The sequence below is a fragment of the Sminthopsis crassicaudata genome, chromosome 3 (genome assembly GCF_048593235.1).
Source record: "Sminthopsis crassicaudata isolate SCR6 chromosome 3, ASM4859323v1, whole genome shotgun sequence".
Classification (NCBI taxonomy): Eukaryota; Metazoa; Chordata; class Mammalia; order Dasyuromorphia; family Dasyuridae; genus Sminthopsis; species Sminthopsis crassicaudata.
The window spans coordinates 63329954-63401201 of NC_133619.1; the positions used below are offsets into that span (position 1 = coordinate 63329954).

General features: G+C 44.9%; 2 protein-coding genes across 2 annotated transcripts; both read right to left on the reverse strand.

Moving 5' to 3' along the window:
• Positions 1–1256: 1256 nt before the first annotated feature.
• WNT10A (Wnt family member 10A) lies at positions 1257–21393 on the reverse strand. Its single transcript, XM_074298725.1, has 4 exons — positions 20681–21393; positions 19086–19348; positions 5411–5790; positions 1257–2190 (listed from the first exon to the last, which is right to left on the reverse strand). The coding sequence occupies exons 1-4, from the start codon at positions 20791–20793 to the stop codon at positions 1693–1695; spliced, it is 1254 nt and encodes a 417-aa protein (XP_074154826.1). The 5' UTR covers positions 20794–21393; the 3' UTR covers positions 1257–1692.
• A 6226-nt stretch (positions 21394–27619) lies between these two features.
• On the reverse strand, positions 27620–57404 carry WNT6 (Wnt family member 6). Its single transcript, XM_074298726.1, has 4 exons — positions 56827–57404; positions 32068–32288; positions 31428–31771; positions 27620–28559 (listed from the first exon to the last, which is right to left on the reverse strand). The coding sequence occupies exons 1-4, from the start codon at positions 56901–56903 to the stop codon at positions 28098–28100; spliced, it is 1104 nt and encodes a 367-aa protein (XP_074154827.1). The 5' UTR covers positions 56904–57404; the 3' UTR covers positions 27620–28097.
• Positions 57405–71248: the final 13844 nt, after the last annotated feature.

The following is a 71248-nucleotide window of genomic DNA, read 5'->3' on the forward strand; positions in this document are numbered from 1 at the left end:
CCTGGACTTTCTCCTGGAGAATGACATTTTGGAGATTTGTCCTTTTTGAGCCTTATCCAGCCAGGTCTGGAAAATTAAGCATTAATGAAGCCTAGATAAGCTAGGTGAATCTATTCCTTACAAGCTGCAAAAATTTGGGACTGAGAAAAATCTGTGGGCTTCTGAGTAGTCCAATGAGAACTCCTCTCTTAGCTAGCTGGGCAACGTTGAATTTGAAAGGGTTTAGCAGAGTTCGGACATTGACAAAATGAACAAGAGTCATCCAAACTCTGCTTTCATTTTCACCCAAAGGAGGTGGCCTAAGTCAATGTGAGGACATGGATCACCCCATCTGAATTGGAGGTTAACCTTTGGAGTTCGGTCTAAAAGACCCTAATTTTTGTCCCAGATTTTGAGGGTGGAAAGGATAAAATGAAGCTAGAAATAGGGTTGCAGCTGTGGATAACCTGGAATGTAAAGTGGAATTGGCTAAGACTCCTGGATTCTGGTCATTTCAATCAATACTTTCTCCCTCTTTTTTTTCTACCTTACCAAGTGTTAGTTTACTTCTGAGATCAGATTTCATAATCTAGATCCCTTTAAGACTGGGAGAAAATAATGGGGGGAAGGTTAGGGAGAAGAAAATTTTCTGCTCAATTATCTAGGCATATATGTGAATGGATGGGTATAAACATATATACATACACACAAACATGTATGTACAATGATGGAAAGGGAAGTATTAAGATGAGCTGGATGAATAAGGGAGACCTGGGCAAGAATAAAAGAAATAGAGAACTGGGGGCCTTTGCTAAGCACTTCAATCTCCTCCCTAGCTCTCCGAGCTCTACCATACTCAGTTCTAGTTCTGGGAGTGGAGAATCTAGACAGTAACATTCCAGACAGTGAGTCTCCCTAGCCCTCCCCTTGGCCCCACCTCTTGGCCCCACCTGCTCCCTGGGGCTCTGGGCTTGGCTATGCCAAGCCGTGCCCAGGGATTACCAACGACCCCGCCTTCTTGGGGCCATTCCTCACATGGGTGCCTCCTGACTGCTCTGTTAGGCTATTGGGTACCTCCCCCCACCCCAACCAAACACATACAAATAATTTCTGCCTTGGGGGTATAGAGAAGGGAACTGAGGCCCTAGTACCTGGGGCTGAAATTGGTGTATGAACTCAAGTATCCAGACTGGAACCCTAAGATAACAATGCCAGGAGAAGGGAGAGGAGGCAAGGAAGCAAGTGCCTGCTCTCTTCAGAGAATCTCTATTGCCCAATTGTCTCTATGTCTTTTCTTTAATAAACCTCTTCATTCCACTCAACAGAATCAGTGTTTTCTAGGGAGGGCATTTTTGAGGGAAAGAGAGTAGGGAGAACTGACCGCTGTCTGCGCCTCCCCCTATCTCAGCACACCTCCTGAGTCCCTTTTTCGGGTCCTTTATCAGATTGGCAGAGGGTACGAGTCCAGGTGACAAGATGGGGGTGGGGGTGGGAACAGCTGCCGCTGTCTGCCAAGAGGAGTCCCCAAAGCACAGCTGGAAGACGCTTGCGAGATGGCACTGCAGCCCAGGCTCTTCTTTTTACAGACGGGGAAACTGAAGCACGAGGAAGTAAATGACTCGGCTAAGACTGCACGGAGGAATGTGCCGGGGCCCCCGAGTCTTTTCGTCACCCCTCCGAGTCTGCCGGATGCCCCCGAGCCGCCCGTGGAGGTCACTTGCAGACGCTGACCCACTCGGTGATTCGGCACTCTTCGCAGACCACGAAGCAGCACCAGTGGAAGCGGCAATGGCAGCGCTCACTGCGCGTCTGCCGCAGGATGTTGTGCCCTCTCCCGCAGCACAGGCTCCCGCAGCTGTCCGGCCCCGTGCTGCTTTTGTTGCACAGCCTCCCCGCCGTGCCCGCCGAGTCCAGCCGCGGCTCCCGCTCGCAGAAATCCGGGGACTTTTCGAAGTACACCAGGTCCGTGGGACTGGCTCGCCGGCGAGCGGGGGGCGAACCCGGGGAGGGGAGGGGGCCCCCGGCTGCGCCCAGCTCCAGCTGGCCGCCGTTGCGGTTGTGGGGACGGATGAGGGTGGCGCGCTGAAAGCGGGCTCGGAGGAGGGAGCCCACCGCTCGGAACTCGGGGGTCACCTGCCAGCACGTCTTCAGCTGACAGCTGCCCGAGGTGCCGTGGCATTTGCACTTCCGGCGCATATTCTCCATGACTGCCTAGGGGAAGGAGACGGGAGTGGATGACTTGGTACTAGACTCCCTCTGCCTCCCAACAGCCCCCCGAAGCAAGTACCCCCTACTCCTTTGCGTCGGCCTGACCCAGCTCCGCTGCATCCCCCAGCCCCGCTCCATTCCCCAGCCCCGCTCCCCCAGGCCTCAACAGGAAGTCCTCTCTGAATCCCCTGAAATGGGTATGAGCATCAGGAGCATCCAAGGTCTGTGGACCACACCCATACAGGAAACAAGCTTTGATGTCTCCCAAATCATCAGAAACAGAAGAAGATGGTATTACCCACCATGGGACTCAGGCTCATTCTTTAGGCCCTTTTCACCGTATACACACATACTTTGCCTTTTCCAAACCCTCTAGTCCTATATTCTGCTGATCCCTAATTCTGTTCCCACAAGACCAGAACCCAGGGGAATCCCCGGCTTCCTGCCCCCTCTAGTTCCCCACTATCTCTAATGGAATGAGGAGCCCCTGCTCTCCTCCCCTTCCCACCACTGCTCCCCCCCTCCACAGCAGCTGCAAGGGACCGTTGGGACTGGGGGGGTCTTTCCCCCACACTTCAGCCTGCTCTTACTTCCTGAGGGGGGATCCCCAATCCCCAGGGAAATCCCCAAGCCTTCCTTTCCTAGGTGGGGGGCAAGAACTGGAGAGGCTGGGGGTGTGGGCCCCACCGTGTCCCAGCCCGTAGATCTGATGGCCTGGCCTAGCTCCAGGATGTGAATGAAGGCTGTGGTGAGATACAGAAAGTCCCACTGCTTTCTTGAGGCCTTAGAGGCCATTTGGGGGATACCGTGAGGAGGAACGAAAGATATTTCCTCCTCTTGGATTTGGTCAGGTGACTTTGACTTTATTAAATCTCCATTGACATCTGCCACACTCTCATCTTTAGTTTCCCCCTTTCTAACGTGATGTTTGAATGAACCAGAAAAAAAAAAAAAATTTCCCTCAGACTCAAAAACCAAGGATACATAAGGGAAATATTCCCTAGCTCCTACTCCACTCCTCAACTCATTCCAAAATGGAAAGTGAAGTAAGATAGGAGGTAAGGGCACCAATTCTTCTCAACTCCAACTGAATGTGGGAGAATAAGACAAACAATGGGATATACCAAAAATAACCACCAGCTGTGCAATCATAGTCCTAGAGTTCTGATTCCTACCTCTGCTACTTACTACCTGTGAAATTTTGAGTCACTCAACATCTCAGAATGTGAGATGGAAGTTTTAGAGAAGATGTTCCCTAAGTTCTCTTCTATCTCTAAATTCAATTAGCCTCTCAGAGTCCAGCCCTGCAGTGAGCTTCAGCATCTTAGACCACTTAGTAGAATCACAACATACTTTCCATCCCACTCTAGAATATTATCCCAGATCACAATAGCCATAAATGATGGCAAGGGAATGAGGACAAAGTCCAACCCTCACATCTGGGCTGCCCACTTTCTATATCTAAGGTGAACCTCAGATCCCCAGGGTTAGGAAGGTGTTAACCCTAGTGGGCCTCTTGAAATGTTTGTTGCTGAAGCAGGCAGCATTAGGGTTCTAGGGCTGGGCTATACCCAGGAATTCCCTTTTTTAAGGCCACATTAGAACAGCTTTGATGCCTCCCAAGTCCAGCAATTCCTAAACTGCTTCCCACCAGCAGCAGCTACTAATTAACCAGTTTAACAAGAAGTTGAAGCCATTGGTTTGGGGGGATGGGAGGGCAAAGGTGCTAGGAGGAAGATCTGCCTGGGTGGAGTAGGGCTGGGAGGAGTTTGAAACTTCGGGTGCAACGCCCCCCTTCCCACTGTGCCTCAGTTAACTCTCTCAATGTTTGGAAAGGAACTTACAATGATCTGAATCAAATGGAAGTGACACTAAACAGAACAAGGGAAGACTACTAGAGGAGAGGAAATCCAGGAAATGGAGGGGTCAGGGGTCGACACAATGGTGAGAAGTAGGGGAGGAAAAAAGGAGATTGTGGGGAGAAGAGACTGAATTGGAAAATGAATTTGGACTTCTGAAAAAGCCAGTGATGCCTGGTGGCCTGCAGTATACCTTGTACCTTGAGGAGAAAAGGATGAAATAGAGCAATGGTACATAATGGAAAATAAACTGGCTTTGGAAGTAAAGACAGTCTCTGAGTCTTTACAGACCTTCAGAGACAATCTCATCCAATCTAATCCAAGAATCAGCTATCCACCAAACCCATGGTCACCCAGCTTTTGCCAGGGAAGGCTACGCCAGTCCTTCTTAAGATAGTCCACTCCATTCTGCAATAGCTCTATTTGTAAAAGTTTTTTTCCTTACTTTATCAGCACTAAATTTGTTTCCTTGTCACATCCTCCTATGTTTCTAATTCTGTTTATACTTTGGAGCTAAGCAGAACAAGTCTAATCCAAGTGCCATATTTTAACCCTCAGGGTACTTACAGCCAGATATCACAACCTCCTTCCAAGCCTTCCCTTTCCAGGATAATTATCCACAGTTCATTAAGCAGAGATTTATATGGCATGATCTCAAGGCCCATCATAGTCCCGATTTCCCTCTTCTCAATATACTCTGGCTTCTCAAAATCTACCTTAATTATGTGGTGGCCAGAACTAAACTGCAAGCAAGGTGGAGTTCAGCAGGAGAAAGATCTGGCTTTGAACGGTAGCTTTATCCTTCAGGACACAAAGTGTCTAACTTCACTTCTGTAGGACTCCATAAAATAAGGGTGTTTGTACAAACTCGGCAACCAAAATTCCATGATCCTCAAAGGACTTTCTGACCCTGGTAACTTGATCTATTGGACTAACATTATGGGAATCACTAAACCTGCTCAGGATGATAGGAGTCTGACATCCTTAAAGAGGAATGCAGTAAAAACCATATTGTGTGTTTTGGGAAGTGGAATGGGAGATATCAGAGCTCATCTAATCTAAGCTCCTCATTTTACAGAGAAGAAAATAGAAGAAAGACAAATTGATTTGGCCCTTATCACACACTGACAAAGAAGGGATAAAAATCAACTCTCCTGACTTCTAGTCCAGTGTTGGAAGCTTTCCCACTGTACTAGGTAGGGGAGTCAGGGTAACAGAGAAAAAGGAAATAGTAGGAAGAGATCAGGAAGAAAGGGAGAGCCAGTCTATGAGCATAGTAACTCTGAGGGAATGAGATAGAGTTCCAAGGATCAATAAAATTTTATCTAGGATGAGCTCCAGGATTTTGGAGCCAGGCTTCTCACCTGCCTCCCAACACGGTTATTATGGAGCCGCATTCTGGCATGAATATCCCTGTGTGGTTCCCTGGAATCCAAGAAGTCTCTGGAAAATCTCTCTCCAAAGCTGACATCTGGGCTGCAGCCCCCCCATTCCCAGGCATCCTGAAGTCCAGAGGCAGCAGGGGGCAAGGCTGGATGCTCCGGGACCCCATGGCTCATACCCTTGCCCCTCTGTAAAGCATCCAGCTGAAGTTGGTGCAGCTTCTGCCTGAAGGCCTCCTCATCCCCCCGACGAGCCTCATCACAGCCACAGGCCCTTAGCTTCCCCAGGGCACAGGCATTGGACACTGCATGGACCACACCAGCTGCTGCGATGGCATAGGCAAAGGCACTCTCTCGGAAGCCTGTATACAGAATGAGAAGAAGAATGGGAAAGGTCATCATCACCTAGTCAGGGTCTTGGTAAAATGGGGAAAGAGAAATTGGTTTTCATTACTCCATCATCCTCAGAATGAATTCAAAGGTTCTTTATCTTTTTTATGGTATGGACCATTTTGGCAATCTGGCAAAGCCTATGAATCTCTTCTCAGAATAATGAGTAAAATAAATACTTAAGATTACAAAAGAAACCATTATATTGACATATAGTTATCAAAATATTTAAAAGCAAATCCATAGCCTTCTGAAATCTATCCACAGACCAAGTTAAGAATTCCTTTATTCTCTAAACAACCATACCATTCAGGTGGTCGTCCTTCTGTTTTAACTGCCATCCTTCTCTTCTGGCCTCCTTCTAAGGTAGAGGTACTTAACCTGTGAACCACAGATTCCCATTGGAACCATAGTTAGATTTCAGGTGAACCACGAACTTGGATGGGAAAAAAAGTCCCTAACTTCTAGCTGAAATTTAGCATTTCTTTCAATGTTGAAATGTAGCATTTCTTTCAATCATGAATATAGACATTAAATATTATTATGCAAAAGGATACATCATATATATATACATATATATATATATATATATATATATATATATATAGAGAGAGAGAGAGAGAGAGAGAGAGAGAGAGAGAGAGAGAGAGAGAGAAAGGTTAAAAGAACACTAAAACATAATCTGCAAAGGAAGATACAAAGCCTAGGAACAATCACTATTTGCAAATGCATAAAATTGTTTAATTTCATGAAAATCAGAGGCATTGTGGTACAATGGAATGCTCTCTGGCTCTGAAGTCAGAATTTAGGTTCAAATTTCCACTGTCATATTTTGCCCTTGTGATATCAGGTAAGTTATTTGACCTCCCGTCCATTAGTTTCCTCACCAATAAAAATAAAAGTCAAGTCATTAACATGCTCTTAATCTGGGATCATACTTGATAAGTCTAGATTTCAGCTGTGTTTATCCTTCTTATCAAAAGCCCTTTCCTTATTGATAAAGTGTATCCAAAGGAACCAGTGAGCAAAATGACTGGATTCCTGTAAAGTGACCAAGAGAAAAGACCCGATAGATGAAGAAGGGGGAATAACCCTTAAGAGCAGTCAAGCAACCCACAAAGACTGCAGGATGAGCAAAACCTAGATGGTCCAGATGTGCTAGGAAGTGTGCATATTTGAAAACTGCATGGTACAACAGACAAGGAGGATCAGAGAAAGTTAAACACAAGAATAGCTCTCTATGAACTGTAAACTTGACCAGTAGAACTTTGGCTCTTCCTTTTGTTTTTGATGTATTTTTTCCTAGCAACATTTTGTGATCTTTCTTTAAATTCTACCAAGTCTCAGTGGGATTAAGTAAGGAAAGGCAGAGTTATTTTTATTTTTGTTTTTATTCATTTCCTAGAGCTGGAGAGCTGGGAGGAATCTGAGTATCCAGAGGGTCAAGGGAGGTTCTAGTGGCACTGGAATTTGGAGAGATTACCCCCACAGATATGCGGTCAGCTTATTAGGGAGTATGGAAAGCATTATATAGAGAAAACTAGGGGTAAGTTTGTATGTTCTACACCTTATCTAGCTCATTTTTTGTTAGCAAAGAAGGTTGTACATTTTAAATACTATGTAGGGAGTCTAGCCAGGCTGGACTTTGATTTGATTTGACTTTGTCCTTGACTTCCTATGGTGCCCACTGATGAGATTTTGTTCAAAATGTCCTCTCCTTAGCAAAGTGTGAAATTCCTATTACAAGGTAAACTTTTTTGTGAATTGTCCATTCCTTACTTTGTCTTGAGTTGACCGATTAATAACACATCAGGGTGATTAGTTAATTCACAGCCTATTCAAACATCTAGGCTCTAAGAAAGAGTGGCAAATCTGGGGGAATAGGTAGGGGGGAGGAGGGGAAAAGTTGGAACAAAAGGTTTTGCAATTGTCAATGCTGAAAAATTGCCCATGCACATATCTTGTAAACAAAAAACTATAATAAAAAAAGAAAGAGTAGGAAGTATACCTCAAAGAATTCCTCCCCCGAGAAAAGGTAGGGAGAAGAAAAAGAACTTACTAATACAGAAGTATTTATAGCCACTCTTTCTGTGATGATAAAAAATTGGAAACTCTGGGGGTGCCCAGCAATGGTATTTTTAAATAGCTAAACAAACTATAGCACATGAATGTGATAGAATCCTATTGTGCTATAAGAAATGATAAATGAGGGTTTTTTCAGAGAAACCTGAGAAAATTTGTATGAATAAAACAGAGTGAAGTGAGCAAACCAAAGAGAACAATTTACATAATATCAGCAATTAGTAAAGACAAACACTTTTGAGAGACTTAAGAACGCAGATCAGAACAATGACTAACCAAGATTTCAGAAGGAATGACTAAATATACTAAGAGAGAAATGATAGAACCAAGATGCAGAATGGGACAAATATTTTTGGACACTACCAATGCAGAGACTCATCTTGCTTACTTGTTCAAAAGGTTTTCTCTCCCCCCAAAAAAAATTTATGGGGAGAAGAAAAGAGGGAGGAAGAGAAAACAGATTTTTTAAGGGCGTGTAAGAAGCAAAAGATAAGAGAGAAGCTAAACAGACATAGACTTATTTCCACAGAGAAAAGCATGGGTAACCAGAGGGCCACTTCATGAAACCTATACATTCTGGGAAACCATATTAGCAGTGGAGTTCTTCAACCAGAATGCCTGGACCAAGTGGGATTTGGGGCTTAAGATCAACAAGGAAGAGCTCCATAATGTGAAGGAATAAACCCAACCCTTGCCTTCAATTTGAATTATGAAGACTATGCAGTTCAACTCTGTAGTGACCCCAAATTCTTTCCTTTTGTGGAGGAGCTTCAAGCAAAGAGTGGAGCAGCTGTGTAGGTCTCTGGGAGAGGTAAAGCTCATCAGAGGGGGAAGCTTGTTGAAGTCTCTAAACTCCCTTTGGGAGGGGAGTGTTCAACCCCAGAAGAGTACTCCGAGTCGAAAAGACTATAAAGCCCTTTGGGGAATATGAAAATTACACAAGAACTGCAAGAGAGTTGTCTTGACTGTTTATTGGCATGGGTGCAAGCAGTGGGCTTTTTTGTGTGTATGTATGTGTCAAATGAAATAAAGTTTATGTTATAGCCAATATTTCCTTAGCCTGAGTGCTGGCATGAACATTGAGGGATCTTTACCTTTTGTCATAGGTATCCCTAGGAGAAATCCTCAGTGGGGCATAAGCCAAAGAGAAAATCAAGATGGAATCACCAAGACTGAACCAGTCTGTGTAGATGCAGAGTTTTAGTTCCCCTACATCACATCAACAAATATTGAGCAACTATTGTATACAAGGCATTCCTGATAGTTACTGAGGGAGGAATAAATTTTAAATATGTCCCCCTGACTCCAAGGATCTTCATGCAATGGGAAGATATGACATGAGTACAGATAGCATGATATAAGTACAGATAGCTATAAAACATAGCACACAATAAGTATATTAGCAAGGCACCACATGCTATATAAGCCTCCCCTCCCTCCACCTTTCTCTCTTTTCAATACCCCAAAATCTAATGTTCATAGTAGGTTCTGAGATAGGTGGTGAACAACTGAAGAACTCCTGCACCTTAAGATTAAGAAAGAACTAACTCTATCTAGGGTAATAGGATAATACATTTCAAAGAGTGCTAATGATCCCTTCTTTGAAAGTCTAGGGTACTGCAGATGTGGGATATTATATATATTATCAGAATCGTAAACTGTGCTTTTTAGTTTGGAACTTCTTTATTTTAAAAAATTCTTTGTTATAATGGATAGCCAGGTAACCGCTCTGGATCTGGAATCAGGAAGATCTGAGTTCAAATTCAGCCTCAGACACTTACTAGCTATATGATCCTGGGTAAGTTACTTAACCTCTGTTTACCTATTCTTCCTTATCTCTAAAATGCAGATAATAATAGCAACTACCTCCCAAGATTGTTGTGAGGATCAAATGAGATAATATTTGTGAGATTCTTTGCAAATCTTAAAATGCTATGTACAAATACTAATTATTATAGCAATAATTTTTAAATAAAAGAAAAAAATAAATGAGTGAAGCAATGAGAAGGCAATGATTAAGCTAAAGAATAAATAACTAATGGTGGAATTTTAGGCATCTATAAAAAAGAGATTTTTGAGCAGAGAAGCTTTCTTGGATTTCCTGCAGGATGATCTACCATGACCCCACTTCTAAGGTTGACCCTTTCCTAATTCATTTTATACATCTTTCTTGTCAATTCTTCACCCACCCACCTACCAAAATATCTCTTTGAAGGTCATTCTTAAGAGAGCAAAGAGAGAAGGACTACAAAGTTCTCTTTGCCTTTGTTACTAAGCTTGCAGAGAGAAACATTCCCCTAGTTTTCTGTAACCACCTAAATCCCTACCCTACATTGACTGGCAACATGAAAGGGGCACATTATAAAGAAGCTGGTTGTAGTCCCCCAAAGTGATCCTACTCCTAAGAGCTTATACACTGTTTTTTCAAACTACCTTGAATTTTTTTACTTTGTATTTTTTCTATATATAATGTATGTCTTTATATTGCCTCCCTTGATAGACTATTAATTCCTTAAGAGTAGAAATTGTTTGGCATTCTTTTTGTGGGATTTCTTCTACATTGATGTCCCCACTGAAAACCTCTTGAGTTCTTTTGCTTCGATTTATCCAGCTCTAGAAAGGGAATGGAGAGAGATTGTTCCTTGCTCATCTTTGATACTTTGGGGTCAAGTAGGTCTGGAAGCCTAGAAGGGAGAGAGGCAGAGTAGAAAGGGGGGAGGCAAATCCCAAATCCAAGTTTAAAAAAAAAAACAATAAAAAACTTGAGTTCATTATAGACTCTGAAGTTTCATTAATTGACCAATATTTCTAGAACCACTGGGATCAAGTTAGTTCAAAATGGCAAAACAATATATAAAGTAGGCCAGATCTTTGAGGAAAGGTACTAGAGAATGGGTCAGATGAAATAGCCCCAAAGTTGGGAAAAACTGGAAGGATGCTAGTGAAAGGAAGAATGTGAAAGCACAAAAATTGACAGAAACACGCATTAGTTCATTCATTTATCCATTCACCGAGCATTTATTAAGTACAGACTATGACTATTCCCTTAGGATCGAAATGAGGCTCCCTGTCTTACATTCTCTCACAGTTCGGAGATAACATCATGGAAACAAGAAAGTGATTCCCACAGAGGCACCAAAGTTAGCTGGAAGTCAGAGAAGGCACAGGCCTGACCATACCCACACCTCCACTTTGGTCATAATCTGATCTCTGTTGCTATTTCCTAGAACAATTTTTTTTAACCCTGCCCTATGTTCAAATCTCTTAGATCATCACAGGAGTCTGGGAAAGATGAACAAAGAGTAGCCATTGAGCCCTAGAATTATAGACTATCTCCTACGATGATGGGAGGGTCAACCCATCCATCCCCTGACCTCCAGACAGGATGGCCCCTAGTGTTGAAAAATGTCACAGCTGGAGACAATCCCAAAATGATTCCACATTGTACTTCTGTTACCTATTAGACCCCCAATACTTTGCTGGGGATGTCCCTGATATCTGACCTCATTCTTTCCTGCTGCAGTTTTAATCTATTTAACTTATTTCCCTTCATTCCAGAGCAACTGTTTCCTCTGAACAGTAAATCCTGTATAATAATAAATATTTGGAGCCTTTATTCAGTTATTCCTTGCTCTTTTTTCCCCTTCCGACTAAAAAAGCCCCAGCCCAGTTGCTTTTTTCCTTTTCTTATGAGAAGGCAAGACCAACAGTGGAGGGTGGGGGATGGAGGGGGAGTAAGGGAAAGGATTGTCAGAGAGCCTCCATGCAGAGGCTACTTGGGAAACTGCCCCTAAGGTGCTGGGGCTGGAGGAGTCTAGCTCCCAGAGGAGTACACCTAGTATTTTTCCCATGCTTTCATCTGTCAGTCTCAAAGAACCTTCCTGGATGCTGGCGGGCATTGTAAGCCTGCTTGACAGGCAGAGAATCACAGAACATAAACTTTGAGATCTGGATGGAACCTTAGAGCTAATCTCATCCATCCCTCCCTCATTTTACAGATGAGAGAAATAAGATCAGAGAGATAAAGTGCCTGTCCAAAATCACACATCTACTTAGTGGCAAAAGCATATAGGGAGAGAACTCAGGTGTCCTCAGGATGTGGGAGTACTCAGTTTCCTCCGTGTGCTTTTTGCTGCATTTCTATTTTTCAGTGAGACTTCTGAAGCTAAGTGTCATTAAGTAGACTAGATTTCCACTTTAGTGATATTTCACACAATTACTACAGAATATGGAAAGCCGGTAGTTGGGAATCCCAGACTGTTCCTTTGGATGTCACAGAGGTTCTTCTTAGAAGGGCAGCAGACAGGGAACAGCCTTAGTTGCAGGGGGCTTGGGAATATGACATAGGGGAGAAGATCACTTTCAACCTTGTTTTATATGATCCTTAGGGTGAGACATGATGAAACTTGAAAAATATGGGAGGCGGTGGAATAAAAGCAGAGAGGGGGGAATTTCAGCCGGAGGTGGCTGGAGACTGCCCTCTCCCACTCCCTGTAAGCTAAGCAGCCTGAGAATGAGAAAGAAATATGGTGACTGTCATAAAGAATGAGACACTTCAAGGCATAAACAGAGATAAAAGAGACAGAGAGAGGGAAAAGAAAGATAGGGAGTAAGAAGTTTCCTGAGTCCAGAGAGGCCTCAAACTGCAGGGGGAGACTTCCTCGCCAAGATCTTTCCTCCCTAACGCATCCCTTCTGGTCTCCGGGATTTAACTCCATCCCGGGGACTCTGTCTTGCTCACTCTATCATTTCGAGATGTGCTTAGTCTCACTCAGACTGTTTTCAGGTGTCAATTTGTGTGAGGGAAGCATTGTCTTCGGATGAGCGTGTGAGGTCTCTGCTCCTGGTCTCTCACAGGAGAGTCTGATGTTATAGCCTGGCTAGTCTGCCCCAGCTCCGGTCCCTGGGCCCCCGTCCTGGGCCCGGACTGTCTGGGGCAGATACAGGCAGAGGGCCAGCAGGCCAGCTGGTGGGGGAGAGGGGTGGGGCAGGGTGGCCAGCTGGGCTGCCTGGAGGGAGAGGGGGAGAGCTCGTTAAGACGCACAATTAGCTGTCCTGCCTTTGATCTGAGACAGGGACTGCCAGGGTCTAAGTAAAGTCAGCTGCAGCTTCTAGCCCCAGCCAATAGCCGGGAGGAAGGGGGGAGGAAGACAAGCCAGTGAGGAGAGATGAGGGGACCCGGAATGAACAGCTGGGGAGAGCGGGTCAGGGAAAAAGAGACCCTGAGCTTACTTTACTGCTCCAGACCCAGGTCAGAAGGAGCTGGAGCTATCAGGTGACCATTCCTCGGTAGGGACACTTGGCGTGTTTGTCCGTCCCTGTGTGTCTGTATGTCCAACACATGGGGATACTTAGGCAGAGACTGTTAATGTAGGTGGATGCACGTATATGTGTGCATGTATGAATGTGTGCGACCATGTGAGTCTATGTTGCTTTCAGATCTGATTCTTCACTTGCATATCTTAACATATGTAATAATACCTGACATTTCTATAGCACCTATGATGTAACATACTCTAGACTAAGCATTTTATGAAACTGAACACCGTAATGTTCTTTTCTGTTGGGGAAAGGGAATAAGCATGATAAGCACTTGTATAGCATCTATAGTACATCAGGCACTGCCCCCTAAGCATCCGATGCTCACAACAACCCTTCAAAGCTAAGTGTATTACTTATTATTATTGTTATCTGTTTTACAGTTGAGGAAACAGAGGTTAGCTGACTTGTTCATGGTCAAAGAGCTAGTCATGAGTGTCTAAGGTCAAGATTGAACTCCTTCCAGATCTGTCCCTCTGTGCACTGTGGTGGCTCCTAGCTGCCTCTGTCACTCTGAAGCAGAGTGGACTGTGCAGTGAGTACTAAACATGGAGGGAGAAGACCTGAGTTCAAATCCCTACTCTGATACTTAATATTTTGAGTATTTCACTTGAACTCCCTAAGCTGCACTTTTCTCATCTATAAAAAGAAAGGATGAGTTTCGATGGCTTTCAAGATCCCTTCCAGTTCTACATCTGTGATCTGTAAAATGAAGGGACTGGACTAGCTGGTCTTTCACTCCTTTGCCCTTTCCACCTATGATCCTCTATAGCCATCCCAACACCAGATGCCTGGGATTGGTCCTTAACTCAAGTCCTGGATAATCTTCCCCGTACCTTAATCCTCCTTTCCAAGAAGGTTCCCCGGCTTTTCCTGAGAGCAGGGGGATCCAACAGAGTTCTATTCTAAGAATAGACACTACAAGAAAAAAGAATCAAGAGCTTTATGAAACCTAAGCTCCCTGTCTTTCCTGTCCTGAGATCAATGAGCCTCAGAATCCAACCTCTTGGAATAATGTGTCAGTTTTTTCACCTTCTCCTGCCTCCTCTTCCTTACAGCTCCTCCCACTGCCCCATTTTCTCCAACCTGAAAGGCATTAGGATTTGGGAGAGGGTAATCCTTGTGCCAAAGAAAGACCTCCCACATGGAATGAACTGGATATATGATGTGGTCTTATGCTGGAAATGTAATGGTAAATGGGTTCCTATAATAGTTTGGGACACTTTAATGTATATGCAATTGAAGGATTGCTATCAGGAAATACTTACAGCTAGGGAAGGGCTGTCAAAGGGGGAATAATAATTCCCCCCCCCATCCCACTTCTATCCAGGGCTACAACCCATTTTAGGTAAGTGACACAGGTAACTGGTTGTGATTTCATTAGTGTAGTGAATCCCAAATGCAGGACTGCAATTGATAGTTTTAAAGAGTTGTCTGCCAAGTCACATAGCCAGCATGTGTCTCCCCAACAGAAATAGCCAGGTATGGTCGTTAGAACATTGTATCAAGGATATCAAGGATACAATGTTCTAACCACCATACCAGGCTATGAAGGTAAAACAAATGAGATTTATATTTTACAGAGGAGAAGATTAGGGCTCCATTTCTTTAAATGATTTGAAAAATTAAATAAGAGCTATATTTTAATTCCAACCACAGTATTCTTTCTGCTATAATACAAGCCTTCCTGAATAGTTACAGTCCTGACCTATCATTGCTGATATGAGTTTGTTTTCTCACAACCTTTTCTCCTTTGATTTTCATATCTTCTACCTTCCCTCCACTGCTCCTTCCTGTTGACACTGACCACAGCCTAACTCTGATTGATGTCTCTCTCCTCCTGGTTCTACCTTCAGCTTCCAGCCTATATACCTTAGCTTCTTAAACTGTGGTTCAATCCCCTATACAGAGTCTTGTAACTGAATGTAACTGAAAGATAATCATACCCCATTCCCACTTCCTCATCCCACATCATGTTTTGCTCCGGACAGGTTACCATGAATGCCAAAGAACTGACGAGAGGTGAGTTTTAGTGGTAACCTTGAACAGATAGTTTACTTCTATTTTCTCATCTGTAAAATTACGTTTTACATATATTGGATTACTTGCTGTCTAGGGGAGGGGGTGGGGAGAAGGGAAGGAAAAAATTTGGAACATAAGGTTGCAAGGGTGAATGTTGAAAATTATTCAGGTATATGTTTTGAAAACAAAAAGCTTTAATTAAAAAATTAAATTTTAATTAGATATCTAAGTTCCCATCAAACTCCTAAGATTTCCAGGTTTCCTTTTCTTTGTTCTTCTAGATATTAACTTCCCCTTCCTCCACCACCCCACCTCAAGTTGCTCTCTGGCTACCCTAAATCTTCATTTCAGTATCCTACCATATATAGATTGCCCTCCTCCAAATGATCTGTGCACCAAAATTAATATCTCTCCTATTCTCCTAGTAAATGGAATTCAAGTGTTAGAGTAATTCTTACTGAGGTAAGGGTGCCTGATAGCCCTTAAATTTTACATTAAAAAAGGAATTTGTGAATCCAAATGCATTTGGGGGAGAAGCTATGGGCCAGAAGGGCCAGAATCAGCTACTGACCATTCCATTTTCCTAAGGATGTTGACCCCATACCTTTAGTCAGAGCTCATTCGATATTCAGTGACAGTAGGAAAAGAGAGAACATATTCAGACCAGGGAGACAGACAGTAAGAATGACCTTTGGGGTTCATTTTTCTGAGCCTCATGGTTCAACTTCCCAAACACCTGGCCATGGGTAACCTCCCCACAGTAAATGAGTCGTTCAGAAGCAGCAGAGACAATTCTTGTTGGGCTTGATCTCCAAAAATCAAGGAAGGCTTCAGTTAGGCTAGACCAAGAGAGGTCTTCAGGGAAGCTTGTGACCTGAACCGAGAAAAGGAAGGCAAAAGGAGGAGGAACAAAGAGCAAGGACCTCTTGGTTTTCTTGGAACCCCAAGAATCTACTTTCCCAAAATTTTTCTAGTGTACCCTTAAGCTAAGATAGTCAAGAAAGATCTCAAATGGAGAGCAGGAAACAAAATAATTTTGGGTAGGGCTGGTTCAGGGGGCTGAGGGCACCTGAGGCAGCCGTTTCCTCCAGGCTCCTCAGCTGGTTATCCAACCCCCTCCTCGATCCTGGGTGCGGCCCCCCTCTCTGGCCAGCCTCAGCACGTTTAGCACCCCCCCTTAACCTTCCCCACCACCACCACCCCAGCTTGCCTCCTGCTCATTAAACTGCAGGTGAACTCGGCAGCATCTGGCGAGAAGCCAACCCCCGACACCGCAGCTCTGGACTCGCCCCCAAGCTTCAAAGCCACTTCCCCCAGACCCCTGAGCTCCAGTTCCCAAGAGGCCATCTGGGCTAAGCCTAAGTGAAGCAGTATGCCTGGGTTCCCCCCCCCCTTCCTCCACCCTCACTAGATTAGTAAAGGACTAGACAGTCACCCCTCTTCTGGGCTCCAGACACTATTCTGCTTCCTCTCTGTTCCCTCTTTCCCCCATACACACGCGAGCCCTGGCCTCTTCAGCACAGTGGGCATTAAGGGACAGACAGAAGAGCCAGGGGATCAGGAAAAGGTGGAGCTAGAGAACCCCAGCCAGCCTGGGATAAATGGGGTTTTGGCCCCAGTTTCTCTGTGTACCAGTATAATCCGAAGAGAGCTCCAAGGCCCTGGAGTTGGGGATGGGAAGGAATATTCAAAGGAGACAGACTATCAGACATGGAGGAAGGTGAAACAAGATCCATACGGAGAAGAGAAGGGAAGGAGGGACGGCCACAGACGAGACTAAGAAAACTAGCAATGAGGCGCGAGGAGGAAGGGCGGGGAGGGGGCGAAATACGGAGTCAAAGACCGGTGGAGAAGACAACCCAGAAAACCTGGGGTGGGAAGAAAGGCCTGGCGAGGTGAGTGCAGGGAGAGGAGGTGAGTGCAGGGAGAGGAGCTGAGGCCGGAAAGCCGCAGATATGAAAGTCTGAAGAACCTGTCACTTCGTGGAGGGGAGCAGAGGCCACAAAGGGCGCGGAAGCAGGAGGGAGCTAGAGAGGTGGGGCGGAGGGGCAGCGAGGAGGCTGGGCCCTAAAATGGGCCGTGCGGGAAGGCCCAGACAGGGAAAAGTAGTGGGGGGCAGGGGGTTGAGAGACCACCGCGAGCCTCCCCTTCACTGGCCCTAGGGGCTTTGCTCCACGCGGGTTGGGTTCGGGTGGGGGAAAGAATGGGGGGGGGGGGAGCCTTTGAAAGCAGCTTGTCTGGAGCGCGGGAGCCGTCTGGATCGGCCCCGGGGGGATTAGATCGCGGCTACATGCCGCCACACGCGTGTCGGGCTGGGCTCAGCCGGGCAGAAACACAGCCCCGGGCGGGCGGGGGAGGGAGGCGGGGCAGGAGGAGGGAGGCGGGCGGGGCCCGGGGCTGGGCTTGGGGGTGGCTAGGGCTGCTCCCCATCTTAGGGGTCGAAAAATGGGTATGAGAATGGCAAGAAGGAACTGGCTCATTAAGCTGACCGTCCATGTCCAGCTTCCTTCAGACGACCAAGTGGAGGCCTAGAGTTTGTCCTCCCTGCCTCTGTCCAGTCCAAACCTCCAAGGGATTCGTTTTTCACCCTAATTTTGGGGAGCACCCTCTTTTAAAACGAGTTTGGTTGGCAAAAGGCCTAATCTGTCCCAATACATCAGCATGCTGTTCCAACAGAATACTGTCCACTCTTCCGCTGATAAGAGGAACCACTTTAACTATCCAGGACAATAAAACATGAACTTGAAAGGAATCAATGAAGTCTTAAACCCCATTAGTCTGGGAAAGACAAGTATGAAAAGTAACCAGGAAAATCCCCTTCCAGAGAGGTCAGTGAACTTGGAAGCAGAAAGCTGGATGGGAATCCTGACTAAACTTCCTGTTTGACTCTGGGCAAAGGGAAATTTGACCTGATGATCTCTCAGGTCCTTCCAGATTTCAATTCTGTTTTCAGCTTCCCCCACTGAAGTTCTATCCACTGTCAAAGGGGATCCTGCCATTCAGTAGAGAGATCTTTCAATGTTGAGAAATCTATGAATCTGATGTGCAGAGAAATACAATCAAGACTCATTTCTCCCAACCCTTCTGAATCCAGAGAATTCCTTAAGAGTAGGTGACTTGGAGGTTTGTACACTAAGGTGGGAGAAATGCTAGATGAATAGATCTTGCCGCCCAAATATAAAGACTCAAGGCTTCATCCCACCTCTTATCAAACTCCAAGTCATGAATGGGAGATTATCACCAAATTTCAGGCTTCTTTGGTTTTATCCTGTCTCTAGCCAAAAGTCAAAGTAGGTTCCCAACTGCCCCCTTTTACCTTCTATATCTCCTCCCCTTGCAAACAGACCTCCTCTTTTCCTTCTTAATCTTAAAAGGTAAAAGTGAACTATAGGAGTCCTGAGATGTGTTGGCTAAGGGAATAGCAACCATATTTCCAGAGCCCTACCTCGCTACATCCACTTTAAGTAACCCAAGTTGGCTTCATTCCCCCTAAAGAATCAGGATAGTTATTCAGGATACCTTAGATCCCTAAACTCTGGACATTCTATACATCCAGTCTCTTCCATGTAACTTAGTTTTTTCCTTTGCTCTCCCAAATCAGAGCTTCCTGGAATACGAGAAATATTTGAATTGGGAAAAACAGGAGGGGAATAGGAACCACTAAGAGCCAGAAGCTTTGAAAGACAGAGAATTAGGAGAATATAAGGACCTAGGGACCAGAAGGCCTGAACCAGTAGGAATCAAGAGTAGGGAAGGGCTAGAAAGTAGAATGTATGTGAATATGAGAGAGTTTGGAAGCTCCAGAGGCTGAAGTGGTGCTGAGGGAGAGGAAGGATGAATTTACCTCTGCTGAAGATGGGACTTTCATAAGGGATCTTGTTTCGGGTCTCCAGGCTGGAGCAGTTCCAGCGCTGGTCCCGAAACTGGTGTTGGCATTCATGTATGGCAATCTGAATGCCCTGGATGGCGGAGGCTGCCACATCCGGGTGGCGCACGCACACTTCCAGTTGGCGTCGGCTCAGCCCTGGCAATGTCAGGCACACCGTGTTGGCATTCAGCACAGGTTCTGGTGGCAGTCGAAGGCCCAGAATGTCATTTGGTTCTGACCTGCAGGTACGGGGGATATGGGAAAAATAGGGACCATTAAATAGGCCCTGAACTGAGCTGGAAAGTCAGGAGAGCAATGACACGGGCTGTTTCTTAGACTTACTTATCTCATACATATAAACATATACCCTCATACACATTAAATCTAACTTCTCTCTCCTCAGCTTCTTCCATTCTTTCCCCCACTTTCTACTTTGACTTCCCCAATGATAAGAACCTTCCACCTCATATCTCACATAAAACTTCGGTTCTCACTTTTCATGAAACATTGTTGTTTATAGTTATCTATACTGGTGTCATCCCTCCAAATTAAGGGAAGGTTGAGAGCCTATCTTATTCCAAAATGGGTTTTCTCCCAGAAAAGCCCAGTGCTAACTCACACAGTAAGATGCATTAAAGAATGAATGAAAACTTTAACAGAACCCCAAATATTCCCCAACTCTCCTTTAGAGGTTCCTCCCTAATTTCTTCCTTCTCCCAACCACTTTCTCAAATACAGCAGACACATAAACCCAACTTTCACACTCACATGGATCATCTCCCATTGATTCATACAATTTACAGTAATCACACCTATAGAGTACAGATAACACACTATGTCTCACATACTTCTAGAGACAGGAAGATTTACATGGGGGGGGGGGTACTGACATCCTTAATATTAGCACCTTGACTGGATTCTGCATTCACCATCTAAATACATATCACACACACACACACACACACACACAGAACATAAACAGAACAGAGCTCTCCCAGGCATGAATAATATAATACTCACACGTTTTCAGAAAAACTTTCATAGACATCTATTTTCAAAAACACAAGGAGCCAAGCCACACTCACAACGGGAGAACTCCCTTCTGTGCCCCCTTGCTGACCCCACCTGGGGCCGCCTCTTTTTCCCCCACCCCCATCTCCTAATCCCACCCATGGGGGAGATCTTCACAATGGAGAGGGCGGGATTGTTTTGGGGTGCCTTCCCCGAGAGTCCCCCTAATCGGAAGACATTAACTAGGCACTGAATTTGGCTGCTGCCCCCGACACTGAAGGACACTGATAGAGTCTGAAGGGTCTGTCTCCTCTGGAGCATCACCGGATGGGTCTGGATGTTCCCCTCTCCCCAGGGAGGACAGCTCCTCCCCTCGGGCCCCCACCCCAGGCGGGGTCCGGGGTCCAAGGCCACCGTCCCCTGGCCTGGGCACACCACTCGCTCCCGAGCAGTGCTAGCCGAACCTTGGGGGTCTTCAGAACTCTCCGGGAATCTTTGGTGTCCCGGAAGGCGGGGCATGAGGGAGGCAGGGAAATAGGGAGAGGGGGCGGGGGTCTCACCTGGGCACGGCTGCGGCCAACAGGAGCAGGAGCAGCAGGAGCGCGCAGAGCGCCGGCCGAGACCGGGCCCGGGGTCGGGGCCGGAGCCGGGGGCTAGAGCGGGCGCTGCCCATGGCTGGGCCGGGGTGAAGGGCTTAGAGCCCGGCAGGGCTGGCGCGCTGCTCCGCGGGCGGGGGGCGGCAGCGCATGGTCCGCCGGGACGGGGGAGGCAGACCCGGTGAGCAGAACTAGCGCCCGGGCGGCCGGCGGTGGCTCTGACCCTCTGGAGATTCCGGCTTGGGCTCGAGCTCTGGCTCCGGCTCGGGTCAGGGCTCCAGGGGCAGACGCCGCCCGCCTCCCCGCTCCATGGGGCAGCGCCCCGGGGCACCGCCCTCCGGGGGGGCGGGCGCGCGGGGCACCTCCTGGCAAGGGTGGACGAGGGGATTTCCCCCTTACCCCCTCCCCTTCCAGAGGCTCCTGGCGAAGCCCGAGGTGTGCGCTGGGGAGAGGGAGGGGGAGGAGGAAGCCGCCAAGCACGGTTTAGAGTGGCGGAGTCAAGGGGCAAGGAGCCGGCAAAGAGCTGGAGGCTGGAAGCAGCGAGGCTGGACTTGCTAGGGGTTCTGAGCTCTCAGCACCAAGGGGCGTAGCTGTCTGTCCCTCCGTCCCTCTGTCCCGAATCCCAATGTATAAGTGACTGTCCTGGCCCTGAGGAACTCAACCGCCTCAGCCTCCTCCTCCCCCCGCCACCCCATTCCCCCACACAGCTCACCCCACTCCGTCCACCCCTCCTCTCCCCCTCCACCCTCAGCATTTAGTACTCCGGCTCTACCTCCTAGTGACGTCACCGACCGGGATTGGGGGAGGGGGCGGGGCGGGGGGAGGAGAAGGGTGGGTGCGTGCGGGTGTCCGAGGGCCACAGAGTCGGCTTCAGGCTTCGGTGGGAGGTTGGCCGGAGTGCACGTGGAGAGAGAGAGACTCTGTGGATGTTGGCGTTTCGGCGTTTGTTTGTGGGCCGAAAGGCCTCTGTCTGTATTTATGGCTGTCACCGTGTGAGTTAGAGTTATGTCGGGAATTGTGTGTTTGTGTGGGTGTGTGATGTCAATGTGTGTTGTGTGTGTGTGTCTGCGTGTGTCTTCCCCGCAAAGGCAACTGCCGAGGTCAGCCTCCCCCTGCCACCTGCAGCTCAGGCAGGAAGTCGGGGCTGGAGAAGTTGCTTAGAGCGCAGTCCCTCCTCCAGCCAAGATCCTGCTCAAGAAAGACCCTAGCGGCGTGTGGGGTGGACGCTAAGCCCGAGGTGGGGAGGCTGAGTGCCCTGGTCCCTTGACCAACCTCGTTTTCATCCGGTTCCCTATTCGAAGAGGAGGCAGTCTGATAATGTTGTAGTGGGGGGGGGGGATGACCCTGGGATGCATTCTGACCCATAAAGGAATGATGAACTCTTTCTTCCCATTCCCTGCGGTGGAGAGCCTCCATATAGAGTACTATGGGTATGTATATGTTCCCCAGAGGTCGGGGCTAAGGAACCAATTTTGGAGAATCTGAGGGCAAAGGGAAGGGGGGAGACCTGGCTTCTATTTCCAGCTTGGTCCCAGTTTACAGGGGAGTCTGGGATGAGTGCCATTTTTCATAGTGCTTCAATCTCCCCTCCTTAAATGGGGATGACCCATAATAGGCATGGCACATCCCTTCCTGACCCCTCCCAACATCACCATCTCCTTCTAAGAAGCCCCTCTTGGCCGAGGAGAGGGACTGCTTGAGTCTCTGGGCTCAGAGACAAAAGGGGCCCATTCCTGGAATCTCCCTTCCCTAGGGAATCAGTTGGAGGAAAAGGGGGGGAGGGACAAACAGGGAGGGACCTTCCCAGTATCCAGATCATCAGGTGGTAGGGGCAACATGAGCGGGGAAGTTTCCTCCATCCTCCCCTTCCCCCGCCTCAATAGGCCCTCCAGCCACAGCAGCTGTCAGGAATTAAGGGCTTGAGGCTGCTGGAAGGGGTGGGGGCAGAGCGGGAGAGTGGTGGAGGGCAGTGGTTAGGGAGAAGTCTGGCTGGACAGCAGGAAAACAGCTGGGGGCTGGAAGCAGTCTGCGTCAGCAAGCCTTGTCTGACCTTGACCCAACTCTCTGCAGACCCCCCACTCACCTCTTCTCTCAGCAAGCAGGACAATGGCATCTTTGGCCTAAGGGACTGAGATGTCATCCAGAAAGAACAGACTAGAATAAGAGCAGTTCAGGACAGAATTCAGACAAAAAGTATATTTCCAAGGTAGGAGGGAGAAATGAGAGGGAGAAACTGTCCCAATTAAGCCTCTTTTGATCCAGGCAAAAGCAGTGTGCTTTCATCCTGGAGACTAGGGATGCAAGCTATTTATTAATATAGAATCATAGACTTTTAGTGCTACAAGTGATCTCCAGATCACCGGGCTCATTATATAGCTGAGAAAACTGAAATCCAGGAAGGGAAGTGATTTTGTTATTAGAAAACTCTTCAAGACTAGATCTCTCCTAGGGTAACTCAGGTAGAGTGGTCACCTCATTATTTGTTTCCCTTCTAGAGATAAGACAAGTATCCTCTTGCTCCATTTCAACAGTCTTTGTAGGTCTGGAGACCAAAGTCTCTTAGGGATTCTTTTTTCTCCTTTCCCTTACCCTAACCCAGTCAAAGAGTTGACTCTAAATAGAGGCATTTGGAGTGCCCCAGAGCCATATGGACTCAGGTTCTGAAAGACAGGAAGTGAAGTTCAGAAAGGGCATTCCAAGATCCAGGACCCCTAGTGTTACATAACCCATTTCATATCCCCATCATCTCCCCACCCTCTGTCCCTGCCCTGTGCTCTGGCCCCTATCCCAACTCCAGCCCCCAGAGCAGCAGCAACAGCCACCGCCTGAGACCACAATTACAGGGGCCACTGGGGGTGGGGGCAGGAGGGATGAAAAGCAGCAAGGAGAATAGTTCCAGCTGTGCTCAATGGGAGGGGGGGTGCAGTATACAGGGGTAGGCTGGGGCAAAGCAGGGAAATTGGGGAAGTCTAAAAGGGAAGGGGAAACAGGTGGGGAAAACTAGGACCCTCTCCATACTCCCCAGAATCAGGCCCATCCCAAAGCACAGATCATATCATCAAGCTAGGGTCTGGGGGAGACAGTTCCATTTACCCTGTCCCTCTAGACTCTTGAGTATAGATTCAAAGGCTAGGGAAAAGAGGTAACTTCATTTTTATCCTGGGAGACAGTTGCTTTAGCTCCTAAACAGCCTCCTGGACAAGCTTCTCAAAAGACAAAAGAAAAGAGGGAGTAGGGGTGTCCTTGAGCCCCAAATCTTCCTGCTTTCCTAAACTACCCCCTGGGCCCTCAGCCTCATTCATGTCCTTGGCCCTGCGCCTTGTCCTCCCCACCCCCGCCTGCTTGCATTCTCTGCTGTTCATGATGTGGTCAGACACATCTGGGGCTGCTCTGTTCTCTTCAACCCCCTTCACCTCCCTCATCCCCCCCAGTCAGTGGGGACTGGGAATATACATCAGACTCTTTAAGGGGGGAGGAAAGAGGGGAGAAATGGAGAGGTGGAATAGAGAGGCAGACCTGAGAATTAATTCCTTCCTTTACTTAACAGAAAGTTAGCTCAGAGTCCCTTACATCCTCGCATTTAAGCGATTAGAAAAAGTCCAGGACAAAAGTTTGGCTGGTGGTCTCAAAGTGGGGGGAAATAATAGCAAAACTCTTACTCCTTCTTGTCTTCCAGCTCCTTTCATTTCCCTCAAACTTCCTCTTAGCAGTGGAAATATTGTGTAAGAGCCAAGATTCTAACCTGAGACCCTGGGCTCCCTTCTGTATTAAAGTAGCCTATAACTCTTGCCTTGCTCCAGTTCCTTTTCTTACAGTAGGGAAGATGGAATCTTGAGAAGGTTAGGAGTCTCAAGGACAGACAGCAGAGAAATTCAGGGTTCCCTGGGTCCTAGTCCCAGATTGAGATGATTGAGAAGTTCCAGACAGTATGGAGACAGAAGAGGCTGAGAGGGACTGAATCAACTCCCCTCTCTTCTCTCCAGACTATCTAGAATTAGGCCCCATCAGTAGGGAAACCTAGGAGAGGGCTCCCTCTGGTGACACTAAAGGGAAGTGCAGGAGAAAGGTTAAGGAAATGGGTCATTGGGGAGGGGGGGAGAGAAGAGGAAGGGGGAGACAGATTTGCTTGTTTCTCCTGCACAGCCTGATTGCTGGTGGCCTATTCCACCTAGAATGGTTGCCATCGTGGAGTGGAGAAAGCAGACAGCAGATCCCCTCAAGAGAGAGAGAGATCCAGATTCCACCCCCTCTTTAGCCCTTCTCCCGACCTTTCCCCAAGGCCAAATGTTCCCTTGGGGAATTAGGGCTAATTCAGACTTAAACATCTGGAGTGAGGAGGCAGAATCCTCCTCCCCTCAGTGGGGAACAGAAACTTAAAGTCCCCACAGAATTCTGGTTCAAGGTTCAGGTAAAAGCAGATGATTATCTCTTGTAAAAGGTCTTGGGTTAGTGGATCAGTATCCTAATCGCCAATCTGGAATCCAGACAGGATGGTTTCTGGAACCCACAACAAAGAATTTATTTGTCCTTTTCTCCTGACTTCAGCCCGATGATAGATCCCAAAACACACTACCCCAACTCTTCTGATTTCTTCCCCCCTTTACACACACACACACACACACACACACACACACACACACACACCTCCTACTCCTTGAGTCTGGCTCACTAGGATTCTGCAGAGTACTGACTAGGATGGGGCTGATGCCCAAGAAGAACTGACCTCATTTGGTCTGATTAGAACAAGAAGATTCCAGGACTTGAGAGTCCTCTCCCCATGGCATCTATTTTAATGCAATTTTAAAACACATGACTCTGGGGCCTGTCATTACATTCATGGAATTCACTAAAATCTTTAGATCATAGGATCATGGAATCATAGATTTAAAACTGGAAGAAACTTTCAAAGTCATCAAGTCCTTCATTGTACAGATGAGGAAACTGGATCAGAGTCACACAGTTAATAAGCATGTCAGGAAGAATTTGAACTCAGGTTTCCTGATTCCAAATCCAATACTTTTACCACTAGGCTGCTACTACTTTCTCCCACACAAACTGTTTGAATCTTTGATCAAAGCTCAGGATCCTGCATGCTATTCCCCTATGGCTAGGCTTGTCATGTTTTTCATGTTTACTGTTAAGAGAGGTAGGGATATGCAACTAGCCATCATAATCTAGGAGTCTGATCTCCGGTATACCTTTCTCCTCACTGACTCCATATGGCCCTTTAGTAAATTCACTTCTGGACTATTGAGGGGCCCAGAGAGAAGGAAGAGTGTGGATGCTTGTGATAAAATATCCTTTCCTTTCCCACTTGGTTGTGAATAAAAATGCTTTATTGTCAGTCGGTATTTGAAATATATTCAAGTGGCTCATAAAGGAACTTGTAACAATTTCTGAGTCAACAGAAATGCTGTAGTATTAATAAAGTCTTGGGGAGTGATTAGCAGGGTACCTCAGATTCCATAAGAAGGAAGCAGGAGGAGGCTATGAAAATGTGGTTGAATTTAATTAAATACAATTTAGGAACAATCAACAACCAAGAAAAAGAATGAGAATGACTCCATTCTTACTTACTAGGTTTCCTCCTTGTGGCTTAGGTTTTATGGCTGATGGGAGGGAGGAACCATAAGAACATAGGAAATACCACAATGGGTAAGACCATGATCCACAAAGCCCAGTCTTCCATTTCTAACTAGAGTACAAGAGTGGTTGTGGGAAGTCTTTGCTGCCCTTTTTGCCATTGACATGGAAGTAGCACCATGTCTGTACCTTTCCTTTCCCCTTATATCACATGTAACTTTCTAACATTCATTTGTATATATTACTTCTTCCTTCCATATTGGATTGTTGACTTGAAGGCAGGAACTGTGTCATCTTTCCCCTACGTATCTGTAGTAGCTACTTAAGAATTAATTATTAAGTCAAATGTATTGAATGATTTAAGACTCAAAATCTGGGTCCACATCCTGGCAACTCACTGAGATTGTAAAATTCCTGAGGTGTTGAATGTTATTTATGGAGGAAGTTCCTCATTAAGGAATCCTTTACAAGGATAAAATCCTAAATCCAAATGACAACCGAAGACCAAGAAGTCTACTGGGAAGAGCTGGGAATTTAAGGTAACTCAGAAATTTAAGTCATTTCATCTTTCTAAGATTCAGTTCCTCGTCTGTAAAATGAAGAGGTTGGACTAGTCTCAAATACTGGGTGGTTGTTTAAGCTGTAATACACTGGATATTCTCTTTTTCCATAAACTAACACTTTCAATGAAATCAGGTTTTAGATTGCCCCCACTCCCTTTTAGTTACTACACTGGATTAAAGGTAAAGTGGAAAGAGGATTCCTACCATAAAAGAAGGCATAAAATGCCACTTTTAAGAACCTCAGACCTTGGACTTCCAGAAAAGAGGGGGAAAAGGCAGCATGGATTGAAAGTCAAAAGATCCTGATTCAAAACCCAGCCAGGTCTCAGATTTGGGCAAATTATTTTGCTTATCTGGGTCTTAAGCTCTCATCTGTAAAATGGGGGAGTGGGCCCTCAGGTCTCTGGGAGGGTCCGTGCAGCTTTCTAAGGAGAGAAGCCCTGGGAGCACAAAAGATGGTCACTCTCAAGGGTTTCACTCCAAATTTAACTCTTTCCTCCTCTCCCTTTCCCAACCCTCTATCACGATGCTAAGTGTCCCTCCTTGAGGACGTGATGAGGAAGGAGAAATGAAATAAAAAAGATTGGGGTGTGATGTAACAGTGAAGTTAAAGGCAGCAAAACACAAAAAGTACAGGGAATTTGAGACAAATAAGGACATAGAGATTATGTGAAAAAGGGAAAAGTAAGATGGGAAAATATGAAATATGGGCCTGGAGAAACTGACCACGGCTTTTTTCTCCAAATCCTCATCTGAGTCTACTTGCTTTAAATAACTTTATTAGTACCAAAAATCACCCCTTTGCTACCTCCTGTGCCCTCCCCGACCCCATCCTCCAGTGTTGCTCCCCTTGGCTTTTGTCCCATTTCCCAAACAGTGTTTTAAGATGACCCTGATCCCCACTCCGAGGCTCCATCTCAGAAGGTACTGAAGGAATTGTCAGAATTGAGCAGGGCAGGAGTTCCGTCCACAGCTTGGCCCCCGGGAGCCCTAGTCGATGTTGGACAGCCCCCTTTCCTGAGTGCACCGGTCTCTGCTTGGGCCCCTAGGATTCGGGAGCCCAGACATCCTTTGCACGAGTTCTCCACAGAGGATAAATACTCCCCCCTGAGCCCAGCAAGTCTCTGCCGGGGTCTGGCCGCCCCTGCCTGGCGACCTGAGACGCAGGCTCGGCCTCCTGAGACGCAGGCTCGGCCTCCTGAGGTCCAGGCGCGCGGGGCAAGGGCGCGTCCGCTTCAGAGGCAGAGGCTGAGCTCCTTGCGCACACGGCAGCGATGGCACTGCACCACGCAGCACCAGTGGAAGCGGCAGAAGCAGTTCTCCTCGAGCTGCACGCTTTCCTGCCGGTGCCCCCGGCCGCAGCACAGCAGGTCGCAGCCGCTCAGGTCCAGGGCGCTGCTGTTGCAGGCGCGGCCCCGCGTGCCCGGGGAGCCCGTCCGCCGGTTGGCCGAGCAGAAGTCGGGCGAATCGGCGGCGTAGAGCAGGTCGGCGCGGTCCGGAGGCTTGAGGGTGTGGCCAGCCGGCAGTAAAGCTTTGCCGTCGTTGGTCCCCATGACCCTGGAGGCGCCGTGGAAGCGCTCCAGCAGCCGGGCTCCCACCTCGCGGAACGGGGGCAGCTTCTGCCAGCAGGTGCGGAGGGCGCAGGAGCCAGACAGGCCGTGGCACTTGCATTCCGTGCGCGTGTGACTCCGGACCGCCTGCGGGGACACAGCCGGGGACACGTGGGAAACGAGGCAGGGGCAGAGTCGGACGGGAGGGGGGCCAGAGGGTCCGCAGGGAGCACGGGACGGGGGCAGCCAGAGGCACGTGGAGACGAGGCAGGGACAGACAGAGTCGGATGTGAGAGGGGCCAGAGGGTCCGCAGGGAGCACGGGACAGGGGAATCCAGGGGCACGTGGGAGACAAGGAGGGACAGACAGAGTCGGATGTGAGGGGGGCCAGAGGGTCAGCAGGGAGCACGGGACAGGGGAATCCAGAGGCACGTGGAGACGAGGCAGGGACAGACAGAGTCGGATGTGAGAGGGGCCAGAGGGTCCGCAGGGAGCACAGGACAGGGGAATCCAGGGGCACGTGGGAGACAAGGAGGGACAGACAGAGTCGGATGTGAGGGGGGCCAGAGGGTCCGCAGGGAGCACGGGACGGGGGCAGCCAGGGGCACGTGGGAGACGAGGAGGGAGAGGGATGCAATGAGAGCCAAGTGAGAGGGAAAGGAGAGGAATAGTTAAGGGGGCCGCGGGCAGGGAAAATACAGCATAGATATGCGCGAGACAGCCAGAGAAAGCCGCGGGAAGTAGGGGAGCAGCGTGAAGGGAGATTTCCAAGGGGTTACGGGAGGTGAGAAAGAACCACGAAGAAGCATCCAGGAAACATGGAGGATAGGGAAGTCAGTAAGAGAAGCATTGGGAGATGGGGGAAGGGAAAGGGAACAAAAAGAAATATCAAGGGATACATACAGGAAGGGGAGGAACCATCAAAGGGGGCAATGAAATAAAAAGAAGATTGGGAAAATGTAAAAAATAAAATAAAATAAAAAGAACATTGGGGACGTGATGAGGAAGGAGAAATGAAATAAAAAAGATTGGGGTGTGATGTAACAGTGAAGTTAAAGGCAGCAAAACACAAAAAATACAGGGAATTTGAGACAAATAAGGACATAGAGATTATGTGAAAAAGGGAAAAGTAAGATGGGAAAATATGAAAGGTGGAAAGACAGAAGAAAAGATAGGAAAATGGGAGGAGGGGAGTTTAAGAAGAGAGGATTAGAAAAAATGAAAATGAATAAAGAGAAGAGGAAAGATAAGTGTAAAAATAGGATGAGGGAGAAGACATGGAAGGAAGAAAGACAGGACAGGAAAAGAGATGAGGTGGTAGTAGATAAAGACAAACAAGAAAAAGGAAGGAGCAGAAAAAAAAGACATGAACCAATGATGAAAAGGGACAGGAATGCAGAAGTTAAGTGTTAGAGAGGTGTGGGACCATGAGATTTGGTGGGGTAAAGAGGAAAAAATAAGAGGGAGGTGAGAATGTATCTAAGAGATGCTAGAACTGGGAGTGGAAGGGGAGGTGATAAGATGTCAGTCACCCCCATCCCTTCCTCCCTTTTTTACTCTTTCATTCCAGCCCCTCATGTCCTCAGGCAGGGACTGATCATAGACTCAAAGCTGGAGCAAGGCTGGCTGGGCGGCTCACCCTTCCAAACAAATATGTGGGCCTGTCCCAACATCACCCTCTAGTTTCTTCCCCTTCCCCTCCATCCCCTGTACAGGACCACAAGAGGCCCAGCTGTCATAAACGGGAATGTAAGATGAATGCGTAGGGGAAAGTTCCAGGGCATCCTGGAGGCATGGAGTAGGGGTGGGACCTACAGCTGAGATGGGAACCCAAGAGTTCTAACTTCCAGTCCTCCTAAGGTGGGAGTTTATATCAGGGGCTTAAAGGTGGTGAGTTTGATTGGGGATGATGAGTGATGGGAGACTGCAGGACTGTAACCACATGAAGTGAGACTGTAGATTAGCTAAGGTCAGATGATCCCAAAGGAATTTTAACAGTCAAATCCTGGGGCCTAGTACTCCTGTTTTCCAGTCTACTTTATCTTCCCTCCTTCCCCCTCCCACCCATCCTAAGTTCCTCAGAAGGCAATAATATATCATTTCTCTCTGATTGAATGATAGTCCCTTGGTGTTCGTTCCCATTGTGAAAGGACAAATGGTGGGGAGAAGAAAGAGAAATGAGGAAGGACAAAGGTGAATTTCAGTATAATGTGAGAATGGAGGGCCAGGCCTGGGGGATGTAGGGATGTAGGGGGTGATGGTTAGGTGTAGTTAATATTTGGCTGAACAAAACAATTCGACTAGAAGAAACTTTTGAGATCAATAGCCCAGCGGCTTCATTCTACAGATGACAAAAATGGCTCACACAGAGTTTAGGTGATTTACCTTAAGTCTCATGAATAGTAAGTAGTTTGATTCAATATTCAAAGTCATGCCCTCTGACTCCATAATCTGGCTTCCCTCAAGATTCAGCTCAAAGCCCACCTTCTGTGAGAGGCTTCTCCCTAGCCCTCCAGCTTCTACTCTGTAGGTATCTTATATATATCTAGTGGGTATTTACATGTTATCTCCTTGATTGGAATTCAAGCTCTTTGAAAATGGGGACTGTTCCAGGTTGGGAGCAGGGCAGGATGGGGAAGGAGTACCTAGTACATAGTAGGTGTTTAATTAAAGGCTTGTTGACTGATTGACTAGTTGACTCCTTCAGTCAAGGTAAGCTTAGCTTGACTGGGATTAAACCCATTGCTCAACTTCACAGCCCTTTGTCACTCCCCAACTGGCTCAGCCCAGCCCTGAGGTCCTACCCATTATCCTTCATCCTTCCCTTCTCCTCCCAGGTCCCACCCCTAATCCCCAGCCCCCTTTTTAGGCGGATTCTTTCATCTCTTCCACTCTCAGCCCGGCTTCTCCAAGCTCATTTCCCACACCCTGCTCCAGTCCCCACCCCTTGTTTCCTGGCATTCCAGACCCCCCCCCCCCACCTTACCCCATCCCAATCCCTCCTGGAGTGCTCACCAGCCGTCCAGCCTCATTGTTGTGCAGCTGCACCAAAGCCCGGATATCACCCCGTCCCCGCTTATGACGAGCATCCATGAAGAGTCGGGACTTCTCATCCCCGAAGTCCACGTCGTCCCCACAGCCCCCCCACTCCCAGGCTGCACTGCCATCCAAAGAACTCCCAGGGCCTGGAGGACCCGGAGTTCCAGAGAGGTTGGGGAGCCCAGGGGGCCGTGGTGGGGCCCGTCCACGGGGGGCTTGGCAGCCACACTGCAACAGCTCTCCCATGGAACAGGCCTGGGTCACTGCATGGCTGGCTCCAGCTGCTGTGATGGCAAAGACGAAGGCTGTCTCCCGGATATCTGAGGGGATAGCCAAAGAGGGTGGGAGTAGGAGAAAGGGAAGTTAGGAAGACAGTACTCTGGAGGCTGGGGTCAGGGCACCAAGGGATGATGGAGGAGGGGTTAAGTAGTCTGGGCCTACTGTGTCAGGAGACTGAAATCCACTGTAATTGGGCTGGGAGTTGGGGTTCAAGTCAGGCCCTTTTCTCTCCTCCCCAGGCTGTAAACCCTCTAGTTTTGTCAATCTCAGCCCCTAGGGAGTGAGAGCTCCCTCCTCTTCCTCCCGCCCCCTACCCAGGCCCAGAACTCCCACTGACCCTGCTGCAGGATTCGCCCAAAGGCCTTGCTGTGGCTGGAACAGTTCCAGCGTCGGAATCGGAACTGGAACTGGCACTCCCTTACACCTAGCCGGGCACCCCGTGCCAGCTCCGCCACCAGCTCGGGCTCAGCCTGACACAGTTCTGCCTGCCGTCCTGCTAGCCGCCGAGCCTTCCGGCAGATGCTGGTAGGGTCCATGACCAGGGGGCTGCCCACAGCCCTGGAAGGGGCAGAGAAGTAGCTGGGTTGGGGAGGTGCAAGGACAATTCTTGGACCCTCCCCCCCAAGGCGAACGCTTGTCTCAGGATCGTAGGTTGTAGACAGACGAGGGAAGTTAGAGATTATTGTCACTTGACATATAAGAAACTGAGGCTCAGAGAAATAAGATGATTTATTCAAGGTAGAAATGGAAGTGGAAGAAGTAGATTCAAAGTCAGCAGTCTTTGATACTAATGCTATAATGTTCACTCTGTCAGTCTCTGTCTTTGTTTCTCTTTCTGTCTGACTCTGTCAGTCTGTGTTTCTCTCTGACTATATCTAAAAGATAGATGGATGGAGAGAGAGAGAGAGAGAGAGAGAGAGAGAGAGAGAGAGAGAGAGAGAGAGAGAGAAAAGAGAGACAGAGAGAGAGAGGAGAGAGAGAGAGAGAGACAGAGAGAGAGAGAAAAGCTAATTCAGAGGACTAGGACTTGAAAAATGGGATATAACAACTGGGCTTCTAAAAGTGACAACATTGACCAAAGGTTCTGCCTGTCTTCTCTAAGAAGCTGGGAAAGGACTAAAAGCAAAGAGGTTAATTAGTAGGTAACCCTAGGGGAGACTAAGGGAAGGGAAGGAATGACATACATTTTGACATTTGGATTTTATCCACATCTATAACATATTGGATTGCATCCAATTAATCACTTTATATTTACTGCCTATATTATTATTCAATGCATACACTGGATTTAATGACAAGAGATTTGGGTTTAAACTCAGCCTCTTATTAGCTAGTCTCTTCAGTTCTCTGTAAAATATACTTATTTCTAAAGTTCTTTCCAGCTCTGCAGTGATACACAGCTGTGATTCACCACAATCTCAAGAAAATCATAAGCAACAGAATAACCAACCCGAAGGGCAAAAGATGTATGATGGACATAAATAGAACTGGGTGCTGTCCTTTTTAAATTTTCAGTGACTTCATCAACTCCCAATGAATTCAACTATCATCTCGGTGCATGACTCGATGTTCCATAGCTATGATCTCTCCCCTAAGCTGCAATTCATCATCTCCAATTATCTGCTTAATGTCTCAAACTCGACATGTCCAAAAGAGAATTCAGTACTTTTCTCCTAAGCCCATATTTCTCTTAACTTTCCTACTTCAAGGACACCACCATTTTTCCCACCACTCCCAATTTACCATCTTCAAATCATTCTCTACTATCTATCTCACTAACCTCTAATCAGAACCTTCATAAACCTTTCACCTTGACCCTTGGGTCTCTATCCATCCACTTTCTCTCCTTTCCAATCTGTCTTTCACTAAGCTGAAAACTAATACTAAAATTGTACTAAATACTAAAAAGTACAGGTCCGGCCATGCCATTCCTCAGCTCAAGAAATGTTCATACACTTACTAGCTGTATGATCCTGGACAAGTCATTTACTTTCTGTCTGCCTCAACTTCTTAAGCTATAAAATGGGACTCACAATTGTGCCTACATGCCAGGGATGTTGTAAGCATCAAGTGATACATTTGTAAAGCACTTAGCAGTGTCTGACATATAACTGGCACTGAAGAAATGCTTGTTTCTTTCCTGATTTCCAGAACAGTTAGTGCCCTCCAATTAATTTTGCATTTATTTTGAATATATGTTGTATTTATTAATAGAATGTAAGCTCCTTATGGGCAGGCAATGTCTCAACTTTTGTACTGAATTCCCAGCATCTAACAAAGTACCCAGCATAATATGCACTTAAATGCTGATAGGAGGCAATTAAATGCTTATTAATTGACTGGACAGTCAGCATATTACCAGCAGGTTATCAATGATGACTTGCACATGAGAGATAGTGTGAAAGCTATGGTGGGAACATCAGGATTGGAAAAGGAGGTGAGTCATGTTGTGAGAATGAAGATTAACAGATGTCAATTCCCAATGCTACATCAGTATCTTGAAGATACAAAAAGACCTGCCTTAACTCATACAGCACACTGAATGGGTTCTCTATTTATTTATTTTTAGACACTCATGGAGGAGCATAGAACAGAATTGACCTAGTCACATAATAACTACAATCAGCCTAGCATTTTAAGACTTGCAAAATATTCTCTCAGAATTCTGTGAGGTAAGTGATACAAAGAATATGATCTCCCTTTTGTGGGTAAGGAAATGTTACAGCCATATTTTAAAACCAAATCTGCTAACTCCAGTGTTCTTGCCACCATGTGTGTGTATGTATGTATGTACACATATATTTATGGTATGTATATATATATATATGCACACATATATACACGTTTACATATTATATATACACATTTTATGTGTACTTACACATATATTTCTGTGTACATATTTATATACATGTATTTATATATAATGATGTATAACCTTTATATACATGTATATATGTGATTGTGCACATACAAACATATGTATATGAATGGGAGAAGAACCCAATACTTTGGTCCTCCTGAATCCCTGGGCCTCAGTTTCCCCACCCGTAGAAGAATACATGTACCTGCTAGATTCATTCAGCTCACTGCCTCTCACATTTGGATATGGACTTGTTCAGACCAATGTTAAGAAGAAACCTCAAGTCTGAGCCCACTCTCCCTAGACTCTGAGATGGTATAAGGAGAGAGTTTGTCCCCACTGTGTTGGAGGGAAATGTTTGTATTTCTATTCTTGCTATATCTTTAAAATAAATATCCCTTTGTAAATGCCATTTTTAAAACAAAGAATTGATTAGACTAGGTTATCTCTAAGGTCCTTTTTAGCTCTAAAATCTATAATCCCTTAGTCACAAATCAATACAAATAGAAGAATTCTTGTTGGTTTCTTCACATATAAGTCTAATCCTGCCAAACGGCTCAGAAGGTACTTACATTTTTGCCATCTTCACTGAATATAGCTCAGTGCTGGACAGGCAATAGGTACTCAATAAATGTTGCTTGAATAGCATAAGGGAGATCAGATTTTGAATTCATCAAAACCAGAATGAAGAAAAAAAAAAGCCACCATGAAGGAAAAATGTGGAAGAAACTGACAAAGTTGTTAGGGACTCTGAGAGGCTGAAGAAATTCAATTCAATTTAATTTAATTCAATTAAATATATATATATATGTATATATATACATATAAATGAATATATGTGTGTGTATATACATACATACATATATATATATAATATATTCAGTCCCTATTACTTTGAAGACAGTGCAAAGGACAGAAAGACTAAAATGTTGACAAAGAATCTGTGCCCTTATCTTCTGTTGAGTAATACCACATGTAAACAAATACAAGATAATTTGAGGAGGAAGAGACCACAAATATAAGATAATTTGAAGAGAAAGAGACTACCAATGAATCAGAATGATTGACAGGAGAAGTGGCAATGGAGCTGGAGCCTTGAAAGAAGCTATGGGTTCAAAAAGTAGAATGCAAGATCCTTGAGTTCAGGAAAACTCCTTTTTAATTTGTAATCTCAATCTAACAGAGTGCTTCTTACCTACTTGAATACATAGTAGACACCCAATAAATGCTTGTCAACAGATTCAATAGGAAAAGAACAGGAAAGGGAATAGGGATTTACATAGGGCCTACTATGTGCCAGGCATTATACTAAGTACTTTTACAAATATTATCTCATTTGATCTTCACAACCATCTTGCAAAATGAGTGTCATGCTTCCCCATTTTACAGTTGAGTACATTAAGGCAAACAAATTAAGTGACTTCCTTAGCATCACAGAGCTAATAAGTGAGACCAGATTTAAACTCAAATCTTCCTGACTATTCAGTGTATCACCAAGTTGTTCCTCAAACTCTACATCAAATAACCCAGTTTGCTGAAGGGAAGTAGCATGAAATGTCTGAGAAAGTAGATCAGAGCCAGGATGTAAAGGTTTTAAATATCATATTGAGAAGTTTGGATTTTTATCTTAAAGGGAACCAAAAAAATTTTTGCAAAACAGGAGAATGATGTGGTCAGAGCTGTGTTTTAAGATTTGGCATCTCTATGGAAGATGAGAAAAGTTAGAACAGGGTAGAGGCCAGAAGCAAGGAAAATCAGTTTTAGGAGGCCATTATAATGGTTTGGGAAATGGGAACCTGGATGGAGATGTGGCCATGTGGATGGAGAGAAAGTGACTCATGGAAAAGAAATGACAACACTTGGGAACTGACTGGATGTGGGAGAAGGGAGAAGGAGGACTCAGTGATGATCCCAAAGTTTAAAACCCAGGTAACATAAGTCATGCCCTCAGTAGAAATAGGGATGTTTACAAGGTAACTAGGATTGAAAGAGGAGGTAATGACATTAAAACTGAGTTCCCAATAGAAAATCTTCCGGAGGCATAAATATTCAACGGACAGCTAATACTTCAGGACTGAAATTAGGAGAATACATAGGGCTGGAAATACAGATTTGGGAATCTTCAAATGATAACTACTAGAGTTAATGAAATCAGAATGAGAGAAGATATAGAGAGAAGAGGGTCCAGGAAAGAGTCATGGGTAACATCAAATAGTTTCTATTGTTGTTAGTTATTTCAGCTCTCCTGACTTGATGATCCCATTTGATATTTTCTTAGCAGAAACAATGAAGTTCTTCACCATTTCCTTCTTCAACTCACTTTACAGATGAAGAAACTGAGACATACAGTGTTAAGTGACTTGCCCAGAGTCACACAGCTAGTATGAGTCTGAGGCTATATTGGAACTCAGGAAAAAGTGTTTATTTGAGTTCATTCAATCCACTGTGCCAGCTAGATGCCAACATCCACAGTTAGGGAACAAGAAATGGATAATGGTCTAGCAAAGGAGAAATGAGGAGCAGTCAGGTGGGAAAAGGAAGAGAAAGTGGGGTCCTAGAAATCAGAGAAATAGTAGATAGTGGTGGTTCTCAAAATGTGGTCTAGAGAATCCAGGATTCTCTCTGAAATCCTGAAACCCTTTGAGAGGGTCTACAAATTCAAATTTAATTTTTATTTCTAATACAGTAAATATTAATATAGCCCACATAAACAAAAACTTTCTGGGCTGATCCTGAATAATTTTTAATAGTATAAAGAGACTGAGAACAAAAGTTTGACAACCTCTGATATACAAAACAAAGGAGTAGCAGACGGTTTAAGAAGCTGCAAAGAAGTCAGGAAGGATCAGGACAGGAGAAAAGGTCATCAGGGAAATAAGTTGAGATCACTGATAACTTAAACGGTGCAATTTCAGCTAAATGACAATTCAGAGGGCTGACTGCAAGAGATTGAAGGAAGGAATGGAAGGTAGATGGAGACAGATCACAGAGCTTCCATTGAGGAATTCGGTTGTGAAAGAGAAGGCGGAAGATAACTTGTCAGGACAGCTGGAGCCAAGGAAAGGTTTTTCCAAGAATGGTAGAAATTTGAGATTGGATATAAGCAATAGAGAAGAAGTAGATAACAAGTGGTTGAAGATGGGTAGATTTTAGATGAAGTGAATTACAGAAAGAGCCAGTGCCTGGAGGAGCCAGAAGGGGAGAAGATTGAGTACAAGTAGACTGGTTGGCTCTAGAGAAGGAACAACCTCTTCATCAGAGATAGAGACTGGGAGAACAAAGATTATATGCAAGAATGGCATAGGAGGACCTGGGGCATAAGCAGAGCAAGACAAATAGAGCTTAACTATGGAGCATGGAACCTAAGAACAGAGGATCCTGGTTTTATTTATAGCAATGGAACCTCGAGGTCACTTCTGATGAGGTGAGCAGATGGGGATCAGTAGGGGAGATCTAAAACTGTATCTAAAACTATCTCCCCTGAGCCCCTCTTCTCCAGACCAATTCATCCCTCTCCCCTACTAATCCCCATGTCATTACATGTGAATCCAGAGCTGGGTACCTGGAGCAAAGGAAATGCTTGGAAAAGAATGGTGACCTCAGTCTTCTATAATACTGTATTGTTATATATAAAGTGAAAGTCTTCAATACCTTGAGCCTCCATTTTCCCTTCCTAAAATGAGTATTAGACTCAATGGCCTCTGAGATCCAATTCTAAATCTATGATCTTTTGATTCTTTTGCAAAGAACACACTAACCTTTTAGCCAAAGACATCACCCTTGTTCCTTGTTTCAAGTACCCCAATTACTAGTGTCTCTCCCCTTCCCAGTGTTTCTAGAGCATCTGGTTCTCTCCACTTCCTAATTTATATCATATTCCTCTCTACATACATGGACCCCCACTTCTGCCCCCAAGACTCCAAGAGCATTTGTTAGACCAAAGCAAGAAAGCTCTCACATAGTCTATGAATTACACTACACTGAATCACCAATTTCCTTATTTTAAAATGTAAACAGCAGGATGGGTAAATCTATCTCTCATTCACATCGTAATGTGAATTACTTAGTCAGATAATCAGATATCACCATCTTTTCCTGACTAGTGGCTGAAAGAGTTGTACTGTGAGAATGGGAGTTTTGACAGGAAAAGGGGGAAAACTGGGAGCTAAGAGATAATGTGGAAGTTTAACACAGTAATAATAATCACCACATTCACAAGAGTTAATGAAGATAGTAACACACACACACATACACACACACATACATACATATATATACATACAGATTCATATACATACATTTGCACATATTTCTTCATATGTTTATATACATATATATATATACATACATATTTATATATATATATATATATATATATATGTATGTGTATGTATGTCTATTCAATTAACAGAAAACTTTCCTCACAACAACCCTGTAAAGTAAATCTAGCCTATATTATTATTCCCATGTTGGAAATGAGAAAATTGAGGATTAATAAGTTTAAGATTAGGCCTGCCAGCTGGATGGGAGAATTGGGGCAGGGAAGACTAATGTGTGATTAAGGGAACTTCAGAAGGTCAGAGAGGGCCACAGAAAATAAGTGGGAAGGTTCCAACCAAACTTTTTTTCCTTAGCAATTGTCTGCCTGCTCCAATGGCCACCAATCATTTGCTTAAAAGCTGTGGGTTTCTCCAGTGAAAACAGAAAGGAGGAATTAATGTTTTCTGTAGTAAGGAACATGGGTCTTTTTTTTTTTAAAAACACTGTAAGTTGCTGTAACAAGTGGACATCCTGGAAAGCTTGCCGTAGAGCTTGCTGACCATGTCCTCAAAGGACAGGGCAGTCTGACCCTGGAAATGGGAGTGCTAGGTATGAAGAAGCTCCTCACTCCAAGCATCCAAGAGGATGCTGATATCCTCTATTCTCTGATGCCTTGGTCTCTCTTCATTCATTTTCCCCTTTCTCATTTGGACATAAAAAGCATAATTGGTCTCTCAGACCTTCTGTCTATGTCCTAGATGGTCCATTCATGTGTGTCTGGATCTGTCTCTCCTCACCTCTTCATCCGCCCCACTAGTACTCTCCTCCTCCAGTTCCTCATTACTTTCTTGTTCCAACAACACCCCCCACCACAAACTCCCTATTCTCCAAGGTTAAATAGTCTTATCTTTCCAAGGTCACTCTGCCCCAACTCTCCCCTCCTTTCTCCTCCCTTCCCCATGCTAAAATCAGGAGTTAGGAGATAGGAAGGAAGAGGGAGTCAGTTGTGGTTATGGCAGCTCTCGGAGGGTTAAGGGCAGAGGAGGGTGAATGGGGAGACTGCCCTGGCAGGGGAAGGAAGAGGCCACGCTTAGTCCTTGTCCTGCCCCCTAAACTGACTGGCTGGATGCCTGGGAACATGGATTGTTTACCAGCTGTGGAACCCAGGGGATGCTGGGGGGTGGGGTTGGGGAGAGGAATGGAGGGCTTGCACATGGGGACTGCTGCTCTGGGGAAGGAGGACTGTATTCAGTCTCTCCAAGACCCCCAGATGGACACGATCCCTGCCTGCCTGATCTTACTCTCCTCTCCCATCCTACAATCACAATAGGGGGAAAAACTTTGTAAAACGAGAGGCAAAGTATTTTTTAATGAAAAGCAAACCTGCCTAGCAATCAAGAGCCCCAAGATCTGCTCCTACCTCTGTCACATATTAGCTAAATGGCCTTGGACAGGTCACTTAGCCTTTGAGGCCAGTAGCTGTGTCCATGCCAAAAAAAAGGGAGTTGAGTTTCTTCATCTTCCCTTCAGCTACAAGATTCCATTCTATTCTAAGAAGGAATGACATCCTTTTTGTCTTTCCTGACCCTTTACTCCCTTTAACCTTTCACCTCCTCTGTGCCCTTCCTTGTCCTCCAGGAAAGGGGAGTGAATTGTCCATCTCTGGTCCCACAGATATTAGACTGACAAGGCAAAGGGACTATATCATAGATCTAAAGCTGGAGGGGAGCTCTAAGGCTTTAACAGATAAGGAAACTGAGGTCTAAGAGGCTAAGTGACTTATGAGAGAGCTTCTTTCTCTTTGTAAAATATTTTGTTCATAACTGCCTTGTGATACAGGTATTATACACATAATTAATCTGATTTTTCAGATGAGGGGAGGGTTCAGAAGAATGAGATCGTTTTCCTAGCGTCACAAAGTTTAATAGGAGAGTCAGCATTCTAAGCTGTGTCACTTTGGGGGATGTGAGGGTATGCAAGTCCAATGAGCCCAATTAACCAAATAACTAGGACTGAGAAGAAATTAGGTAAAGCCTAAAAGAAATAAAAGGCATTCAGAACAGGATTAGAATAAATAGGGCAGTTTGGATCACTCCCCTCTGGCATTGTCCTGCCCTTTCTCTCTTGATCTGAGCCAGAAGATGCCAAAAATTGATAGTCTCTGTCTTCTTCCCAGGGGTATTAACCAGTGTGAATTCCCAGATGAAGCAAGGAAGTTATATATGGGGTATACTGAAAGGCCCATCAGATGGAGAGCCCGGAGACCTCACTTCACAGAATGCTGGCTCTCTTAAACTTTGTGACCTTGGGAAAATGAGCTCATTTTTGTGAACTCCTCCCCTTATCTGAAAAATCAGATTAATAATGTGTACACTATCTGTATCGCAAGGCAGCTATGAACAAAGTATTTTATTTAAAAAAAAAAAAAAAGAAGCTATCACTGTATCTTTCTCATCTTTATAACTATAATACCTACACAAAAAGCACTAAAATGTTTCCTGGGGGCAGTGAGAGAGGTATTATGATTTGCCCAGGGTCATATAAGCAGTATTTATCAAAAGCAGGACTTCCATATCTTCCTGACCCTATGGTCAGTTCTCTGATCACAAATTCATAATAATAACCACAGTTATAATCTCTCCCCCGGCCACCGTCTCTGTCTCTTTCTCCTATTCCCCCCACTCCCTCTCTTTTCCCCCCCACTCTCTCCTTCTGTCTCTGTTCCTGTGTTTGTTTCTTTCTCCCCTCTTTCCTCTTTTCTCTCTTCCCTCTCTTTCTCTCTTTTCCCCCCACTTTACCTCCTTTCTTTGTCTTTCTGTCTCTCTCTCCTTCTTTCCCCTTCTCTACTTTTCTTTCCCCCATTCCTTCTTTTCCCCCTACTTCTCCCCTATCTCTAGGTCTGTCTCTCCCCCCATCTCTCTTGACCCTTGTTTTACCCTTCTCTCCCTCTCTTCCTCCCCACTCTCTCTTCCCTCTGTCTCTGTCTCTGTCTCTCTCCCCCACTTTTTGACCCTCTCTCCCTCTCTCTTTCCCTTTACTCTCTCTGTTCTCTGTGTGTCTCTCTCTCATATATATTAGGTACACATTATTACATACATGGAATTATGTATATTCATATACATATATTTCACATGTACATATAAGGAAACATATATACAGAGAGAAACACATAGACACAAACACATTTTGTGTGTATGTACATGTGAAAAGACCTCACTGACTTCCCACTATTTATTAGAAAAAAGTCCCAACTCCTTAGCTTTGATATTCAAGGCCCTTTACAGATTCACTAATTTGCTTGTTCTTAAACTCAGAATTATAGAACATTTTTCAAAGTGAAAAGAGGAGGGGCAGCTGGATGGCACAATAGTTAAAACATTGACCCTGGAGTCCCAGGTTCTAAATCCAGCCTCAGACATCTGACACTTACTATCTATGTGACCTTAGTCTGATCTCTTAATCTAAACTGCCTCTCCCCCCCAAAAAAAAGGCAATGTTAGATGTCAGGATCCCCCTTTTAACTAGAATATTCTGTGACTAGTCTTACCTAATGTCACAAAGGTAGTAAATGGTGGAGCTGAGCTATGAATCCAGATATTCTAATGGAACCGTGCAGCAGAAAGATGCTGGATTTGGCATCAGAATATTTGGGCTCAACTATTTACTATCCTTACAATCTTAGGCAAATCATTTAAAGTCTCTGGGACACAGTTCCTTATTTCTAAAATGAAAGGCTTGTGACAAGAAACTAGAAACTGAGTGGATGCCCATCAGTTGGGGTATGGCTGAATAAGTTCTGGTATATGAATGTAATGGAATACGATAATACTCCATAATTATAATTCTATTATAATAATATAATTATGTTCTATAAGAAATGAGGAGAAGGAGGATTTCAGAAAATCCTGGAAGGACTTACATGAACTGATGCTGAGTGAAGTGAGTAGAATCAGGAGAGCATTTTACACAGTAACAAGAAGATTATGCGATGATCAACTGTGATGGACTTGGCTCTTTTCAACAATGAGGTAACTCAGACCAGTTCCAATAGACTTGTGATGGAAAGTGCCAATCACATTCAGAGAGAGAACCATGGAGACTGAATGTGGATGAAAGTATAGTATTTTGACCTATTTTTGTTATTGTTTGTTTGCTTGGGTTTTTTTTTTTCTTTCTCATTTTTTCCCTTTTTGATCTTGATTTCTCCTACATGGCATGATAAATATGGAAATACGTTTAGAAGAATTGCATATGTTTAAGCTAAATCGGATTACCTGCTGTCTTGGAGAGGAGGGAGGAAGAAAAATTTGGAACACAAGGTTTTGCAAAGGCGAATGTTAAATATAATATTTTCACCTTTGTTATTGTTGTTGTTAACTTGCTTGGTTTTTTTTTTTCTTTCTCATTTTTCCCCCTTTGAGTTGATTTTTCTTGTACAGAATGATAAATGTGGAAATATGTTTAGAAGAATTGCACGTGTTTAACCTATATTGGATTATTTACTATCGAGGGGAGGAAGGACATAGGAAAGGAGGGAGAAAAATGGAACACAAGATTTTACAAGGGTGAATGCTGAAAACTCTGCGTGTATTGGGAAAAGTAAAAAACAGTCTTTTTTTTTTTAAGGAGAATGTTGAAAACTATTTTTGCATGTATTTGGAAAAATAAAATACTATTAAGATATAAAATAAAATGAGAAGCTGGATAGCCTCTCAAGGGCCTTTCAGTTGTAAATATGCCATCTAGTCACAGAATATCCCATCTGGAAGCAAGCTCCAAGGCCAGCGACTCCAGCCTATTCCTAAACAACAATGCTAAGATCCAACCCCAACATTTACAAATGAGGAAATTGAGGGCCGGAGACAGGGAGCCATTTGTGATAGGCATGAGTTGGGGTATTAAAAGAAAAGAAAAACTAAGACTGGAGTACCTTAAATTGTATGTCTAAAAGAACATTTAAAAAGATTATACTATTCCCTGCTATTCCTTAATGAGAATCAGTATATTAGAACATATTGAACTTGGAGTCCGGAGTTGTTGTTGTTGAGTTATTTCAGTCGTGCCTGACTCTTTATGACCCCATTTGGGCTTTTCTTGGCAAAGATAGTGGAGTGGTTTGCCATTTCCTTCCCCAGCTCATTTTACAGATAAGGAAATTGAGGCATATAGGATTAACAGTTAGTGTCTGAGAATGGATTTGAACTCATGAAAATGAGCATTTCTGAACCAATGCTCTGTGCGCTATGGCACCACCCAACTGATTCTTCTTGGAGTCAAAAAAAAACGGTTTGGGATGAGAATCATAACTCACCTCCTCCAATGGCTATTCTGAGGAAAGGGCCATGGAAAGGTAAGTTATTATTAACACAAGCCTTCCCCTCTACATTATCTCCATGATACAGCCTGTGCTTTCCTGGTTCTGAACTCAGTCTCTGCTCTCATTTCCACTCCCAGCCCCCAGCCTCATCCTCCCACTTAACAATGGGGGTGGAGTCCGGGGGCTTCAATTATAAAGATTTGAGTGCAAATCTAGCCTCAGATACTTACCCAAAGTGTGACCCTGCCAGTGAACTTGCCTGCCTCAGTTTCCCCAGTTGTAAAATAATAATAATAGCTACCTCCCAAAGTTGCTGTGAGAACCAAGTAAGATAATAGTTGCACAGCAATTGGCCAATACCTGGAAAATACTAAGTACTTAATAAACCAATGCTTCTTTGCAAAGCACTTAGCACAATACCAGCATGTATTAGGTGCTTAATAAATAAAACCTTCCTTCTTTTGCCTATGCCAGGCATATAACAGATGCTTAATAAATTCTTCCTCTATCCTTTCCTTCCTCCCTCCCTTTCCTCCTTCTTTTTTCCTATCCTCCTTCTTTCTTTCTTTCTTCCTTCCTCTCTTTTCTTTCCTTTCTTTCCTCCTTTTCCTCTCTTCCTTCCTTTCTTTCCTCCTTCTTTTCCTCTCTTCTTTCCTTCCTTTCTTCTTCCTTCCTTCCTTCCATTGTCCCTCCCTCCCTTCCTTTTTCAAGGTTTCTGCTTATTCAAATTTTACCCATCCTTCAATGCCTAGTTCAGTCCATACCTCTCTAAGAAATCTTCCCTGGAGAAGAACATGAACTGTTGAAACCAGCAGAAGCAAAAGAGCAATATACATAAAATCTAGTCTATGTGAATGAAAGATCACTAAAAGGAAGCAGAGGAAAAGCCAAGGATGGTCCTAGGAAATAACCAATGAAGCACACCTCCCTCCTCGAAGCAGGAAGGTGGGAGACCACTACTACATCTTGTTTTGTTTGCCAGAAGAGAGGCCTCAGTCTGGAGGGGGAGGATGTTTCCTCCCAGAAATGACGGTCATATAAAATCAAGAAGCATCAATAAAACATTTAAAAAATGTGCCCTGACTATATTTGCCCTCAGTCTTGTCTACTCCAGACACCTCTCCTTCCTCTCACCTCCCAGTAGTTATTTTCTGTTACCATCATTTGTCATTAACATGTACAACAAAAATTGGGATTTGGAGTGTTGGTTTTTCCATGTCTTATTTCCCCAAATGGACCATAATTTTTTTTTATTTTTTTTTTTTTTTGATGAGGCAATTGGGGTTAAGTGACTTGCCCAGGGTCACAGCCAGGGAGTGTTAAGTGTTTGAAGTCAGATTTGAACTCAGGTCCTCCTGACTTCAGGCCTGATGCTCTGTCCACTGAGTCACCTAGCTTCCCCTGGACCAGAGATTCTTAAAGGCAGCATGATAGAATAGAAAACTGAACTCGAAGTCACGGGAATCCTGAGTTCAAATTTCAGCTCTTCCACTTACTACCTCTGTGTGACCCTAGGCAAATCACCTACTTTCATTTCCTTATCTGTAAAAAAACCCAAGATGACCTCTAAGATCTCTTCTAGTTCTAGAGGCTGGATTTAGTTATCCTATGATTATATCACATACACACACACTATCAGAGTATCTTACACCCAGTAGGCTGTTCAATGATACTTGTTGAGGATGCTAATATACAAATGAATACTTAAACTATTCCAGCTGACTTCCTGTCTCCCTGCTCAGATCTTTTCATCTCTCTTTTCCCACTTATCGTATCCATCCAAGTATTCCACGTATACAGCCTGCAAGGGAAGGAGCTCATCAAGTGGCAGCAGGAAGCTGATGTCAGCTTGCATAGATTTAAAACAGCCCATTGTAAAGCTTTCAGTACAAGCATTCACACCTTGGAAATCAGCAAATGCTACAAATCTGGGCTTGACAGACTGTTTTGTGAACTTCCCGGAATTAAGAAAATGATGGAGAAAATGTTACGAATGCAGGTTAAAAACAGAAGTGTATTGTATCTTTTGGAGAGCTAGTTGTCCAACATTTACCAGCACATCACAGGAGAGGGAGAGTCCTCTAAAGATATGTAATGCTGAAGCTGAAAGAAATCATAGAGAATCACAGAATTATATGTTCTTGAAATGGGTTGGGACCTTAGAAACCATTCAATCTAAGCCAACATCCCTAAGGAAGAGTTCCCCTTCCTTCAATCCCAATATACCCCACCCCCAACAAACCATAAGATCTGTAAAGGCAGCTCAGTACAAAGACAACTGATCTTTGAGTCACTGGAGTCCTGAGTTCAAATACAGCTTTTGCTTAAAAGGAATCAGCCACCTCCAGGGGGAGCTCATTCCACTTCTGGGAAGAGAAACTTTACTCCAGCTTCAATTTGCTTCTACAAAAATTCTCATTTTTTCCTAGTGCTATCATCTCTGGCCAAGCAAAATCTGATAACCCCTCTTACATGGGACTGCTCTTCGTATTTCTAACACCTACTGTGTACCTCCTCATCTTTTCTTCCCCAATCTGAATACCTCTAATTAATTAATTGTCCCTGATTCCCAGTTTCAGAATCCTTCCTCCAGACTCTGTGGACAATTTTTACACTGACATTGTCCTGAACACAGTCTGCAGGTGTGACCAGGTCAAGGGACATTCCAGCCAGCCCCTTCATTTTATAAAAGAATAAACTGAATCCTATGGAGATGAACTACGTTTTTCAAGGTCACACCACCGTTCCGCAGTTCAAACTTGAACTCAGGGCTTCTGGTTTTTGAGTGCTGGTTTCTTTTCCTTCCCGTTTACAACTCAGAAACAGCAACTGGTTCAGTGGACAGAGCACTGAGACTAGAGTTAGAAAGACCTGAGTTCAAATTCAGCCTCAGAGATTTGTGTGATTCTGGGCAAGGCATGTAACTGTTCTGTGCCTCAGTTTCCTCAGCTGTGAAATGGACCCACCTCAAAGTATTGTTGTGAGGACCAGATAAAGTCATGTGTGTTGAAAAAACAACAAACATTTAGCACAGTGCCTGGCACATAGTAGGCTTCTTCCCTTTCCTTCCAAGATAGAAGGCTGAGGATATAGATGAGGGACCTAACCTCTTCTTCCAAATACCAGTGACAAAGGGGACTGACTCAGTTTAACCAAAACCCCCTTTCCCTTCCTGAGCCTCCCTTTGCTTAACTATAAAACAAGAGGGTTGGACTAGACAGTCTCTCAATCTATGCTTCCCAGGCACTCAGCTGCCCACCTCCTCCCTTCCCCCCATCTCCTCCCAGGGTCCCCCACTTGGCTCCCACCATCTGGGAGCCAGCAGAGGGAGCCCTGAGCCCTGGGGCTGTGGGTGGGGGCTGGGTGTGGGTGGGGGAAGTGGGGGGCGGAGAAGGGGCAGAAAAATGTTGCCTGACTGCTGTGGCGGCAGCAAGAGCAGCAGCAGCGGCAGGGGAAGGCTGGGCCCGGGCCTGTGCCCACCCGCCCATCCTGTCCTGCTCAGTAACTCAGTAATTACTGCTCCCTAGTGCCCCCCTCCCCCACGCCCCTCAACCTTCCCCCCCACTCCCACCTCAACCACCACATTAAAGCTAGGAATGCCCCATCCTCTATTAACCCCTGCCTCCCCACCTGCCTGGCAATCCTCCCCAAAAGCTGACCCATGATGCCCCAGTACAGTCACTCTTTGCCTTCAGAATTATCACTATTCTTCTGTCCTTCTCTCTTCCCTTCCAGTACCAGTGGGACTTGAGTAGAGACTTCATACCACAGAGGAGAGGTCCCTGTTGATTTAGCTGATTGGGAGGGGGGGATAAGAAGGGAAGGAAGGGGGAGAAAGAGATCAGCATCTTCCAGCTACAGGGCTTGGAGTCCCCAGGTCCTAAAAGATCCTCTGTCAGGGCTTCTTAACCTGAGTCCACAGATTCAAGGGGCCTTCTGTTGGATTTCAGGATGCCTGTGAACTTGGGTAGGGAGAAAAAATTACCTCTTTATCTTCATTAACCTCCAAAATTTAATATTTCTTTTAATTACAAATGGAAGTAATAAACATTCTGAGAAGGGATTCTTATGGTTTTCCAAAAAGCCAAGGGGCTCTATGACACAGAAAAGGCTTGGACCCCTACTCTAGTCCAGTCCCCTCATCTTACAAGTGAAGGTTATTCTCTTTTCCCTGAGGCAGGGGGAGGGAAAGAAAGGCTGCTAGAGAGATCAGAACTGGTTAAACTCGGTGCACTTGACATACGGTAAGTGGTACAGTAAGAACATGTTCTCTCTCCAGCTAAGACAGGAATCCCAAGCCCCTTCTGAACCCTAACATCACTTCATCTTCTCTGCAAAAAAAAAAAAAAAAAGTGCCCAGCCCTGAATAAGTTAAATAGAAGGGAGGGGTTCCCAAAAAAAGCCAGTGGGAGAAGGACAAGTGAGAGAAAGCAGAAACCGAAGAGAAGGTCCTCCGTGTGTTGTGTCTTTCTATCTCTCTGTCTCTTTTTGGCTCTCTCTCTCTGCCTCTCGGTCTTTATCTCTCTTTTTCTCTGTTTCTGATTCTGTGTGTCTTTCTTGGTGTGTATGTCCTCTGTCTCTGTCTCTGTCTCTGTCTCTGTCTCTCTCTCTCTCTCTCTCTCTCCTCTCTCTCTCTCCTCTCTCTCTCTCTCTCTCTCTCTGTTCCTCTCTCTCTCTCTCTCTCTGTTCCTCTCTTTCTCTCTCTCTTTTTCTCTCTCTTTCTCTTTCTCTCTCTCTGTTCCTCTCTCTTTCTCTCTCTCTTCCCTCTCTCTCTCTTTCTCTCTCTCTCTTTCTCTCTCTCTCTCTCTCTCTCTCTCTCTCTCTCTCTCTCTCTCTCTCTCTCTTCTCTCTCTCTCTCTCTCTCTCTCTCTCTGTCTCTCTCTCTGTTCCTCTCTTTCTTTCTCTCTCTCTGTTCCCTCTCTCTCTCTCTTTCTCTCTCTGTCTCTCTCTCTCTGTTCCTCTCTCTCTTTCTCTCTTTCTCTTTCTCTCTCTCTGTTCCTCTCTCTTTCTCTCTCTCTTTCTCTTTCTCTCTGTTCTCTCTCTCTCTCTCTCTCTCTCTCTTCCCTCTCTCTCTCTTCTCTCTCTCTGTTCCTCTCTCTCTCTCTCTCTCTCTCTCTCTCTCTCCTCTCTCTCTCTCTCTCTTTCTTCTCTCTCTCTCTGTTCCCTCTCTCTCTCTCTTTCTCTCTCTGTCTCTCTCTCTCTGTTCCTCTCTCTCTTTCTCTCTCTCTCTTTCTCTTTCTCTCTCTCTGTTCCTCTCTCTCTTTCTCTCTCTCTCTCTCTCTCTCTCTTTCTCTCTCTCTGTTCCTCTCTCTCTTTCTCTCTCTCTCTCTTTCTCTCTCTCTGTTCCTCTCTCTCTTTCTTTCTCTCTGTTCCTCCCTCTCTTCTCTCTCTCTGTCTCTTTCTTTCTGTCTCTCTCTCTCTCTCTCTGTCTCTTTCTCTCTGTCTCTCTGTCTCTGTCTGTCTCTCTCTCTCTCTCTCTCTCTCTCTCTCTCTCTCTCTCTCTCTCTCTCTCTCTCTCTCTCTGTCTGTCTTTGCCTCTCTCTGTTCCTCTCTCTCTCTCTCTCTGCATTTCTTTTGTCTCTGTGTATGTCTCTCTGTGCATTCTGTCTCTGTTTCTCTGTCTTTTTCTTTCCCTATATGTGTTTCTCTGGCTCTGTTTTTCTTTGACTGTATCTCTCTCTCTCTGTTTCTGACTCTAATATGTGTGTTCTCTGTCTGTCTCTCACTCTGTCTCTGAGTCTGTCTGTCCATCCCTTTCTCTGTCTTTCTGTGCCTCTCTGTCTCTGTGTGTATATCTCTCTCTGTATTTCTTTCTCTGAAAGTATGTGTCTTTCTCTGTTTCTCTCTGTATGTCTTTGTGTATTTCTGACTCTGAGTCTCTGTCTCTGTCTTTGACTCTCTGTATCTTTGTCTCTCTCTCTCTCTGTGTTCCTCTTTCTCTGTCTCTCTATATTTCTCTCTTTGTTTCTGTCTTTCTCTTTCTCTGTGTGTATGTCTGACTGTTTCTGACTATGTCTCACTCTGTCTCTGTCTCTCTCATTCTCTGTCTTTGTTTCTCTCTGACTGTTTCTGACTGTCTCACTCTGTCTCTGTCTCTCCCTGACTCAGTCTCTCTGTATGTGTGTGTCTCTGCTCTGTCTCTCTCTGTTCTGTCTGTCTGCTTCTCTGTCACTGTTTCTTTCTCCCTCTCCTTTCTTTCCTTTCCTCACCTGTCCTTGTCCAAGGATGGAAGGTTTACTGACAAGGACCCCTCCCTTCCCCAATTCCTCCAATGTCTGAGGCAAATGAGACCAAACTTTTGTCCATAAACACACGTGTTCTCAGAGGATGCAAAATAAAATAAAATAAAATAAAGTTCCCTCTTTTGCCATGTGTGCCCACTCACTCAGCCCTGAGCCCTCCAGTCAGCCTGGCCATGTCCCCCAAGTGCCCCCTTAGACCCAGCCACAGTTCTCAGTTAATATTCATACTCTGAAATCCCCCTGACTGGGCCCTGGTGTTTCCTGTCACCCCAAGGCCTTCTCCTGATCTACCCCTCCTTCCCCCCCCCCCCCCCCCCGCCCCACAGCCACCTCCACAGCTTCCTCAGATAAGGGTTGGGGAAGCATGAGAGGGACCCAGTCCATTCCCTCTAGCAATGTCACAGTGCCAGGACGCTAGTAGGCATAGGGCAAGCTCTGGCCAGGCTCTGGCTGCCCCCTCCCGACCCTGCCCTTTCCTGCTCACAGCCCCATTGTCTCCCTCCTTGAGAAGCTGCCAAAATGATGCAGGGAAGGGGGAAGGATGGCCACCTCCCCCACCACCCCCACTATCACCACCCAGCCTGGGTGGGGCTAATACTAGCACTACCCATGCCGTGCCAGGGGCCCCAAGTTAGGACAGGATATGAAAGGGATGACCAGGCCTGGTCAAGCAGGGAGAAAACTAAGAGCATGGCAAAAGGAGGGGGAGGAGACACAAACAAGGATGGCTGGGTTCTATCCATTTGCCTGTGGAAGTCCAGAGATGAGATCTGTCCTCATCTGTATTTCTGATTCAGAATTTTTTCTTCCAAGAGAACTAACTGGGGAGGAAGAGGGTGGGGAAGGGAACCAGGCTGCTGCTGTGTTTTTTCTAGTGGCAAAGGAAGAGGGCCAGTTCACATCAGAGAAATGGGAAGGAAATAAAGAGGAAGGAGGGCAAGAAATCGGGAAGAAAGGGGGAAAAGCAAGTTTGGTCATTCTGTGAGGATAAGCTACTTTCTTTTTCCACCAGACAGTAACCCTAAAGTTCATCATTCTTGTTCAAAGAAACAACACGAACAGTTAACTGAGACCTTTGAAAACATTTAGCGAAGATGGCAGAGCAAAAGACTTTGGAGGCTGTGATCGGAGTGTGAGGCGCCTAGCTCTTTAGGGTACATCTCCTAGCCGGGGCAGGAGAGGTGTCTGTGTGGGCTGACGGCCTCGAGGATGCAAGGCCAGACAAAATGACCCCTAGAGGGCCTGGCCTGCCTCATAGATTCTTAGATTCAGAGAGATATGGTCAGAGAGGAGAAAGGCAGAAGTCCTTGAGGCCGAATCACACACCTGGGCCAGCCCGTGGAAAGTGGCTGGAAGTGGAGGCTGAGAATCTGCCCCAAGACTTCCTATGAGAGGCCATCCAAGGAGCCAGAGCTGACCCAAGAGTTGAACATATTTGCTTTGATTACTCCTTCCCACCTAAGCTCAGACAAGTGAATCTCTGGTCAGCAAGGCCATCTCATTCTAGACTTTTAGGGGAACTTTTGCTTTCCTTCTGTCGGTTATGGCCAGAACTCAAAAGAAACCATGAAGCAACCAACCCAGATCAGGGGACTCTTCTGCTGTCAAGTTAATAAATGCCTGGAAGGGAGGGATCAGAGAACAGAGAAGTGCAATCTGCTCGTAGTTTAGAGAGGTGCCTCTGGACAATCACTCTGGATCCCCAGGGGAGCAGATCAAGGATAACGGACCATCAAGTACCACTGAGACTGCCTTTCAGCCTAGGATTGATCTTGTAGGGAATGGATGCAGAATACTCAAGTGGTTCAGTTAACAGAAAGAAAGGGAGGCTCTCACCAAAGGAATAAAAAGAAAGAGATAAACAAGGAAAGGGAAAGACAGATAGACAGAGAGACAGAGAGAATGAGAGAGAGACACACTAGAGAACAGAGGTACAGAGAGAGCAAAAAAAGAGAGGGGGAGGGAAAGAAGGAGGGAGAAAAGGAGAGAATGGAGAGAGAGGAGAAAGGGAGGGAGGAAGAGAGAGGGAGAGGACACAGAGAGAGCTACTATACAAGGCAGGGGGCGGGGGAGAGGGGGGAGAAGAGAGGAGGTGAGTTCTCTCAGATCTCTCTTCCTGAGGAGTTCCCTGGCCCAGTCCCCCTTATCACCACAGCCCCTCTGTCCTCGCCATTCTCTCCCTGCAGCTGCAGCTGTGAAAGTTTCTCTGTTCTCCCCACACCTGCCTCCTTGTCCTACCTCATCCCTCCCTCCCCCACATCCCTTTCTCCCATCCATCTTCCACTCCCCCATTCCTTCAGCTTTCCAGGCATTCAGGGATAAGACGACTTAGGCTCAGTTCCACTTCCTTTATCAGGAGACCTAATCAGGATCTGTTCCCCAGAGAACCAAATTTCCTTCCTTCCATAACCTAGTTGCCACTTCAATATTCTTTCTACTAAATGGGAAACCTTATCCTCTCAAGAGGTAAAGGGAGAGGTCCCTTTGCAAAATTTTTTCTTGGGATCCTAGATTTTAAATTTTATTACCATACCATGCCTAGCTTCTGGGGATTCTAAACAGATCAACTTGGGGGAAACTGAGGCACCATCCATGATCAAGCAAAGAATAAAGAGATTAAGTACTGTTCAGGAAACTTGGTGCAGTAAAATGTGCTGAAAAGGCAGAAAACCCAAGTTTTAGGTCTCCATTCTGACACTAAATCAGCTGTGATCCTGATCAAGTAATTTTGCTTGATTTTCCACATCCACAAAACCCAGATAATAATATTTTCACTATTTACTTCATAAAGTCATCGTAAATTAATGACTTTGTGGCCATTACAAATATGAATTGTATTTCTTGTTCCCTTCTCTGGGCCCTGAGTTTTTCATAATTTGTCCCCAAGTGACCCCAAAAGGATTCCACTCTCTGTGGTGTCTCAGAGGGTCCCTTTGGGCATTGCAGCCTCCCCTCCCAAAGGAAGATCATCTTCTTTCTCCACCCCAAACCACCTCCCAAACCATCAAGGTGGAGGATGGGAGGATCACAGAGAATCACATTTCAACCAATGACATGATGGTCTGCAAATGAATGAGGTTCTGGTCCATAGACTGGGGAACCACATCTTTCTGTAGATGCTCCTCCCACCATTCACTGAACTGTTCTCAGTCTTCCCTTTCCACTGAAGAGAAAAAATAATAAAAAAGAAAATCTTGAACATTAGAGAAGTCCTTGTTCTAATTTCTACCTGATCCAGGAACCCTAATTCCTCAGCCTTTTCCACAGAGTGCAATTGACTAACCCCAAGCTATGGAGATAAAAGCTTCCCTCTGTTTGTCTGAGCTATTCCAAGAATCATGCAGCAATAAAATGGGAAATACAATCTAAATCTGGATTTAGCCTTAGAATATCAGAGCTGGCAAAGGCCTCAGAATTTAGAAAGTAAAAGCAAAACACAGAGACCTTTAAGAACTGGAAGAAGCACTTAAAAGACAAAAGATAGAATATCAGAACACAGAATGTTGAAGCTTAGTGAAACAAAGAACAGAACATGGAATACTCTTGCTGAAAGGAACCCCAGAGATTCTCTCTCCAAAAGCTTCTTAAATTGAGTTGGGACCCCATATGAGGTCTCCTAACTGAATGTGGGGCTCAAAATTATGATTTATTATCAGAAAATGTTTCATTTGCATACTTACTTTTTATATACACTCAAGTGTTACATAAAAATTTCTCAGGAGAAAAGGGGTCATGTGTGGAAAAAGTTTAAGAAGCCCTGATCTATTCAAGCTATTTATTATCTAGTCTAACTTCAATAGCACTCCAGAATCCCAGCAAGTCTGGAATTAATCATTTGGCACAATGCTCCCTGGTTTGATGGCCCTGGCTCTTAAGCTTTCTTTGCCTTTTGACCTCAAACTGGAGGTGGTAATAGGCTCTAAGCTGAAGAAGGAAATCCAGGAGAAGTGCAGGATCACTGAAGTTAAAAGTAGCATAGACTCTAGCTTATCTAGTGACCAAACTTCCCCTCATATTAAATATAAGATAACAATATGAGATTGCTTGCCATCTTGGGGAGGGGAAAGGCAGAAAAAATTAGAAATCAAAATCTTATTAAAATAAATGTTTAAAACTAAATAAAATTAAATAAATATAAGGTAATTGAGGGCCAGAGAGGCTAAGGTTTGCCTGAGGTCACATAGATAAGTATCAAAGTCAGGATTTTAATTTTCTGATTCTAAATCATATGCCCTTTGCTCTAGGACAAGGTCTGAGTTCTTTTCCTACGCTACAAAGGAAGTAGAAAGAGCCAGAAGAAATCCTTGATCATAGTGTGTGTGTGTGTGTGTGTGTGTGTGTAGACTCAAGCTCATACAGGAAATAACCATCACAAGCAATATTTTAACTCAGGACTCTCCCCCCCCCCTTTTTTTTTTAAACCAAACTTATGATGCCATTATGTCAGATGCTCCTAGTAAGGAACTCCTTTTATCAATGCAGATCTGCATCTGCTCTTAAGAGAGTTGTTAAAGAGAATCAAGGCCCTGGAGCGAGAAGGACCTGAGTTCAAATTTAGTCTCAGACACATCACTTATTAACTCTGGGCAAGTCACTTAATCCTAATTTTCAGGAAAGAGATAGAGACAGATAGACAGTCAGACAGACAGAAACAGGCAGAGACTGACAAACAAAGAACACTAAGGGTAAACCACTTGTCCGAGGTTACACAGCCAATATGTGTCCACAGTAGAACTTGAATCTAAGTCTTTCTGACCCCAAAGTATATCCACTGAACCATGCTGCCACCCTCTTGGTGAACTTTCCACTGTATTATATGTCCCCAGTTCTCCTTTTCTGATTTATCCTTCCCTGATTCGGGGATTAGAACACAACAAGAATTTAAGTTCTTTCTTAATTATTCAGAATAATTTATATAGTATACTTGTTAATTGCTTTTTAAACATTTGATGGTATTTAACTACAAATCCTTTTAGACCAGAGTTCCCCCTTTCCTTTATCAATGCCATTATGACATTTAAGTTCACATTCTGGGATTATTTTTTTTAATATGATAATTGAATTTTGAGTCTGGGGACTTGGTTCAAGTTCTGACTTTGTAATAAGTGTCTGACCATGGAATAATCATTAAACTTTTCTGGACATCAATTTTGTGGTCTCTGAAATGAGAGGTTTAGACTAGATGACCTATGAGATTTTTCAAAGCTCCAAATTTCTTATCCTATGTTCCTTCAGCCCTTTTCCTTTCCTACTAGTGTGCAGTCTTTTGTAGTCTCAGGGAAGCAAATTAAATAAGACCATTCCTTCCCCTCCCAGAGTGTTACATCAAAGACACTACATTAGAGGACTCTTCTATTTGACCTCAAATGTGGTTTTTGGTTTTAAACCTCAGTGCAAACTTAGTAACAGGTATACTGTTATCTCTGTTTATGTCTCATCTCCCTACTTGACTCCAAAAGGTCAGTCTTACATAAGCTTTGCATGTCCCTCAACACCTAGCATGGTGCTCTGCACACTTAATAACAGTAATAAATGTTTGTTGAATGAATGGATGAATGAGCCTTGCTTGCTGCTTCCTCGGCTTCCTTTCATGCCCCCCTTCTGCCTTCTTTTCCAAGTTCCTCCCCTTCACCCCTTTCCAAAAAAAAAAAAAAAGTTCCTCCTCCAGCCCTCTCCCGGCCCCTTTAGTTCTATGGTCCTGGAATCATTCCATTATCACCTTACCCTTTTTCTCTGATGGCTTCCTCACTATCATTTATCGAACCCCAACTGTGCTGGAGCTTTGGACTAAGTATTGGAGGGAGCAAGATAAAAAGGTAATAATGTGAGGGAGAAGCAGGGGAAGGTGGGGAATATGAAAGAAGTGAAACTGGGTCTCTGCCCTGGAGGAACTTCCAGTTTAGTAGAGCATATAAAACGTACATGAAACGACATGACAACTACCTAGCAGCTCATTCACAATTACTTCAGAATGAACTTAGTTCTACTCGTTCCCATCTCTCTTTCCCCCTCATTCCTCTGCCCCTGCTGCTTCCTCCTCCCTCGCCAGCAGTTCATCCCTCTTTCTATGTCTCTGCTGAGACATGGAGCCTGGATGACTCGGGGCAGACACTAGAAAGCTGGGAAGATGAGGAAGGATTCGGCAAAGGACTGGGCAAAGGAGTAGCGAGTTCCGAACCTTCTCCTTCTCCCCCAACAAGAAACGATTCCCCACCCCCACCCTAGCCCTCTCCTTCAGCGGTTCCCCACTCCTCGTGCCTCTCCCCCAGAGCCCCCCGTCCCAGCCTCGCTCCCTCCAGGCCCTCTCTGTGCTTCTACCCTGGCTTTCCAATCCCCCTGCCTCCGACCCTGGCGCTCCACGAGATCCACTCAGGTCTCCTCAAGAGCTCCAGCTCCAGCCTTCTCAGCACTCACCACCAGAGCCCGCCGACGTGGGCGGGACAGAGCAAAAGCAGGACAAGTCCCAGTCGAGTCGGAGCTGGCCGTAGCATCTCGACGGCTGGGCTCCGGCTTTTGGGGGAGGGCGGGAGAGAGAGGAGCCCGAGGGCGAGCTGATGAAGCTGGGGCGAGGGGATCGCGGGCTTTCAGGGGGAGCGCTGGGGCAGCCCGGCGGCAGCGGCTACAGCTCCCAGCCCCATCCCGGGAGAGAAGGGAGAGGCAGAGGCGGAGGGACGGGGAGAGCCAGAGCTTCTGCCTTCTCCAGAACTCCGGAGACGAAATCAGAGCCGGGGGCGGGGGTGGGAGGGAAGGGGGGCCGGGTGGGGGCGGGAGAGAGGGGCAGGGGAAGAGTGGGGGGGTGGCAGTTGCGACAGCTCGGCGGCGGAGTTCTCCAGAGCCTTGCGCCCCGGGGCTTCGAGTGCAGAGGGGCGGGGAGCCGGGGTCTCTGGGCGGGGCCGGGGTGAATTCCCAGTCCAGTGGGGCAGGTCCCTCCTCCGCCACCCCAAGGGCTGGCTATCTCCTAGGTCCGGGAGCTGCCCCGTCTGCCCCCAGTTCTGAGCTTGGAAGAAAACTGTGTGGGAAGGGGGGCGGGGAAGAGCTGAGAAGAGGAGGGAAGGGGAGACGAGAGATGGGGAGGGGGGAGGAGAAGTTTGACAGGTTTGTTGACTGTAAAGAGAGAAAACTTCCCAGGAATGAGGGGGGGGGGGGGGGACGAGAGTTAGAAGAACATGAAGCCCCAGGGGCCAAGACGGGGAGACGAGTGGGGGCTTAGGATGGGGTGCCTAACTTAGAGTCGCAGACCTCCTGTTCTTTAGAGAGCTTCCCGGCTCCCTCCCTCTGCCTCCAGAAGTTTTGCTCTCTGCTAGCCCAAACTCTCAGAAGCCTCTCTCTGAGCAGAAGCATCCCCGGAGAAGAGTAATAGACTTCAGAGTTAAAAGAGAAGTGAGAGAGAATCTAGCCCCCACGCCTTCTCATTTTACAGATAAAGAAAGTGAGACCCACGGTCACATAACAAAGTAACAGAATCGGGACTGGAACTCATTTCCCGTAACTCCAAATCCAGGGAGCTCTGCGCGGCTGCCTCTGAGCAACCATTTCCGTGGTCCGCACCGCCAAGGAAGCTCCTCTGACTTCTCTCCCTCTTGAGAATTGAGACCCTGTACTCTTGGCCCAAATGCCCTCCTTCTAGTCTTCACTGAGGAGGGGGCAGGGCCTGGGTCGTCCTGAGGCCGGTGAGCTTCAGAGATGGAAGGAAACCGAAGCTCTTTCTCCCCCTCCCCCAGTTCTGTACCCCAGAACCCGGGTGAGCACCAGCTCAACCCCAGCGGGTCGCCAGTTCCCTGAGCCTGCCCCTCCACCTCCTTTCCACCCGGCATCCGCCCCTGGCAGCCTCTGGGCGGTGTTGTGGGGGTGGGGGAGCCCAGCTGCAGGTGAGACTGCGTTTATCTGATTCTCTAATGCCACAAAAATGCCTTTGATGCCCCCGGCCCCCTCCCCACTGGGAAAGATCAAAGGGCCCTGTGGGGAGGGGGCCGGCAACCGGCGAGAGGGGGGGACAGCACCATTCATCACACCTAGGTTCAGGGGAGGGCACTGAAGGGCTCACCTCCTCCCCCTGCAGGCAGGGGTCCCTCACAGTGCCCCCCGACGGGTGCCGAGAGACGGATGGATGTCAGGATTCCAGAAGGGAACAGCAGTCCCTGTCCGCCCCGGCCGCAACTTTAAGGTGCCTCGGGGTTTAGGGGTGGGGGCGGGGTGAAAGGCAGGAAAGTGTGGTTTGAGACAAGCCCTTAAAGGAGAGACCATAGCCAACACGGGTGGGAGGAAGATCCAGGGAATCTTTTTCATTTCAAATTTTCAGGAGGGGGGGGTGAGAGTTTGAGGGGAGGGGTGGAATAAGGAGCCTTCTTGTCTTACTTTGTAGGAGGGGAGGAAAGGAAAAGAGATCGAGGAGGATGAACAGAGGCACCCACAATGACTTAGGAACAATGAGACAAAAGAACTCGGGGCAAAAGGGAAGAGGAAGGATGAGTGGGAAAGTCTGTTAGGAAGGAAAGAAAGCTGGAGAATGAGGTCAGACATCAGGAAGACTAGAAGGGGAGGACAGATAGAGCAACAAAGACCGAAGCAAAGGCTCAGTCTTTCTGAATTCAAAATGGACCGGGAAAGAGCAACAAAACAAAACAAAACAAAACAAAACAGTAGACACAAAGGATGGGAGGGGGGAAATGCAAGCAGATGGCTGGGGGGAGATCTAGGAGCTTGAGGACATTGTAGAATGAGGGGAAAAGGCTGTTAGACACGGAGGAAGAAGAGCAAGATATTAAGCATGGAAGGGGATGAGGGGAAAAGGTCAGGGGTCAGTTGGCCTTGAAAGGGAGGAGAAATTGGGGAACATGGGAGGAATGGGCCCTTGATGAACTGACATCTGGGGAGACACTGGAAGCAGAAGGATAGGTCCTCTAGGTTGATCTCTGAGGTGAAATGGGGCAACAAAATAAGAGAAAGAATAGCAAATAGTGGAGAAGAGACACAGAGGCTGGGGGGGCTACTGAAAAAGGGGGATACTGATGGAGGAGAGAATCTCAGGCAAAGAGTCTCTGTTAGACTAGAATGAGGGACAGAGAGCATGGTGAACATTAGGGAAGAGAAGAAGAGACCAGGAAGAACATTGAGAACCAGAGCAAAGTTTCTATCGACACTGAAGGAGAGAGTCATCTTGGGAAGATATTGAAGGGAGAAGAGCTGAGAGAATTTTGGCACAAGAATATTAGAATAGGGAGTGATGGGTGTAGGAGAAAGCCTCATGGCCTCAGGTTTGGAGCTGGAAAAGACCTTAGAGGTTACCCAATCCAGCCCATTGATAAGGCTCAAGAACAAAGGTAGAATCATAGATATAAGGTTGAAATGTTCCTCAAAAACCATCTACCCTAACCCCCTCATTTTATAAATTAGGAAATTAAAGACTAAGAAAGTTAAATAACTTGCCCAAGATCATAACAGTATTAATGTTAGAGGTAGAATTTGAGCAGGGGTCCTCTGACTCCCTCCATTATACAAAATCAAATGAGATATTTGTAAAGCACTTAGCATAATGCCTGGCATTTAATCATTCCTTAACAAGTGCTTAATCTCGTCCCCTTTCCAAAAGAGGGACCCTAAGGAAGGGCCATGATAGGAGTAAAGGCATACTGAAGGGACAGGGGCTTATGAGCATCAGGTACAATGGGCAAGAGCTCCCTGAAGGGAGAGGAGCAGGAGCTGGGAGAACAAAGGAGAAATAAGAGCAAACACTGAAGGGGCATTAGGAAGAATAAAGTTGAAATGGAGGGGATACTAGGAGAGAGGGGCAAAAGCTTGGGCAGATTTGGAAAGGTTGGAGGCTAGTGAATACTTAGAGAAAACACAGGAATGGGGCGAGGTATTGGGAGAGAAGCAAGATAGGACAGCCAGATTGGGATGTAGTTTAACATTTAATGAATAGAATTCAAATGAAATGCAAAATAAGCCCCATGAATTATTTTTAACAAATGTTTTTCTATGGTAGGGCAGTATTCACAGAGGGAGAAAACCCAGTACATGCTCAAGAGCACACAGAGAGATCAACAATCAGACATAAACAAACTAAGGAACATGCAGACATAGACAGAAGCACAGGTGGATGGGAGGGCTTGGGGATTCGTCCCCACTAACACCACTACCCCTAAGGGAAGGCCCCAGGTGGCCTGAGGAGAAGCCCACAATTAGGCCCACTCCCTCTGTCCAGAGCCCTCCTTGCCTGCCCCCTGCCCCCTCCTACCACTGTTATTAGAGATTATGAAACATTCTCCCCATCCTGCATTCTTCTCCTCAGCAAGAATTTTAATATATTTGTCTTTGCTGTCAGGGGACCAGGGCTCAGGGACTGCCCTGCCCCAATCTGAGCAGGGGGTACCCCAAATCTGCCCAGGGAAGAACTCAATTCCAATTGGACACAATCCCCTGTTCTCTAACAACCCTCAGCTCTTTTGCACCGCGTTCTCTCCCCCACCACGTTCCCCCCACTATGCCCCACCATCAAGTCCCTGCTCCTTTCTTCTTTGGCTCTCAGACCTCTCTGTGGGGGGGACAGAAATGATGTTATTGAAACAACAAAGATGGGGGAGGGTGGCAGGGAGAGGGGATCAGCTCAGGAAACTGGGGCTCCTGCCAACAAGCCTTTTCCCCTGCAGGGGGCCTTTCTGTTGCCCCTTTCTCCCCCACCCCTTCCTTTAAAATACACATTGCTACACTCCACCAGCCCAGCAGCACATTAAGCCAGACTTTAGAGCAGAAGAACTGGAAGGTCAGTCAGAGGGGGGCAGGGGTATCCAGCTGCATTCCAGAAGTTAGACCTGAGCCCCCAGGTCACTCAAGTTTCTAGCCTTCATTCTCCTATCCGGGATCCCAATAGTAGCATACATTGACTTCCCTGAATAGAAGCCCTTGGATGGAGGGTGAGCAAGCATCCTTGATATCCAGACCACCAATGAATGAATGAATGAATTAAAAACACGCATTAAGCACTTCATACCAAGCACTGTGCTAGGTACTGGGGACATAACAGAGAAGCAAGCCTGTCTCTGATCTGAAGGAGATCACTTTCCACCCTTCATCCACCACGGTGAGCTTCTTTGACATTCTAAATTGGTCAGAGCTATAATCCCTGCACTCATCCCCACCCCCTTTCCGGAGATTTAAGTTCAAATGTTCTCCAGAGGTCAGATCCAGGACCAGTTAAGCAGTCAAATTATGAAAGAGAAATGAGGGAGTTAATGGGGGAACATAAAGATTTTTGATCCTAGTACAAAAAAAGAAGACAAAAAAAAAAAAAAAACCTACAATAGAATGTAAACATAATTACCAATGAAATAAATTTAGCATACATTCACCCCAAGAATCAGATGTATATACCAACCCACACATAAGCACACCTCTCAGCATTCTCCTGTTCTTGTGAAGTTGTACACATCCATCCTCTGTGACTGAAAGCACAGCAGGACCTGAGTTCAAATCCCCAACTCTACTCGTAGCTATCTGTGTGATCTTGAACAAGTTATTTAACCTGAGGAGTTCCTCAACTGCGAAATGAGGGGGCTGAATTCAGTAGCCCCTAACTCTTTTCTAACTACTATATCTCTGATCATGTGATTTCCCTCACCTCCAACAATCCTTTCCTGTTGACATTCATTCTTTCTTTTAAGACCAATCTGAGGTACCACTTCCTCCATTTTATCCTCTCTGATTTCTCCATCTAGAAGTAAACCTTCCCTTCCCAAATCTCTTCCATACTTCTAACTTCTGAGATCTTCATGGGGAAAGTACTTTGTCAGCCTTGAAGCATTATATAAATATGGGTTATCTTAGGCCATATTAATAATATATTAAGGCTTAATGGGTACTATTCATATAATGCAAAAGCACTTTACATATATTATCTTATTTGATGTCAACCTATAATTACTCATGTATGTGTCCAATTTCCCTAATAAGATGAAAGCTTCTTGAGGACAGAGACTCATTTTTTATCTCTGTATCCCCAGTATTTAGTGCAGTGACTAGCATCTGCATTAGGGTTCTTGAAGAAAGAGACAGGAATTTGAGGTGGGCAATGGGAGAGAGGTAGGATGGGACAAGCAGAGAGGGATGCATTTTAACATTTAATAAATACCATGATTCAGCCGAATTCTAATAGATTTGTGATGGAGAGAGTCAACTGCATCCAGAAAGAGGACTATGGGGACTGAATGTGGATCACAACATAGTATTTTTACCTTTTTTATTTTTGTTGTTTGCTTGCATGTTTTTTTTTTCCTTGCTCATTTTTTTTCCTTTTTCATTTTATTTTTCTTGTGCAGCATGATAAATGTGGAACTGTTTGGAAGAATTGCACATGTTTAACCTATATTAGATTACTTACTGTCTAGGGGGGAGAAAAGAGGTGGGAAGGGAAGGAGAAAAATTTGAAACACAAGGTTTAGCAAGGGTGAATGTTAAAAACTATCTGTGCATGTATTTTGAAAAATAAAAACTTATTATAAAATTAATAAATAACATTAGATACTTAATATTTTTTGTGTCATAGGTCCTTCTTCCATCTAGGAAACCTTATGTACCTCTTCTTAGACTAATTCATTTTATATTTTAAGAAATAAAATAAATTTTAATCTTAAAATCCTTTTTATAAATAAAATGCATAAGATTACACAGGAAGCCAAACAATATTGAAAGGTAGTTACCAAAAGATATTTTTAAAAACCAAATTCATATTTTCAAAATATATGCATAAATGGTTTTCAGCATTCACTCTTGCAAAACCTTGTGTTCCAAATTTTTTTCTCTCTCTCTTCCCCCCACCTTCTCCTCTGGATGGCAAGTAATCCAAGACATCACATTTAGAATTTTAAATGCATAAAATAAAGTATATAGAATTACAAAGAAAAATAAAATAAAATGAAAACCAAGTTCATAGACCCTGGGTTAAGAACTCCTATTTAAAGAATTTTAAAAAAAGAATGTCCTCAGTGTGGGTACTCCCTTCACTGACTCAGATTGAAACCCCTCCAAACCTCAGTAGATGGTTTCATGTGTTGCAGAAGCCAAAAAATTTCATCACCTCCCGGTGATGTACCCCTCCAAGCAGAGAGAGTGGGATCTTTGAGTGACAGTCTGTCACCAAATCCATCTGTGAAGTTTCTAAGCTTGGCAGGACCTAGCAGAGCCTGTTCTGGGCTAGCATCACCTTCAGGGACCCAGGGCCACCTCCACTCCAACTTGGGACATCTGAGGAGCCTTAAGGAACGCCTTGTATAGAATATGAATTTAATCAATGTTTGTCAAATAGAGTTAAATATGCATGGACAGACACTCAGATCCTCAGATGGGAGTGGGTCACGCAGAGATAAACACTCACACCCTTGACCACATGGGCAGATTCTCAGCAGCTGGAGTAAGGGAAGGTCCAGAGTAAGTATGGAACAGAATGGCCTAGAAGACCAGCCCAGGTCTCCTTTTTGCACCCCACTGCTTTGCTCCAGGACCCCATAGAGCCTTTTCCTCAAGCCCTACTCTTTGCCTCAAGCCCTGGGAACCTGTTCATTTTTCCTTGGAAGGTGGGTGGATAGGAAAGGGCAGTGGGAAGGAGAGGAGGATATTCCGAAGGGCAGGAGAGGAGGGGCAGTTCAGGGAAAGCTGCCAACAGGCAGGGGTGAGATAACATCAGAATTGCTCCAGGCTGAAAGCAAAACCCTCAGGCTCACTCTCTAGAGAGCTCTCTTCTCTGTTTTTCTTCTTTTCCCTTTCTCCATTCCTTTTCTTGCTCCTCTGCCTCGGTCTCCTCATCTCCATAATTCTTCAGTTTTGCTATTCCTGTTTCTGCTTGTGTCTCTCTATTTCCCAGAATGCCTAGGGCCGCCAGAGCCTGGGAATTTGGACCTGTGACCCTTCTCCTCCCGATATTCCCCCCCTGGTCCTCCCTCCCTTTCTTCCCATCCTGTGACCAGCCCTAACTCTCTTTTCTGTGGGACAATGCTTGGGAATTATGAAGGGATCCCAAGGGAATGAAGAAGGGAGGGCCTAATCCCCAGAGAGACAGGGAGAAAGAGTTCATTCTCTTCTTTGCCCTTCTCCATCACCACCAACATCTCTTCTAGGTTACCATCTATGCCCATCTAAGATTCACCCACCGAAGTGCCCAGAATATGACCCTGACAACCAAGAATGGGAACCCTGACACCCAGTTCCTATACCTGACCATAATTTTATCCCTGATTAATGTCTGGATCTACCAAAAGGGCTGAAAAATTCAAGAAGGTTGGGGTGATAATACTTTTGGGTTTGTTCTTAAAATACTTCCAGGACACATAACCTGAGTCACATAACAAAGTCCTCATCTATAAAATGGAGGTATGAATATCCCAGGGTTGTTGTGAGACTCAAAAGAAATAAATATGTGTAAAAGACTTTTTCAAACCATAAAGTGCTATGTAAGTGTTTGCTATTATCATTCTTCCCACTGAAGCCAATTATTTCGGGACTACCTTAGCCAAAGCTCAGTCTCCCTTTAGGAAATCCACAATCTCTTCATTGCTTTTTCATCATCTTTACCTAGCTAGAAACTCAGGGAGGAGGAACTGAAAAAGAAGAGAAGGAAATCCTCCCTTCCCTGCTAATCCTTTTCCTCAGCCCCTGCCCCACTTTCCCTTTTCCCTCATTTCCCTCTCTCCCTTTTCAGGGAAAAGGGAAAGTGGGGCAGGGGCTGAGGAAAAGGATTAGCAGGGAAGGGAGGGAGGGGCCACCCACCAGGGCTGGGTTGGGTTGAGAGCCAGGGAACATTTGTTTCCGCTTAACTCACTTTCCAGCAGGCTTGGAATGGGAGCGGTTGAACTCTAGGAGCATCTCTAGAGATTTCCCCCTTGGGACTAACTCCTGGGGTCACAGAAGATGAGGTGGACAGACACATGGCGATCTCAGGTATTCTGAGAGTGAAAGGAACCATGTCTGGGGAAACCGAGGTACTGAGATTTCTGTCCTGGAAAGATAGGAGTAAAGAGTTTGGCAAAATGTAAGAAACTTGGACCCCCAAGAGTATGAAAGAGATGATATGGTGAGATTGTGATGGGTTCCCACCACTTAGGAAGCCTTCCATGAGTTCAGTTGGTAACTAGGGCAATTGAGGGCAGTCAAGATCCCCCACCATAACCCATCCCCTTCCTCCTTCTACCCTTCTCTAGGAAATTAAGCACAGAGTCACAGCGCAACCTTGTGGTAAATCTAGAGAACTCTCCAAAATTTAGCTAGCCTAAGGGCACCTATATAGCTACAGGCATCTTTCTCACCTTCGCACTAGCCTCCCCCCCCCTTCCCTCTATTCCCTCTTCCTCTTCCCTTTCTCCCTTCCCTCTTTTTTTCCTTCCCTTTTAGATTAATTTTTATTTTTTAAAATTTACACAAATCTGCTTCCTTCTCCTTATAAGGGGAAGGGGAAAGAGAAAAACAAAGTCCTTGTAACAAATATGTGTAATATAGCAAGAGAAATTTTCTCATTTGCCAGGTTCAAAAAACATATGTTTCATTCTATATGAGTCCATCATCTCTCATCTGAGCTTCCTCTCTTTTTTCTCTCCTATCTGCAATTTCTCCCCTTCTTTTCCCTTTCTCAGATTAAAACAACCTCAGTTGACGTTGGCGACCTAGAGGAAATGTGAAGGAAAATGAAATAAGGGGAAATAGTTTTGCTGAAGGGAATTTCCCCTCACAACTTATCCAGTGGTTAATATCCCTAAGCTCAAATAATTGTATGGACATATTGTGTTTAACATATACTTTAACATATTTAACATGTATTGGTCTACCTGCCATCTGGGGGAGTGGGTGAGGAGAAGGAGGAGAAAAGTTGTAACAAAAGGTTTTGCAGTAGTCAATGCTGAAAAATTACCCATGCATATATCTTGTAAATAAAAAGCTATCATTTTTAAAAATCCCTATGCTCACTCAATATTATTGGCAGTGGTTATGTCGCAAAGACCAGAGTTCAAATCTAACACCAGATACTTACTAGCTAGGTGGCTTTGGTCAAATTACTTCATTGTAAACTATAAAACAGAAAAATGAGAACCTCTCAGGGTTGTTGTAAGAATCGAATGAGATAATATTTGGAAAATGTTTATAGCACAGTGCCTAGTGGCAGGCACTGTATAAATGTAAACTATGTAAATATGATTATTTAACAAACAGTAAGTACTTCTGGTATGTAGAGGCATTGTGGAAAGAAATCTGCTTTCATAGTCAAGAAAACCTGGGTTCAAGTTTTACCTCTGTCTTATATTTGTTATGTGGTCCTAAGCAAATCACCTGACTTCTATACATCCCCAGCAATTCTCCAAGACTATAGATTTCAGAGCAGTTACAGTTTAGCACTAGTAGGGGAGCTTTCTTACTGGGAGTTTCTACAATGACCTCACTAGAAAAATCTATTGTATGTTGAGATAGATAAGACTATCTTGGCTGTTGTACAACTTGTGGTCTCATAAGAGAATTTTACACAATTTAACACAAACACAGATCACAGTAATAGAGAGTCAGTATACTGCCTTCCTCTGAAATCTAACATCTGTGTACAGTGGTTCATCGGGATGGCTGAGTAGATGTTTATGAACATGACCTAACCTGCTGGTTTTATAGATGTCATCGGCCTTGAGAAGACAGGAGAAGATTTCCATCTGTTATATGATAATGCAGGCCCCTTTGCTATTCATTGCATTACTTCAGAGGAGGTAACATATAAATCATGAAAACTGAGAAAGATTTTTTGTGGGTTTCTTCCATCTTGTAACCCATAACACACCATCCAGATCAAAATGAATGACACCATTTGGAGAATGACTAGATTACTAACTTCATCAAATTAGATACTAATAATTTATACATGGTCATTGATGGAGCTGTCTTGGGTTGAAATGTGTGATCAACTAGGAAACACATTCTGGCTCCTTTGATGGTATCTACATGAGTTCTGTCAATAACAGTACCTTTGCCACAAAACTATATCATTTTTGTTAGTGACAAGATAAAAAGGTTTGGATTTCTCTGGTCCAAGGAAGTGGCACCTTTCTTATCATTGCCAAAGATTGAGATGGGTTGGCAGTCAAACAGAACAGTAGATAAATAAATTCAGATCACAACAATATCGCTCCACTCAAATAAAAATTTTACAATGTATTTGTGAAAATAAACACTAACTATGTTCCAGGCACCATTTTAGGTGCTGGGGAGGGATACAAAGACAAAAATTTAATTTTCCTCAACCTCAAGGAAATTATCTTCTGCCAGAGTGGGACAATGTGCACAGGAACTGGCAGCTGGAGGGAATCAGGAAAGATTCCACATAGAAGTAGCACCTGAGGAACAAGCAGTCAAAGAAGCTTCAATATGCAGTAGAAAGATCACTGGTTTTGGAGTCAGAGGACCTGATTTTAAATCCTGCCTCTTGTGTGGGTGACTATGGATATTCCACTTAGCCATTCTGAACATTTTCAATCAGGCCCAAGCAGCTTTTTCAGCCTGCAAGATTACATCAGTCCTGGAAGTCATATCTTAACAGTACCACATGATTCCCCAGTAGGCAAGCAGATGTAGGCCAAAGTGCCAAAGAGTTGCTGTGAGTCCCCCAATTTCAGCCCAATTCTGAGGTTACCTCCAGGAGAAACCAAGGTCTAAGGAATTTACATTTGGAAAGAAACTTTTGCCATTCCTAGTACCTGAAATATCTTCCTCTGCTTCCTCTCTGTTAGTCAATGTTTCTTATTTCAAGATTCCTCTTTTATAGGAAAAACATCTTCCAAAATGGACTTTATTTAATTCTATTAATGCTTCTCTGTGAGCTGTATTCATTTGAAAAAATTTAGGCAAGTTTTAAAAATTGATGCCATCCCTAATCTCTTGTAATGATTTCATTAAGAGAATCAAAGATTAGGGGCAGCTAGTTGGTGTAGTGGATAGAGCACCAGCCCTGAAGTCAAGAGAACCTGAATTCAAACCTGCCTCAGATACTTAATACTGCCTGGCTCTGTGACCCTGGGTAAGTCACTTAACCTCAATTGCCTCAGCCAAAAAAAAAAAAAAAAAAAAAAAAAAAAGGAAAGAGATATCATGGATCAAAACTGGAATCAATTTTAGATATCATATAATCCTGTTTTTTTACAAAAACCTAAACTGTCTCAGAGACATAAGTAACTTTCTCAAAGGTACTAAGTAATAGTTTTAGCACATCCCCTCCAACATTTATAATTATCCTTTCCTGTCATTTTAGCCAATCTGAGAGGTGTGAGTTGGTACCTCAGAGTTGTTTTAATTTACATTTCTCTAATCAATAGTGATTTATGTAAATATCTTTAATTGTCTCTCAGTTACTGTCAACTGACTTGTTCACCAGGGAGACAGAGAAAAGTTTTTCCCTAAGTCCAACATTTCTTTCAAGAGGGAATTTGGGGGAAGTTAGAAGGGGATCAGGAAAGACTGTAAGGACAAGGCTGAGAGGGGTATTGACTTATAAAACCTGAGCCTTGTCTTTTGGCTCTTTTTGAAATCAATCAATGGATCAATCAACAAGCATTTGTTAAGGGCTGGTCATGTGCCAGGTACTATGGTAAGTATTACCAAACTCTTACCTGTTTCTTCAAGAAACTAGCACATACAAAGGCCACATTCCCATTAAATTGTCTCAGCAGATGGGCTAAATGTGGTTAAGGGGAATCAAAGGGCCTTAAACCCATTTAAGGAAAATTTAAGGGAATTTGGACCCCAAGCATGTGAAGATTTCTCCAGATGGAATGGGCACATGAAAAATTTGTTCTAATGGCCATTGAAGCAGGCACTGGGGAGTGCTTAGAGCTTGGTCAGTCATTGCATTTGCCAAGGTCTTTGTCATTAAACTCTGATGACTCTGGAGGACAGAATAAGACTAACAACTTTGCACAGCTCTGCCTCACTTAAATCCTATTCACATGAAAGTCAAGACATCATCCTTTCATGTCATTGGTCCTCTTCAAAAACAAAGGACAAATATGGCAAGTATCAAGGATACAAAAGTAGATTTCAAACAGTCCCTGCTTTAAGGGATCTTATATCTGGAGAGTCGTGTATCCATATAGATATAAATAAGATGTTTTCGAAATGGTATTTTGCAAAAGAATTAGGGAAGGTTTCATGGAGAAGATGGCCTTTAAACTGAGTGATAAAGGAAACTGGGAATGCTATGAAGAAAGAGTCTGTTCCAGGCACACAGGACATGCTGTACAAAGGAAAAGAGACAAGGGATATGTGAGAAGAGCCCATTTGGCCAGAAAGGAAAGTTGAAGCCAGGGGCAAAGAGTTTTAAATACCAAATAAAAAAGTTTGAATTTGAGTGTAGAAGTAATAGGGAGCCACTGGGATTTATTGAGTAGGCGAGTAGCATGGTTAGGCCTGTGCTTTAAGAAAAGCACTGTGGTGTCTGAGAGCCTGGAGAGTATAGCCTGAAGAGGATTGAAGAAGAGAGCTTTTTCTAGACCAGATAATTAGAATTAAGATAATAGATAAGAGCTGGAACACCTAATCCAAATCATTCATTTCACAAATGACAGGACTTGTGCCTAACATGCCTATGACTTGCCCAAAATCACATAGCTAGTTTCCTAATTCTCATTAAACTATGCTGCCCTTGAAGTATTCTAAGCACAAGATTTCATATCCAGGATTATTTTGCTCTTATGGTCCTCCAAAAATATATAAAAGAGAAACTGAGGTACTGACAGGGCATGGAATCTAGATCATAGTCAAATGAGAGCAGGATAATAGGATCTAGGGGTCCCAATTCCCAGACCAGAGTTGTAAGGCATCCCATGCCACTTTGGGGCAACACTGTTAGGAAGCATTTTCCTTAACACCAAGACAAAATCTGCTTCTCTGCTGCTTTTTCCCATTGCTTTTCATTCTGGTCTCAGAGGCCATGAACAATCCCCTTTCCATATGGCAGCCCTAGAAATACCCCAAGGTCTTTCCACACCTTTCCTTTTTCAGTTTCTCTACTTCATTTTCTCATAATATGAGCTTCCTTCATCATCCTGGTCACGCTCCTTTGGATGTTCTCTTTTCCTGAAATGTATTGCCCAGAATTAAACCTGAAATTCTAGGTTCAGCCTGCCCAGAGTGAAGGATAAGGGGGCCTCATATCAAGCAAACTGCCAGACAACTTTTTAAATTCATATCCAACTTTTTATCCCTAACAATGGGATCCTTGCCCCTTCCCCTCTTTTTTTCTCTGAATCTTTTTACTCAAATTATTATCTAGACATACTTTCCTTATTCTGTATTTATGAAGTTTCTGCGATATATATATATTTGTCTATCCATTTACTTATTTATTTATTCCTCTTTAATTTAAATCCTTGAGAGGAGGGATTGATTCTTTGTATTTTGTGTCCTCAGTATCTAACATTGAACCTGTCATATAGTAAATGTTTAATAAATACTTGTTAATTAATTGATCATATTTAACTAGCTTTCACCAGAGCATTAGCTTTATGTCAATTACAAATTTGACAAAGCATGCCATATGTGCCTTTATCCAGTTCATTGAAAAGTATCTTCAGTCTGTCAATAAGCATTTATTAAGTGACTGCTATGTGTCAGGCATTGTGCTAAGTGCTGGGAATTAAAAAAAAAAAAAAAACCAAAAAAAACACCAGATAGTCCTAACTTCCAAAGGAGCTCAAATTTAATGGAAGAGTCAATATGCAAATTAACTATGTACCTATGTACAAACAAGCTAGAGACTGGATATATTCAAGATAATCATAAATAAATAAATAAAGATAACTAGAATTAAGAGGGATCAGAAAAG

Excerpts from the sequence above, each read along its gene's own strand:
- WNT10A (XM_074298725.1), bottom strand. The coding sequence starts at position 20,793 with ATGGGCAGCGCCCGCTCTAGCCCCCGGCTCCGGCCCCGACCCCGGGCC. Across the intron at positions 5,791-19,085 it reads AAGTCCCATCTTCAGCAGAG|GCTTCCGAGAGAGTGCCTTT; the intron begins GTAAATTCATCC and ends TTCTGTATACAG. Across the intron at positions 2,191-5,410 it reads ATAACCGTGTTGGGAGGCAG|GCAGTCATGGAGAATATGCG; the intron begins GTGAGAAGCCTG and ends TCCTTCCCCTAG.
- WNT6 (XM_074298726.1), bottom strand. The coding sequence starts at position 56,903 with ATGCTACGGCCAGCTCCGACTCGACTGGGACTTGTCCTGCTTTTGCTC. Across the intron at positions 32,289-56,826 it reads CACGTCGGCGGGCTCTGGTG|GGCTGTGGGCAGCCCCCTGG; the intron begins GTGAGTGCTGAG and ends TGCCCCTTCCAG. Across the intron at positions 28,560-31,427 it reads ACAATGAGGCTGGACGGCTG|GCGGTCCGGAGTCACACGCG; the intron begins GTGAGCACTCCA and ends GTGTCCCCGCAG.